At 34.2% G+C, this 72,089-nt stretch overlaps 2 protein-coding genes across 2 annotated transcripts; one reads left to right on the forward strand and one right to left on the reverse strand.

The window, feature by feature from the left end:
* Positions 1-41,128: 41,128 nt before the first annotated feature.
* Positions 41,129-44,633, reverse strand: LOC149233269 (putative anthocyanidin reductase). Its single transcript, XM_089379714.1, has 5 exons — positions 44,304-44,633; positions 43,723-43,892; positions 43,439-43,639; positions 41,966-42,339; positions 41,129-41,594 (listed from the first exon to the last, which is right to left on the reverse strand). Exons 1-5 carry the CDS (start codon positions 44,443-44,445, stop codon positions 41,453-41,455), a joined length of 1,029 nt encoding a protein of 342 aa, XP_089235840.1. The 5' UTR covers positions 44,446-44,633; the 3' UTR covers positions 41,129-41,452.
* Positions 44,634-66,045: 21,412 nt separating this feature from the next.
* On the forward strand, positions 66,046-67,148 carry LOC149233270 (monooxygenase 2-like). Its single transcript, XM_089382141.1, has 4 exons — positions 66,046-66,149; positions 66,261-66,398; positions 66,737-66,867; positions 67,093-67,148. The coding sequence occupies exons 1-4, from the start codon at positions 66,046-66,048 to the stop codon at positions 67,146-67,148; spliced, it is 429 nt and encodes a 142-aa protein (XP_089238267.1).
* The last annotated feature ends 4,941 nt before the right edge of the window (positions 67,149-72,089 follow it).

Below are 72,089 nucleotides of genomic sequence, written 5' to 3' on the forward strand. Positions count from 1 at the left end.
CTATCCATCTTATCTCTTTCCTGCAAGGCATACTATGTCAGCTAAACCAAATCACCATAAATCGATGTACCTTAACATAACTCGGGGAGGATGCCTTGTCTACAAGATCATCAAATTAGGGTGATGCATGTACAACATAACCATAATAAAATATAGACATATATCAATAAGTGCATTAATGCATAATCATCTTCCTAACTAGGGTCCAATCATCAATACAAGGCCATATCAACAATGCATGCTATGACCTCATGCATGACAACAACCATTACTCCAGTATACACATTGCCTCATGCAACTATCCACCTGCATAAGAAATGCCTAATCAACTACACATACACATAATTGCATGTAGTCAAGCATAAATGATCAATTCTTGTAATCAACCTACAAGATTGATGCATGCAATCAAATAACCAAGAATGCAACCCAACATACAAGGATGTAATCAAGTTTCATATAATTGTATAACCAATCATATACTCATGACGATGCGTTCCATAAAAACAACATCAAGTTCCTCATGATAGCCTTACTACTACCATGATCAATATGATGCAATAAAATAAGCACATGGAATGGAAGTGTAAGAGCCACACATGCAACTGACATCCATGCATGACCAACCCACTCACCCATATCTGTAGCACTAGATATGACACAAGGATAGCACAACCATGCTCTGATACCAATATATAACACCCCCTCCCAGGTCTACCCAAAGTAACCATGTCAACTAGGGTAAATGTGAGGAGAGATGCTACTATAATCAGATTCGACCTCCTATGTCATGTTAAGGAAGTGGAATCGATGGAACATCACATACAGTCATCCAACATCATCAACAAAACCTTTAAGAGACAAGTTAGCCACTCACATAGCCTACTCCTGGGTCCCACTCTTATTATGCAGCTCTTAGGCCATAGTTGTTATCATGCTATGGGCAAGGGAGCAATGAGCAACCTAAACTCACTCTCACAGGCCTGCCTACCAACGATTGTGGACCAAAAGCGTTAGTTCTGTGCCAGCGACCTCAGGATTTAAGCCACTTTTCTAGCCCATAGTCCTATCCTCTGCCCAAACTTGTTGTAACTCCAGAATTTATTAAAAACATCATAAAAATGTTATTCAATCAAAAAGCACCCTCAGGACTAAGCTTGAGCATCCCCAACTGGGACTGACATTCTGTCAAACACTTGGCATCAATGCAACCTACAGGTCTAGGATAAAATACTAAGCATAAACGACTGGAACAACTTATGAAACATAACCAAAAGGATCACCTCCTTCTCCATTGAACTACCACTTCGTCAATTAGGTCTTGCATCCATCCATTTAACAGTTACAAGTAAATACTTGAAATAACCATGACATGAACCAATCATTCAACCATGCTTATAACCAGCATAACACCATATAAATATCAAAGATATGATAGCCATTAAATCCACATATAAATCAGTGCATAAGTAAGAGAACTTAACTTTTATTAATCATAAGAAAATCTGACCAGGTTTAGGACTTCCACATAGTACCACCCAACCATAAACATGGTTGAACCAAATCCCTCTTTCAGTCAGTCACCCCCGTGCCATATTCCAAGCATGAATGTGGTATCTCATAGAACAACCAATCCAAGAACAACCAAGAGAATCCAAAGGTTAAACCACCTCTACCCTCATCAAACCGTTATCACACCAAAACCGGTGCTTCGATCACAATCAAACAGAACTTGGAATGCCATCCCGAATCCATTACTATCCTTGAGGAATTTTTTGTCTCCTTTTCTCTCAAGCTTTACCACAATCCAAACTCGGACCACTGGGCCCTAAACTGAGATTTATCCCTCAGGTTTTACTATGTATCCCGCCAAAACTGATCAAGGGATTCCTAGGCCTTTGGGAATGAACCTTGAGACCACCTCTACCGCAGATTCTAAAATCCATCTAGTAATTCCGAAGTTATAAAAATGAAATAAACATCCCAACATACCATGGCATCTGGAAAAAGACTAGGCTAGGCTAAAATCCATTGTCATAACTCGAAAAAACCATGCACCGACAACAAGAGAACCATACACCAACATGCAAATCCATGCATGTCCAAACCAGCTAGGAAATCACACATGAAAAAGGTTACCTGCAGTATTCCTTTTGAAGTTTCTTTATCTTGCCTTCCTTTCCTTGTTCCTTGCTTCCCTTCCTTTTCTTTGTTTGTTTTTCGTTTCCTTTCTCCAAACTAGAGTGTTCCAAGAAAACTCTAAGTGACCAAGAGAGAGAGAGAGAGAGAGAATAATGAGAGAGATCTAAACTTGAACTAAAAAAAGCCATGAATTGATCCTCATAAGCTTTTTTATGCATGAGGTCTCTAATTTATTCATTTTCCATTAGTTTCCTTCAATTTCCTCCTCACGTGCAACTTGTGACCTTTCACCTTACTTTTGTCCTAATTTCCTTTATTTTCGTAAGTAAATGTGCCAAAATGCCTTTTTTCCTTTTAATGTGTTTGCCTTTGCCTTTTCCACTTTTCTTAGCCAAAACACACATCCAGTGATGCCCACTAGGATATATTTGCCCAACATTCAGCATGGAATACGTGTCCCTTACCCATGGTCTTATTTTGCCTTTATTAACTTTTATTACATGAACTTTTCGCCAGGGTTGTTCCACCTCTAGTTTCCAACTTCCCTTTATCCAAGGGACTATTGACATGATTGCTAGGATCCTTAGGAAGCAAATGGTGGTTTCCACCTTTAGACCATAGGATCCTTATGAAGCAAATGGTGGTTTCCACCTTTAGACCATTGAAAACCATCCGTGGCTCTTTAAGATCCCTTAAAAACCTTGTGGATCCCAAAAACATGAATGGTGTTTATTTGATTCCATGTTCTTTTGTAACCCCCTACATTGGAGAGATTGATCATTCCATATATCAAATAATTCCAAAGCACACAACGGACCTTAGACATTGTAGGATTCACTCATTTACTTTATCAGAACGTGTTGATTTGACAAAACACCATATATGTTTAGAGGATTCTAAGGTCCCCGCTATGGTTGATCATTTCCATCACCATAAATTAAGAGAAGCCTTCTAAATTGATAATAAATTTAATACTCTTAATAGGGACGATGGATGGAATATCAGCAGTTCATGGGTCCCTTCACTTTATTCCTAAGCCCTCATTTGTTTTTCTCCCCTCCTTGGTTTCCTCGTACTATCTTGGTTTTGTTAATTTATTTTTCTGTGTTCTCCTTATTTTTATATGTTTGTTTTGTTTTGAATTGATTTTAGTTTATTTTTATTTTTTATTTTTATTAATTTTTCTAATTTTATTATTGATATTATTATTATTTATTTTAATAAATATAGATATATATTTGAATGATTATAGTTGAATGTTATGTTATATTAAAAGTTATGAATAAGTATTAATATTTGTCAAAGTCATATATGAATATTAGAGAGTCCAGGCCCGGATGGCTAGACCATTGAATTCTATCTTGCTTTCTATGAGATCTTGGGTCTCGACTTGTTTAAAGTTGTGGAAGAGAGTAGAATTGCATGATCTATATACAATGCCATCAACTTGACTTTCATTGCCCTCATTCCTAAGTCTGATTCTCCATCCTCTTTCGATGATTATAGGCCTATATCTTTATGTAACTGCTTATATAAGATTATATCTAAGATCATTGCCAACAGACTCAGGCCTATTCTCTCCCGGCATATTGCACCTCAGCAATTTGCCTTCCTTGAACACAGATAGATTCATGAAGCCATTGGATTGGCTCAGGAAGCCATCCATTCTATCTGGACCAAACACCAAAAGGGCATCATTCTCAAGATCAACCTGTCAAAAGCTTTTGATCGGGTCAGCTGGCTTTACATTAAGATGCTTCTCACCCATTTGGGATTTCCTCATAATTTCATCACTTGGATTATGGCCTGCATTACTACCCCCACTTTCAGTGTCCTCATAAATGGCTCGGCTTCTCATTTCTTCCATTCTGAAAGGGGCTTAAGACAAGGCTGCCCACTATCTCCTCTCCTCTTCCTGATTGTCATGGAGGGACTCAGTCATTTAATTGCAACGGCTAAGAGGGATGGAGACCTCTGTGGCCTCAATATTTCTGATGATTTCTTTCTTACTCATCTCCTTTTTGTGGATGACGTTCTTATCTTGCTGGATGGTAGCATTCGGGATTCCTATACTTTCTCCAAAATTCTCCTCCTCTTCTCGCCTGCCACCAGGATGTTAGCTAATCAATCAAAATCTACCATCACATTTTCTCGAACCTCCATTCATGAATCCCATTTTGCACATTAACTTTTTCCTTACTATATCCACCCTTTGGATAGGGGTCTCAAATATTTGGGATTTTGGTTAAAACGTACCTGTCAGAAGATAGTAGATTGGGTCTGGCTTGTTACAGAACTGGAGAAAACACTGTCCATCTGGAGTCATAGATATTTATCTAGGGTTGGCAGGCTCGTCCTTATAAAATCTGTCCTGGAGGCCACCCCGGTTTTCTGGATGGCACTTTCTTGGATTCCCAGGAATATCCTAACTCGTTTGCAGCAACTGTGCAATCGATATCTTTGGAACGGGAATCAAGACAAAAGAATTTTTGCATGGATTAGCTGGAAAAAGATTGCACTGCCAAAGAAATGGGGCAGATGGGGATTAAAAGATCTCCCTCTTTTCGCGCAAGCCCTTGCTGCAAAAATGGGCTGGACTCTGCTGACTGGTCAGAATCTATGGACCTCTATCTCATATCACAAGTATATCTAGCCGCATAACATTACGGATTGGGTTCGACTGCCTAGTTGGCCGACCACAGGCATCTCATCAGTGTGGAAGGCACTGCTACATTCCCTTCCTCATATCAGGGACAATCTGGTTTGGAGAATTAATGATGGTTCCCTGGCTCGTATAGGTCTGGATCCTTGGACTGGAGGAGGAGGAAGACATCTGCTATCTAGAGATCTCATACAGTATCTTCACTCCCATGAGATCAGGGTAATTTCAAATATAGCAGATCAACAAAACACAGGTATATTTTCCCAAGCATGGAAATCTGCTCGTCAACTTGATCTACCCCCATGTTGGCATCAGGAATGGCAGGATTACATATCTGCCCTATCTGAATCACACATCAGGATAAAAGAGGGCCCTGATGAACTAGTATGGTGTCATGCGGAGAATGGTATCTACTCTCCAAAGTCAGGATATATATCCTTGATTCACCACAAAAGACCGAAACAGATTCCATGTTGGTGGAGAAATATTTGGAAACTCACAGCACTGCCTCGAACTAGATTATTCTTCTGGTGTATACTTAGAGATAAAGTGCCCGACCCTCTTCCACCTAGAGAGCGCAGACCACATGCACCTCCTATCATTGACAAAAGCACACCTTGGGCATTCTTTGATGGCGCTACCAATCAACGAGACTGTGGTGGTGGTTTCATTCTTTATATCAGTGATCAACATTTCTACAAAGTAAAGATTGGTTTAGGAGTTGGAAACAATAATTTTGTTGAACTCATTACCCTCCACCATCTACTGCATTTCTCCTTGGGACACCATTGCATCAATTTAAATATATTTGGGGACTCAAAGATCATCATAAACTGGTTCAATGATATTACTGCATGTCACATACACACACTCAGTAATATATTGAATGAAGTTAATATTTTCAAGGCACAATTTAACAACATCTCTTGCAATCATATCTACAGGGAGCATAACAACAGTGCTGACCAACTATCCAAGGAGGCCACGACATTACCTATAGGAGAGTGGATGATCCAGGAGTAGCGGGGGTCAAATGAATTCCGCTATTTCCATCATCCATATATAGACCAGCACTACCAAAGGGTCATAAGCCCTTGATCACTAGCTATTATTTTTGTTTTACTACTGAAAACATGAAAATTTTTGTAAATGTACATAGACATATATAATAGTTTTCTATTTTGAAGTGCCCTGTGTGGCTTATGTACAGGCTTATAACAGACTTCTACAACTGATATTATGGCAGATCACCCTGCGTGGTGTATCTGGCCAGTATATAGTTTTTGTGTCATTTTTGAATCATTCCGTGGTGACTCAGGATATAGCATATGCAACAACATCTACAATATGTAATTTTTCTACGATTAATGAAAAATTATGGATTTTTCCAATGGAAAATATGAATATTAGATAAATAAAAATTATAAACAAATAATTATCTAATTAATAAAGTGTCTATTTTAATTATTTATTTGGATCATATATTAATTAAGTGCTTAATTTAATTATATATTTGGATCCTATAATGTACCATTTTATTTATATTGATATTGCTCTCCAACTTTGTCTTGATGATGAGCCTCGATAGAGGTACGAAAGGCATCGGCCCTAAGATGTCTATGTAATTTCTCCAGAAGATCTTTCCTTAAATTACTAATATTATTATTATTAAGTGAATATGTTTACTATTATTATTATAATTAATTAAGTGCTTATTTTAATTATATATTTGGATCCTATAACATACCATTTTATTTATATTGATATTGCTCTCCAACTTTCTCTTGATGATGAACCTCGATAGAGGTACGAAAGCATCGGCCCTAAGATGTTTATGTAATTTCTCCAGAAAGTCTTTCCTTAAATTACTAATATTGTTATTATTAAGTGAATATGTTTACTATTATTATTAAGCGAATATGTCTTAAGATTCGTGCCACACCTTAAACTTATGAGAACTCAAATCTATATAAAAAGATGGAGTTAAATTTTCCCAAATCACTAGAAAAATAATTAAATTAAATTATTTTTTAATTAAATGTTTAAAAATATAATTTAAAAAAATTAAAATTAATCATTTTACCAATTAAATTTAATAATAGCAATAATAATTGCGTTGAGAGATGCTCTACAACCCAGTGTAGAGATATGTAGATGTAATGTACGAAAGTAAACATTTTTAAATATCATTCAATTTATAATATGTAAAGATTTGTAAAAATTTATATGTAGGCTTAATTAAATAATAATAAAAAGCTAAAAGTAATATAGAGCGCAATTTGAAGAGATGTTGTAGTGTGTGCAAAAAGTTAAAAGTAATATACTATTAAAGATCAATTTCTTTTAAGTTAAGATCGATGTTATAAATTAAAATAATGATTTTGTAGGCATATTTAAATTTACTTAATAAGCAAGTAAAAGCTTTAATACTTACAATAAGCTTACAATATAATATTATTTTTAACTATGAATATTCACACCCACTTTATATTATTAACTTGTAAATGGGCTTCATTACAATACCATGGCTCACCAATACAACATGCATTGAAGTTTATGGTTGCAGAAAAGTGGCAGTGAACCTGAAGAATCCAATAAGGAATTGGATAAAGAGGACAACTGAAGTGTTCTCAGGAGAGAGAAGGAGATTGCAGAAGCCTAGAGGGAGCAAAGGTGTTGCTCAGAAGAAGGTTCCAAGACAAAGAACCGTGCTTACCAAAAGACTAAGTAAGGAGAGCTTAGTGAGGTAAGATTGCAGCTAAGAGGACTCGCTGTTGCGGAGGCTTGTTGCAAAGAAGATTCAACAGAGGTTGAATAAAGTTGCAGATGAGAGAAGCTTACAGGAGCAGTAGAGGATGCTCGAAAGGTTCCAGCAGAGGACCAATGATTACCAAAAGACCAGATCCGGAGGGAAGGATTGGTGAGGTAAGTGGCAGCAAGAGAGCTTGCTGTGGTAGAAGCTTCATGCAACTCATAGGTGAGGAACTTATGGCGAAGGAGATGACTACTGAAGGTCATAAAGGAGAGAGCAGAGTTTCAGAAAGAGGCCACAGAAACAAAGAGAAGAAATATGCCAAGGCGAATGGCATAAGACAACAGTTGACTCAAGAAGAGTATGAGAAAGAGAAAGTTGAGATAGCAGTGCAGCTTGAGCTATTGATGGAGTTGTTACGGGAAAATGTGAAAGACCAGAGACATGGATTCTTGAAGGGAAAGAGAGTGATTTGGCGACAGTTGCAGAGGAGGTTGAAGCAAATTGTGATTGCCTTGTTGAAAAAGGGACTTAGAGTTCTTGCGCCAGAGTTGGAGTTTGAAATTCCCGCATGCAGATATATTAAGAGGAAAATGTTGAAGGAAGCAGTCAAGACTGAAAAGTCTTGTGGTTTTAAAACTAATGAATTGTGTATGTTTGCAGGTACAGAACAGGAAGATAAACAAGCTTTAGAGTTTGTGCAAGAAGAGTTGAACCTGAAGGTTGTTCAGATCGATAATGAGTTAGAAAAATCTCAGAAGCAAAGGGAGAAGAAGGAGGATATGCAACCTTGTAAAACTGTTACAAAACAAGAGGAAGTTCGTATGAATGCAAGTGATGTTGAGATGCTTCAGCAATGCTACAGAGAAATTGCATTGTTGGAATATTGGTTGGAGAATCCAAATTATTACAAGGAGATTGTAGCAAATGAAAGAGTTTGGTACAGTGAACGAGAGCAGAAAGACATCCTGGAGATAGATGATAAGAAAGCAAGAGAAGATGACGGTCTCATGGTGAATGTGAATCAACATACTGATGTGCTGACAGAGAAGCTGGGAAGAAACTTAGAGCAGCATACTGAAGTGTTGCCAGAGAAAGCTGAGGGAAAAGTTGCAGATGAAATTGCAGATGAACTTGCAGGTGACAAGCAACCGAATGTTGCAGAGGGACAGGGAGTTTGGGAGGTAGCAACATTCATAGAAGCAGCTAGAGCAACATATGGAGCGACACTTATGATGGCAGTTGAGACAACGCTAGCAGCAGAAGAGGCACTGATGCCTGATATTTTTTATCCTAACAATTGTTTTGTGAGTACAGGTCTTACTGAAGAAGCTGGAGAAAATCTGCTAGACAAAGAGATTGAAATGATGAGGCGGATGATGATCAAGGAATTCTGGAAGAGACCAGCAGCAGTGAAACAAAAGAGAAGCAGTAAGAGGAAGACAGCAGAAGACTGCAAGAGTACAGCTAGTGGAGCAAAGCAGCATAAAGTGTGGAGACCTGGAGAAGAACAACAGACAGAAGCAGCGGCAAGTGCAAAGTTACAGTACAAGATATGGGATCCAGGCAAACATAAAGCTAAACACATGATCAGGAGATCATGAAATTTTTCTACCTTGGGAGTATGATGCGGGAGCATCCAGCCAAAAAGGAAATTATTGTAAATAATAGACATAGGGGTCATTAGTTTCCTAAATTCCAAGTTAATTGGATATTCTCAAATAAAAATAGGAGAGCTTTTAGGCATAAAAGTGATGGATGTGGATCAGTAAAGGATAAGGATAGCTTTTCTATTTTAGAATATGAAAAAGACAGAATAAAGCCAAAAAGATGCTTTTACCATATGTATGCATTGCATGAGCTTTAGTTAGGATTTTAGAGCATGCTAAGTTAATAAATTAAGAAGCCTCCAAGGCATTGGGCAGAGAGGTGTGAGGCGTGAGTGTGAGAAGGAAGGAAAGGTTCTCCTTAAGAACCTTTTGCGATATGTAAAAGGGCCATAGATTGTATATCTGGCCATGAGTAGCAAATTCTGTATAAACGTTTGTTTCCATGTGAATATAATTGTGTTGAATTGAGTCCTGTATGAGCATATCGACGTTTAATCAAATATTGAGATATGGTTTGCGCATAGTTGCCGAAATGGTTGAAGTTGTTTTTTTTTCCATGCGCTATTACTGTGAGAAGTTGATGTTTTATAATTTGTATGAAGTGATAATGGTCCTTGCATCAGTATCAATTAAAAAGATGATAAAGTCTGTGGGAAATTTGCTGTAGAACGATTGGTATATTAGTTATTGACTATCGTTTGTCCATGCGCTGTTGCTGCGTGTTCTAATTATTGAATGGTCTTTCGTATGGTAAATGCACAATTGCTGTGAGAACTTAATTGTTAAAGGATGATACGAATATCTGTGGAGCTGCGCCATATCTATGTAATCACGAAGATTGATAACCCGCATATATATTTGATGGCGAGTTCTTAAGGAGCGATTAATATAAACCTGTGTGTGTATCGCCAGAACCGATTGCAGCTCCGAATGGTCTCCGTATGGTAATAGCCTGGATTGGCGTTTTTCCAGCGTGCTATCGTGTCAAGGTTGAGGCTTAACTATTCCCATATCGTCCGTTGGTACTGGGCGATTGCGGATTATATATATATGCTGACGAATTTGTATGCAGGCTTGTTCGATATATATCCATTGAAGATTCAATTCAACCTCCAGTGGTCCGTTTATGCTTGGCTATGGTAATTATGAATGCGCATTTGCTGTGACAAGTTCTAGAGAATTGATACCGATTTGGTTAACACATATGGGTCGCTGGAGGTGGAGCCATGGCTAATTAAATCAATCGCCGAATAGTGAAACATTATACCAGTGCGTATGCGAGTATTGGTTAAGTCAAGATTAGAGCATCGGCTTGTACCGGGACTGTTGGATTAATTGCTCTTATATATATCCGTCGACCGAACACTGATATATAGCAATTGTATATATCGGACGAATCCCGCGTGGTGAGTAGAGGCACAAATCTAGCATCGCCCATAGCATATGAATCGCTACCATGGCAAAGCCCAACTTATAACTTCACCAATATATTGCTGTTAACGTGGATAGAAATCGCTGTTAAGACTTCACCGAATAGTGGAACCATAGCAATATTAACCAGCAGCGATATTAGAATGGAGGAAAGAACATACGGTGGATGGCAGTCATAAGAATAAAGGCCGGTCTATCACCAGTGCCAGTACCAAGAAGTGCTGCGGATGTGGGTAAGTGAATCTATATAGATATACGGTATGCGCAAAGACCTGTTCCTTTTAAGAGTTCTTAAAGAGTACCGAGATGTTAAAAGGTATGGATTTCATAGTGTGTTAATACCAAGCTCAGGTTTTTGTTTAATCATGAGATTACAAGCCATGCATCAAGCTTTATATGCATGAAAGGAGAAAGATCCTGGTAGTAGTGGCCTGGGAGTGGCCTGGGCTGCATCAGGTGGTATCAGAGCTAGAATGCTCAGCTGAAGATATTTGTTTCTTTTTTAGAATTGAATGTGTGATGAATGGTTTTTAAATTTGATATGCAAACTCCACGAGTGAACAGGATTGCAGAAGAAGAAGGAGGACAAGATCATGCAAAATCTTGAGAGGTAAAATTATTTTTTTGATTTGAAATTTATGAATTGAAGTTTATGGTTGCAGAAAAGTGGCAGTGAACCTGAAGAATCCAATAAGGAATTGGATAAAGAGGACAACTGAAGTGTTCTCAACAGAGAGAAGGAGATTGCAGAAGCCTAGAGGGAGCAAAGGTGTTGCTCAAAAGAAGGCTCCAAGACAAAGAACTGTGCTTACCAAAAGACTAAGTAAGGAGAGCTTAGTGAGGTAAGATTGCAGCTAAGAGGACTAGCTGTTGCAGAGGCTTGTTGCAAAGAAGATTCAACAGAGGTTGAATAAAGTTGCAGATGAGAGAAGCTTACAGGAGCAGTAGAGGATGCTCGAAAGGTTCCAGCAGAGGACCAATGATTACCAAAAGACCAGATCCGGAGGGAAGGATTGGTGAGGTAAGTGGCAGCAAGAGAGCTTGTTGTGGTAGAAGCTTCATGCAACTCATAGGTGAGGAACTTATGGCGAAGGAGATGACTACTGAAGGTCATAAAGGAGAGAGCAGAGGTTCAGAAAGAGGCCACAGAAACAAAGAGAAGAAATATGCCAAGGCGAATGGCATAAGACAACAGTTGACTCAAGAAGAGTATGAGAAAGAGAAAGTTGAGATAGCAGTGCAGCTTGAGCTATTGATGGAGTTGTTACGGGAAAATGTGAAAGACCAGAGACATGGATTCTTGAAGGGAAAGAGAGTGATTTGGCGACAGTTGCAGAGGAGGTTGAAGCAAATTGTGATTGCCTTGTTGAAAAAGGGACTTAGAGTTCTTGCGCCAGAGTTGGAGTTTGAAATTCCCGCATGTAGATATAATAAGAGGAAAATGTTGAAGGAAGAAGTCAAGACTGAAAAGTCTTGTGGTTTTAAAACTAATGAATTGTGTATGTTTGCAGGTACAGAACAGGAAGATAACCAAGCTTTAGAGTTTGTGCAAGAAGAGTTGAACCTAAAGGCTGTTCAGATCGCTAATAAGTTAGCAAAATCTCATAAGCAGATGGAGAAGAAGGAGGATGTGCAACCTTGTACAACTGTTACAAAACAAGTGGAAGTTCGTATGAATGCAAGTGATGTTGAGATGCTTCAGCAATGCTACAGAGAAATTGCATTGTTGGAATATTGGTTGGAGAATCCAAATTATGACAAGGAGATTGCAGCAGATGAAAGAGTTCAGTACAGTGAATGAGAGCAGAAAGACATCCTGGAGATAGATGATAAGAAAGCGAGAGTAGCTGACGGTCTCATGGTGAATGCGAATCAGCATACTGATGTGCTGACAGAGAAGCTAGGAAGAAACGCAGAGCAGCATACTGAAGTGTTGCCAGAGAAAGCTGAGGGAAAAGTTGCAGATGAACTTGTAGGTGACAAGCAACCGAATGTTGCAGAGGGACAGGAAGTTTGGGAGGCAGCAACATTCATAGAAGCAGCTAGAGCAACATATGGAGCGACACTTATGATGGCAGTTGAGACAACGCTAGCAGCAGAAGAGGCACTGATTCCTGATATTTTTTATCCTAACAATTGTTTTGTGAGTACAGGTCTTACTGAAGAAGCTGGAGAAAATCTGCTAGACAAAGAGATTGAAATGATGAGGTGGATGATGATCAAGGAATTCCGGAAGAGACCAGCAGCAGTGAAACAAAAGAGAAGCAGTAAGAGGAAGACAGCAGAAGACTGCAAGAGTACAGCTAGTGGAGCAAAGCAGCATAAAGTGTGGAGACCTGGAGAAGAACAACAGACAGAAGCAGCGGTAAGTTCAAAGTTACAGTACAAGATATGGGATCCAGGCAAACATAAAGCTAAACACATGATCAGGAGATCATGAAATTTTTATACCTTAGGAGTATGATGCGGGAGCATCCAGCCAAAAAGGAAATTATTGTAAATAATAGACATAGGGATCATTATTTTCCTAAATTCCAAGTTAATTGGATATTCTCAAATAAACATAGGAGAGCTTTTAGGCATAAAAGTGATGGATGTGGATCAGTAAAAGATAAGGATAGCTTTTCTATTTTAGAATATGAAAAAGACAGAATAAAGCCAAAAAGATGCTTTTACCATATGTATGCATTGCATGAGCTTTAGTTAGGATTTTAGAGCATGCTAAGTTAATAAATTAAGAAGCCTCCAAGGCATTGGGCAGAGAGGTGTGAGGTGTGAGTGTGAGAAGGAAGGAAAGGTTCTCCTTAAGAACCTTTGGCGATATGTAAAAGGGCCATAGATTGTATATCTGGCCATGAGTAGCAAATTCTGTATAAACGTTTGTTTCCATGTGAATATAATTGTGTTGAATTGAGTCCTGTATGAGCATATCGACGTTTAATCAAATATTGAGATATGGTTTGCGCATAGTTGCCGAAATGGTTGAAGTTGTTTTTTTTCCATGCGCTATTACTGTGAGAAGTTGATGTTTTATAATTTGTATGAAGTGATAATGGACCTTGCATCAGTATCAATTAAAAAGATGATAAAGTCTGTGGGAAATTTTCTGTAGAACGATTGGTATATTAGTTATTGACTATCGTTTGTCCATGCGCTGTTGCTGCGTGTTCTAATTATTGAATGGTCTTTCGTATGGTAAATGCTCAATTGCTGTGAAAACTTAATTTTTAAAGGATGATACGAATATCTGTGGAGCTGCACCATATCTATGTAATCACGAAGATTGATAACCCGCATATATATTTAATGGCGAGTTCTTAAGGAGCGATTAATATAAACCTGTGTGTGTATCGCCAGAACCGATTGCAGCGCCGAATGGTATCCGTATGGTAATAGCCTGGATTGGCGTTTTTACAGCGTGCTATCGTGTCGAGGTTGAGGCTTGACTATTCCCATATCGTCCGTTGGTACTGGGCGATTGCGGATTATATATATATATGCTGACGAATTTGTATGCAGGCCTATTCAATATATATCCATTGAACATTCAATTCAACCTCCGGTGGTCCATTTATGCTTGGCTATGGTAATTATGAATGCGCATTTGCTGTGACAAGTTCTAGAGAATTGATACCGATTTGATTTAACACATATGGGTCGCTGGAGGTGGAGCATGGCTAATTAAATCAATCGCGAACAGTGAAACATTATACCAGTGCGTATGCGAGTATTTGTTAAGTCAAGATTAGAGCATCAGCCTGTACCGGGACTGTTGGATTAATTTCTCTTATATATATCCATCGACCGAACACTGATATATAGCAATTGTATATATCGGTCCGAATCTCGCGTGGTGAGTAGACGCACAAATCTAGCATCGCCCATAGCATATGAATCGCTACCATGGCAAATCCTAGCTTATAACTTCACCAATATATTGTTGTTAACGTGGATATAAATCGTTGGTAAGACTTCACCGAATAGTGGAACCATAGCAATATTAACCAGCAGCGATATTAGAATGGAGGAAAGAACATACGGTGGATGGCAGTCAGAAGAATAAAGGCCGATCTATCACCAGTGCCAGTACCAAGAAGTGTTGCGTATGTGGGTAAGTGAATCTATATAGATATACGGTATGCGCAAAGACCTGTTCCTTTTAAGAGTTTCTTAAAGAGTACCGAGATGTTAAAAGGTATGGATTTCATAGTGTGTTAATACCAAGTTCAGGTTTTGGGTTAATCATGAGATTACAAGCCATGCATCAAGCTTTATATGCATGATGGGAGGAAGATCCTGGTAGGAGTGGCCTGGGAGTGGCCTGGGCTACATCAAGCGTGATAATTATAATTTAGAATTCTCTTTCAACATATATGGTATTGATGTAATAGATAAAATGGAATTTTCTATTTTTAATAGGAATTGTCTATCAATGTCATAAATTTGTCTAGAAAGTTATTTATCTGACTATAAGAGTGTTTGAATTGTTTTTTTATGGTGAACATGAATTCAGCATGTCACAAATTTGTCTAGAAAGTTATTTATCTTACTATAAGAGTGTTTGAATTGTTTTTTTTATGGTCGACATGGATTCAACACAATTGATAATACCCAAAATCTTGAAGCTTGACACCTATAACCCACAATTCGCTCTAAACACACATGGTATTGATGTAATGGATGAACACACATGGTATTGATGTAATAGATAAAACAAAATTTCTTATTTTTAATGGGAGTTGTCTATCAATGTCACAAATTTGTCTAGAAAGGTACTTGTCTAACCATAAGTGTGTTTGAATTGTTTGTTTGTTTGTTTGTTTGTTTGTTTGTTTGTTTTTTATGGTGGAAATAGATTCAGCACTATTAATAACACCCAAAATCCTAAAGCTTAACAGCTATAATTCAACATTCTTAAAATTTCTACAAAATTTTAGCAAAAATCATACCAAAATTTCCATTATTTTCTTTATAAAATTGTAACTTCCTTAAAATAATCTTTTAAATAAATGAGTATTACAAGGTAGAGAAAAAGAAATTTAGAATTTAATGCATAGAGCGTAATTGTGCCTTTTTCTTAAAAGTTGATTGAAACGTTTGGTTTTAAATATAATTTTAAATGTTAATGCAAATATATAATTATTTGATTTTTTTTAAATTAATTTAAAAGAGGGTTAAAATTACATTACTCGAATACGCTGAAATTAAATTTTTAAAAATTTAAAAATTTAAATTTATTTTTAATTTTTTGGTAACGAAAATTTAAAGAATTAATTATTTTTTAGATGGAAAAAAGTACAAATCGTAAAATGTTTATATTTCTACAATTTTGAATAATAATGATTATTTTCCTACTGCAACACTATAATTTTGCAATAAAATATATAATTTGTTTGGATAAACCTTACTAGGTTTGCTATCTCAAAAGGGTAAAGGAAGTGATAAAAATTAACCAAATACTTAAAAGTACTTACTAGTTAGGGAGGACAACAAATATCATAAAGTGTAAAAAAAATAAAATTTCCCATTGTAAATCAACGTCAATAAGTTAGAGATGTGAATTGTGAAGACATTGTAAGCCAATTAGCAAGATTAATTGCAAATGAGTTGATGATTGTAAAATTTGAAAATGAAACAAAGAAATTGAGTAAGCTAATGGAAATTATGTCATGTCTTTTTTTTAAGGTTTATGTATTTCATTTCACTAATACCATAATAAATTTTGATATCCATAGTTACTTTATTTCTTTCACAATGTTATGTGTTTGTTTATTAAAATTCATGATAAGGTTAGCTTTGATATCTAATATTATTTATTTTAATATATTGGTGTGTCTCTTAACCAATTGTATGTAATTTATGGCATCGCCACTAATCTAATAGTTAATGAGATTTCCGAATAAAACAAAACTAAGAATTGAATGTAAATCTATCAATAATCCCTCAAACATGTTTATAAGGGCCTCATTTGGGGAGCAATACCATATCATGTGCATTTATACAGGGGGATATATATTGAGGGAAAAATGACATAATATATTAAACATATAATAGGGGGTAAACGGTTTTATATTGGCAAGTATAAAAAAAGGAGCTAAAATTTAACGAAAAAATATAAAGGGATATAACAAATGTTAATGAAAAAATGGATATCTACAATATCTAGTGAAAGTAGGGGGTTTTAAAATTGGGAAGGTGTATTGAGTTCATATGTGTAGGGGGTAAATAATGTGGTTTTTCTAGGTATTTTCCAATATGTAGTCTAATTAAGGGTATTGTGTAGTATGCCACGAACGCACAAAATATGTTGGAGGTTCATTAAGTGAAGCCCCCATGAACATGTGCAACTTTGGTCAACCTAATCATAAAGAAAATGCATAGCTTTTCTTGGTTTAACACAAGTAATTTAATTATGTTTGATATTAAAAACCCTATTAAGTTAATGCTTATATATAGCATTAAAAACCCTATTAAGTGAATGATTATGTTTGGGATTAAAAACTCTATCAAAAGCTAATGATTATGTTTGAAATTAAAAACTCTATCAAGCTTGGTGAAAATTTCAAATGAAATTGCATAAAATAAACTTTTTCAATATCACAAAACCTAAAATTAGGATTATAACAATGAAATTGCTTATTATCTTTATTCAATTGATAACATTCTTACTCTTTTATTATTCAAAATTGTCATTTTCTTTTCCTAATTCCATGCATCTTTATTTATTAATTATTTCGTTTTTTTCTTCATATTTCTAGCAACATTAATATCTATGTGGCCAAACTTTACAAATACTTTGAGAATTCCCAATATCTCTCTTTATGCTATCGCATTCCAAGCTCAAGGTCAAAGAGATGTACCCATTGTAGAATTAATTCTTAGAACAACATTTTTTAAATTAGGTGGGATAGTTAAAAAAATATAGGGAGAAGGTGACATAATTTTTATTATCATCGAACTTACTCATTAGGGATTATGCTTTAACATCTCACTCTTTTATGTATTTTTGCATGGTTTGAGAGATAAAGTGGGCAATCAATATTATAAATTCGTTTAATTTTTTGTTGTTGTGTTCTTACACGAGGTTTTAGAGGAATTGACAACTTGGCCCAGCTTGTACTTATATGACATGGGGTTGATTCCAACTCTACACGCTAGGATGGAAACACAAGCTTGATAATGAGGGGAATTGAACATGGGATTTTCATCTTTCACATAACTTTACATATCACAGCTTGCCAAGTGAGCAACCCCCATAAGTTTTTTGTTTACTATTTTATGTGAGTCCTGAGATGGTTGGCACGACTAACTTGTGGCTTGAGTAGCCACAACCCAAGGGCATATGAGCTGTCAAAATCACTTAGGGATCACACCTAGCCTGGGTCACACCAGCGCTTAACATGACTAGATTTTTGCCCATGGAGTTTCAAACCGGTGATCTTTATGCCATGGAGTGCCTTATGAAAACACCATGTTATCTTTTGTTCTACACCCATCGGCTACTAACTCCCATAAGTTATGATCAAAATATGAATATAAAATTCATTACTCATTTATATATGAATACATAGATTACATTTTTTTTATATAGGCATTTATAAAAATAAATGATTTTGTGATTATATTTTAAGAAAGTTATTTTATAGTTTTCAGATTTATGTGGTTGGTAATGTTGGTACATGGAGGAAGCTTCACATTTTAGGAATTTTAGTCAACGTTTCAGAACCTCCAGTCAATCTATCTCTTCAAGACATGAGTGAAATTGAAAGTAAGTCAATAAATAGTGACGTTTCAGAACCTCAAGTTAGATCTATCTTCAAGACATGAGTGAAATTGAAGATAGGTCGTGCGAATAAAAAGTATTTAAAAAACCAACAAACTAATTAAATGAATAATAAGTTAATAATTTAATATAAAAAAAATCAAACCTAAAATGTTATAAAAATAGAGTATAAATTATACCAAAATATTGTTAAAATTAATTATTTAAATGTTCTCTAAAAATACATATATTTGTAAAAAGTTATTTTGTAATTTTTAACACTAACTTTGAAATTCCAAAAATAAAAATCAATAATTATGATTAAATTATTAATGTATATATAATTTATCCAAACATCATATTTAAAATCCCACAATATTGTTATTATTATTTTTATTAAAATTTTAATTTATGTATTTGATTATTGGTCCAATTTTATCATGTTAAATCATTGCAAAAACAATATTTTACTTAAAATATATTTAGTTTAGCTATCTACTTAAAAAAATAAAAATAAAAAAATTGAACTTTTAATTGTGAAAGGAACTTGAAATTAAAAATGGAATCTCAAATTTGGTGAGAGGCCAAAGGACCTTGAAGACATATATAGCACTAAATGATGGTTATAAAGAAATGCGGTTAAACATATTGTAATAATTACATTGAAGCTGTTCTCTCTATGGAATTGGATGGGCAAGCATTGTTCACCCCAACCAATGAGAGCCCTTCCTTTTCATCATATTTCATCCAAAATGATTTTGAACAAGTGGTGGTGGCAGTGGCATGGGTGTCGTTCTAATGAATTTTATCGCACTATTTTCATTAGTGGCCACCGCTCGCCGACCAGGACAAGACTTTTGCATATGTCGGTGAGGCCAAAGCAGGCACGGTAAAAACGGTAGAGGAAAATGAAACTGGTGAAAATGTCAAATCCGAAGTAGTAGAGGAAGTGGAGGCTAATGGAAGTGGTGTTGCAAAGAGCAATCCTACAATAGAGCCAGGGTTGACTTCATTTAAGGAGGAGATAAACTTCATCTTTGATTTGAAGGAATAAAATAGGAAAGCATTGTCGTAGTTGAAATGCTGGATTGATGAAGAAATCTTAAAAAATGAATTCAACGAGCATGAAAACGAGATATCCGATGGTAAGGATGGTGAAGGTAAAGAAACAAAAGTAGAAAATCCTGCAGAGTATAAAGAACTGAACGTTATAGAGCCTGTAACAGATTTTGGCATTAAAGTTGGAGATGCAAAGATGAAAATTGAAGAAGCAGAGGTAATTGTGACAGAAAAGTTTTCTAATAAGAAAGTTGTTGAAGAACACGGGCTTAAAGTCAAAGAAACTGTTGTTGTAGAAATTGTTACAATCACTGGCGAGAATATGAAAGTATCGATTCTGGTACTGAGAATGCTTCTTGGAATTTTCATGAGAGACATCAATTGAAAGAGGACACCATTGAAAGCAAAAGCAGGGGAGGATACAACCTTAAGAAGGAAACATCTTATGAAAATTTAAAAAATGATAGAGCCAACTTTTGAAAATAGGTCGTGGTGAAATATTGTCTGAGACATAAAGTCATCATAAGGCCTACATTTTTTTTAGAACACGTATTAGGAGGGCAAGTATCAACGTGTGAATGGAGATATGGAAGCCTTTAGGATTCTTTTGATTTTGGTTGTGATTAGGTTTCATAGGAGTTTATCACAAGTGGATGGTCACAGGATGTTTAGATCATGCAAACCTGGTGCTTTCTTCAGATCCCTTTCCAAATTCATTATGGAGAATTCAGATTCTCGGGTTGTTAATGTTCCAATGAATTTTAATTAGGCTGAAGCAGAGAGAGGTTCGTCTGTTAACTGGGAGCAACCCTCATTGCTAGCTACAACGCCCAAGACTGAAAACAGAAAATTAATTAATGGAGATAACATGTTTTTTTTGCAATTTGAGTGACAAGAAGAGTTTTTCTGGAGTGTTTTGTTTTTTGGTGGTGTATAGGTCTCGTCAAATGGCTTCTTATTCTATGTTACAAACCGTGGTGTCGGTCCCACCAAAATCACAGACAGCACTAAGGCCCTCTTGGCTACGATCAACAAGGCCTTTAATGCAGCCACGAGAGAGAAAAAACTTTTTGGTGTATGCGACCTTGTAGGCATTGAGATTTATTTGGAAGGAGGAAATCACCTCATCACTGAACCTCTGCAGCTGCCTGTAAGCAGAGTAGGAAATTTTTTGGTAATCAAATTAAATTAATCCCCTATGTTACTATTGAGTAAACTGCATGTATCATGACACGAATTACTAATTAATTCCATGTGTACAGATTAATCGAGGAATATTTCAAACTTCTAAAGATTTCCCAACTAATAGTTACTTGATCAAGCTATTAGCATTCCGTAATTTCAAGGTTGAAGAAAAAACCACGGAGGAAACATCAAAACCACTTTTGAGTTTAGGATCTAGCCCACCTAAACTCAGAGAGGGATCTCTATCTGAGATTTAGTTTTGTTTACTTCGAATTTCAGGCTCCCTATGCGGACAGAGGCAACCCCTCTAGCCCTAGAGTGGGTCTAGTCACCGCAAAGACAATACCAAAGTAAATTTCCTTAGAAAGTTGGTGTTATGAAGGCCTACCTTCAAATTGACATTCGATGAAGTCCTTGTTGTGTCACTCCAACTCTTGTTCTTCTAATTGCTTGTACCTGAAAACAACATGTAGAGAAACAGCACAATTTCCATAGAAAATGACCAAACAGTATACTTGAAGAGTCAAGGAACCTCAAGCTATCGACATACAATTCAACATATGATATAGGAAACAAGCTATTGATTTGTATTAATATAAATCAAAGTAAAACTTTCAACTGAGCCTTGACATCGTAAGTCTCCTCGAAGGGTCCCATCGGCATGTCTCCGTAAGCATTTACTTGTGAACCATCTCCCAAGGGAACAAATTACTCTCTCTTTCATCAAAAATATTGATGCTAGAAAGTTCTCAAACCAACTCTACTCAAACATCTCTCAAGACAAAATACATGTGAGACTACTTCCACACTCCAATAACACTCTCTACCTCTACTCCTTTCTTAGAAACCTGAAGCTATCAAATTACATCTAGCTATCATCAAGTTACATCCAAGCTAGTTGATCTCATTCATCGAGGAGACATTTATATGATGGAGAGGTTCCATAAGAGATGGGAGAAAGAGGTTATCTTCTTAGGGAGGTTGCACAAAAGGTGGAACAACCATCCCAAAGGAGAGAAGTGAGCTCATCTGACCCAACAACTAGCCCTAGGACTGCCCATGAAGCAGTTTCATCTCAAAGCTTCTACGAGTTGTTAAAAAACTTTCCAAAAGTATATCTTCGCGGGTGAAACATAGGGACAGAGCAACAACTTCTCTAGGGCTAGTGCAAACTTGACCATCTTCGTGGGTAGGACAACTGATGACCCGCGACGACCTAGAAACTTAAGTAAAAAGGGGTCTGCTTCAAGGATAATGAATTGAAACATTCTTCCTAAGATTACAAGGAAGGTCTTGACACATAATTGGCAACATGACACATAATAAATGTCAGTAATATGGACCGGCAGTATCTGGGATCAGGGAATGTGAGGTCAGTGACAAATTATTGTGTAAAAGATGCTACCTAAAGCATGAAGGCCGAGAGAGTGGGAGGGGTGAAATTCTTTACGAATCCATAATCGAAACATAACGTCCTTGCGGAGAACCTGAAAATGCAAGTACAACTGATATCTTTGATACATGAGTACATAGTGAAAGGAAATACATGTTTATAAGGCATGGGTGCAGCCATCTAGAAGATCAAAATAAATGGTATGTGGTATGGACGCAACCATCCAATCAGAAAGACCACAAAAAGAATCAGGTATGGTCGCATCCATCCAATCAAAAGAGTCATGTATGAATCAATCCACACAACCTGGACTTGTGTAATCTAAGCCCAGGGTATTGAACCCCAACCTGACCATGGTACAAATTCTAACATGCGAATAAATGTGTTGAAGTTGAGCATACTAGAAAATCACTTGATTAAACCGTTAACAAGCACGAGAGAGACCACCAGTAATGTCAATGGTTCTCAAGGTAAACCGTTAACAAGCACGAGAGAGACCACCAGTAATGTCAATGGTTCTCAAGGTACTGCTAGTACAATCCACAAATTGTGAAGAATGATCTAAAGTTGAACACTTGTGAAATCACTCAATCAAAGACTAATGATGCAAGCCTATCATCGAATGCAAAGAACTTTCCATTGAGGCATGCAAGCTCCAAGGTACCAGAAAGGAGTCTCTAGGTCAACTTCCTGGATAATGAGCTGAAGTTGACAGGAATCAACTAGTCGAAGGAGGGTCATAATATTTCCCACATCATCGATGTGAGACAAAGGAATAAGATGAGGTGGATGATACAACGAATCAAAGGAAGCTGTGTAAGGATACAAACTACAGAAGGATTAAACTCTTGTACATATTAACGACACGAATCTGGAACTTGGCAGCATTTTGGTACCAATGGATCAAAGGTCATGATGATGGAGCAAGGATGAAGTAATGAGGCAAAATGAATAACCCAAAACCTGGGAGGCCAACGATAGAATGAGGATATCCCAACCCAACACGAAGTAGAAAGAGTGTCGATGTCAAAGAGCGACAAGTTGTCGTAATAACTAACACAACCAATAGAATGTTTCCAAATTTTCCCTCACCATTTCTGGCGAGTGCCCCAATTATACAAGCTTGAAGGGGATAGCATATGCTTGCAATGTAAGTTCATTTACTCACTGAAGATGTGCGTCGGAGCACAACGATGGATTGTATCACCTCAAGGTAGACCCAACACTCTTTCCTATGGATCGTGGTCCTTGTTGCCTTGACCCATCAATAGTTGACAATCACCATTACTCCTAAGACCAACTCCTCTATTCCCACATTCAATCTTGTAGCTACCAACCCATACACATTTAACTCTTTGTACCATGCTTATCGTAGAAATTCCATATTTTTCATAGTGGTGTAGTATTCTAATCTTCCAATTGTCAGCCTCTGATATGACAAGCTCCTTTTGCTTAATCCTTGCTACATTTCTCACCATATTACTGAAGGTTGTGACCTACCACTTAGCCTTGAGTTTCTAGAGAATTGTTCCTACCGGGGAATATTTTTCCTTCGTTAAGTGCTCAACGGCCTTGGTTCTTTGAGTCTTTGAGACCATGGTGCCAGCCCAATATCAGAGCCCCCGCAAAACACAAAAACTCCTTGCCATTTTTCCTTCCATACCGCCACGTCATACTGATGTCAGATGCCACTATATCTTATTGGGACCAATCATATGTGACCACATGTCCTGCTAGAGGAAAGAGAAAAGGGTCCGCCCACCTTTGGTTTTGCGATGAAATCCTTTGTTAATCCTTTGTCGACGTTCCCGGTGGCTTTTAACACTATTGAAACATTATGCATATCACAAATTTCTAAAGGTTTTCACCTTAAGAAGTTATGATTCTCCAATTTGCCGACCTTCTGATGTGCCGATGCTCTGATATATAGGACATTTGATATGTGATGCGTTGATATGCCTGATGCTTTGATGTTGTGATCACTGATATGCATGATGCTCTGATGTTGTGATCGTTGATATGGATGATGCTCTGATGTTGTGATTTTTGATATCGTTATACCTCCAATATGTGATCTCTGATATATCGGACCTTCGATATTCCTTCCTAAGGCTTCAATCCTTGAACTTCAACAGACCATATCTTTTGAACGAGGAGTCCATTTTTTGGAATTCCACATATCATTGGAAATCTTGTTCATAGCACTTTCCAATGGAGAGGCTCCAATTTAGGCTTTGAGTCCTTCTACTACTTGGAAAATGACTGAAAACTTCTCTTCTCATTTACTCTTTGGATAGTTGGAAACACATTTTGCAGTAAGTGACAACATTGACTCCAAGTAGGGATAGTGCCTTGCTAGAAAGGTGCTGAGAAATTGCAGACTAGTAGCTTTCACCATTGGGCATGGAGTAAAAAATATATCGAACCTATAAAACCATAAAATCTCCATGGAACTTTATTTTCTAGTATTTGTTTCCTCATAAAACTGAAATGCAAAACTAGAAGCTCAAACTGGAAATTAAACACTCACATAGTGAGATTGTTTATATACAACTCTTGCTTAGGAATATGACTCAATTCACCCAAGTGAGTTCAACCTTCCAATGATACCAGCCCAGCATCTGAGTACTAGACCTTATGTCATTGTTCTCTTGGAAGTCAACAACTAAAACATGCATGCACCACTGCCCCCAAACTGATATTTGATGCTCAACTCTTTTAATCTCCTCCATGAACCTTCTAGTTGGGCTTGGAATTGATATATATTGTTGTGGGCCAAAGAAAGATGTTTACAATAAGATTCAAATAGTGGAGTCACCAAGGTGAGAGATCTTCAACCCACACTTCTCTTTCTCATGGAATGTAAAAATTGTCATACCCAGGGAAAATTATTCTGATTCGTTCCTCGACAATGGCGCCATAAATATGTTGTATATTTTTCTATCTCTTGTCACACAATTTATTTCATAAGATATAGAAGCCTCTTAGAGACATCATCTAGGTTGATAGGATACCAGTGCCTAGGGCATCCAAGAGGAGTGCTTTTTAAGATTATCTAAACTCTTTCTATTGCACTCCATATGTCACGTAATTGGTTCAATAGCGCTTCACCAAGGCAAACTCAAGAAAACATATAGATAAAAATAAAAACTATTAGATATGGCTAATCTCAAAGAGAAATGCATTGGTTCTAGTGGCTGACACACAACAATACACATTTTAAGATTGTTATTGTAGTATATATGAACAGGAGGAAGGAAAGGAGGGAAATCAATGCAAAGGGTTGGACATAACACAAAATCCTAAGCAACAACCTCCAATAGAAATATGGAAGAGTGAGGAGGTGAAAATGAAAAAAACATGGAGCATGAATTAAGGTCTCAAGCTCTATGCCTCATGAATACATTTTTCACCAATTAGCATAAGTAAATATGTGCTTACATACAAGTACTATAGGCTGTCAAATAACACAAGTAAATTCGTGATTACATGGGTACTACAGGCTATCAAATAACATAAGTAAATATGTGTTTACACAGGTACTTCTCACTACTTAGAAACATACATACAACCATGAGAGAGTGAAACCGACAACTTCATAACAAAATTTTAGAAGAGGAAAGACATACATGAAATGATATACAAAGGGGAAAACATATTGTGCATTGCTCCAATTGGAATCAACCAAACTACTTCATTAATCTTTGAAGATGGAGTCTAACTAACCAGTCCATTACATTTAACAATTCTATATGCCTGGCACCTTATGAAAAAGAAAATGAAACCAAATTGGAACAACTCTCTCTGCAAACAGAGGTCATAACTTGAAAAAGTAGAATTGAAGCCTCTAGAATGCAGAAATTGGGAACTACGTTTAATTGTTTCTTCCCTCTATTTATAAGGAGAAGGGGAGCTTTGAACAATAGTTACAAAATATCTAAGCCGAGCTCCAATTGTCTAATCGACTAGATTTCTCGGTGTGTGAAGGTTCTACTACCCAAAATGATTACAATCAGATTTGATTATGTTCTTGAAAATGCAAAGATTACTAAATAATAGACATAAAGAAAACTGAATGATGGTTGAGGAAAATATCTCCCTTCCATTCCTATGATGACCTCGGATCAGGCCATGTCTTTTCCATCATGTTCCTCTTTAGGTGTTCGGTCATTTCACCTATTTCTTTCACCTAAACTGCTTCAGTTTCCCACTCTCTGGAGATAGGAGCGATCAACTCTCGGTTGCTTGCCATAGTGTAGAAACAGAGATTGACCTGGCAGTCTTTCATTGCCTAACTAAGTGGAGCTCCATCTTGAGAAATTAATTCTCAGGTGACCTGCACACTACTTCTTGAGTCCCATACCTCCATTTACTCACTAAAGACGTGCATTGGAGCACAGAGATGGCTTGTATTGCCTCAAATTATATCGAACACTCTTTCTTGTAGATGGTGGTCCTTGCTGCCTTGACCCAACGATCTTTGAAAGTCGCTATTACTCCTGAGATCAACTCCTCTATTCCCGCATTCAATCTTGCATCTTCCAACCCATACGCCTTTAACTCTCTGTATCGTGCTTATTGGAGAAATTCCATGTCACAATTTTCATAGTGGTGCAATATTCTAATCTTCTAATTGTCGACCTCTCATATGACAAGATCCTGCCACTTAGCCCTTCCCACATTTCTCACCATAGGACCGGGGGTCATTACCTTCTGCTTAGCCTTGTGTTGCTAGAGCAGTTTTGTTCCTATAGACGGCTATTTTTCCTTCATTAAGTTCTCAATGCCCTTGGTTCTTTGAGTCTTTACGACCGTGGTGCTAGCCCAATATCGAAGGCCCCTCAAAATGTCAAAATTCCCTACCATATGTCCTTCTATACCTCCATGTCATACTGACGTAAGATGCCACTATAGCTTATCGGGACCAATGATATGCCACCATGTGTCGTGCTAGAGGAGAGAGAAAAGGGTACGCCCACCTTTAGTTTTGAGATGAAATCCTTTGTTAATCCTTTGTCGTCATTCCTGGTAGTTTTCAACATTATCAGCACACTATGCATGTCACAATTTCTTAAAGGTTGTCACCTTAAGAAGTTCTGATTTGTCAACCTTTCGATGTGTTAATGCTTCGATATTCATGACCTCCAATATGCAATGTGCCGATATGCCCGACCTCCGATATGAGATCGCCCATATGCCTGATGCTCTTATGTTGCGATCACCGATATACCTGATGCTCTTATGTTGCGATTGTTGATTTGGATGATGCTTTGATGTTGCGATTTCCGATACCTCTAGACCTCCGATATGCGATCTTCAATATATCAAACCTCCGATATTCCTTCCTAAGGCTTCAATCCTTGAACTTCAGCAGACCATATCTTTTGATCCAGGAGTCCATTTTTGGACTTCCACATATCATTGGAAAGATTGTTCAAAGAAATTTCCAATGGAAAGGGTCTGATTTAGGCTTTGAGTCCTTTTTCTACTTGGAAAATGACTGCAAACATCTCTGCTCATTTACTCTTTGGACAGCTGGAAACACATTTTGCAGTAAGTGACAACACATACAATGCACAGGAAGCACAAAGAGTTGGGGATGTTCAACAGAGCATTCCTCGGATCCATGCAACTTTGGATAACAAGTAGGTAGATAACCAGGCATCTATTATCGAGATGGACAGTAAGCTTTGTGATCAATTTGTTTCTATTTTGATTGACCCTCGATCTAATTATAGTTATGTTAACCATTACCTGGTGGGAAAGTATGGTCTGTATAAAGAAGTACATGCATAGTTTTGGTAAGTTCATTTGGCTACAGGTACTAAGAACAGAGTTCATCATTGGGTAAGAGTTTGTGTATTTTATTTTAATGGTATGCCTACATCATCGCACTTGAATGTGCTTCCATTGGGATCATACAATATGTTGTTGGGTATGGACTGGTTGTATCTCCACAAGACCAAATTAGATTGTTATGACTAGGTATTGAGTGCTTGGATGAAAATGGAGAACAGAGGATCTTGTAGGGTAAGAAGAAGGCAACATTAGTTAGAATGGTGATAGTTATGCAAGCAAAGCACAACCACAGAAAGGTTGTGTGTTATGTGTAGTGTATATTTCTAGTGATAAAGATAAGGATTTTGATGATGCGGAGGTATTGAAGAGGTACTCGATCTTATAGTAGTTCCAGGATGTGTTCCCAATAAAGATTTTAGAGTTTCCACCTCACGGAGAAGTGGAAATTTCTATTGAGTTGGTACCAGGGGAAACACCAACATCAAAGACACCGTACATGATGAGCACACCAGAGTTAGTGGAATTGAAATTGTGGTTGAAAGAAATGCTTGACAAAGGTTACTTTAGGCCAAGTGTATCATCATGGGGTGCACTAGTGTTGTTTGTGAAGAGGAAGGATGGTACTCTTAGGTTTTTCATTGATTACAGGTAGTTGAAGAAGGTAACCATCAAGAATAGGTATCCGTTGTTGAGGATTGATGACTTTTTTTACTATTTGAAGAGAGTGGTGGTGTTCTCTAAGATTTATCTGAGATCATGATACCCATCAAGTACGCAATAAAAAAGAGGACATATACAAGACTAGTTTCTGGACCAGGTATGGGGATTATGAGTTTGTTGTAGTTGCATTTGGTTTGACTAGTGCTTTAGCTACATTTATGTGCTCAATTAACAGTGTGTTGCATCCTTATCTGGACAAGTTTTTTATTGTGTTCATTGATTATATATTAATATTTTCTAAGAATGAGGAAGATCATATTGAACACTTAGCAACATTGTTGAGATTTAAGTTGTATGCCAAACTTAGAAAATGAAATTTCTTTCAGACAAAGGTGCATTACTTGGGACATGTTTCCAAGAAAGGCATAGTAGTGGATCCAGAAATGATAAAATCTCTCATGGAAAGGGTAGCTCCTAGGAATGTGGATGAGGTCAAATCATTTATGGGGTTAGCAAGTTACTTCAAGAGGTTCATCAAGAACTTCTCATGAATTTCCTATCTTATCACATCATTGTAACAAAAAAGGAAGAAATTTGAATGGACAGAGGAATGTGCAACAAGCTTTGAGAAGTTGAAACAATGGTTGTCAAATGGTCTAGTTCTAAATATTCTAGAACTGGATAAAGAGTTTGCGGTGTGTACATATGCTTGCAAGAGAGGACTTGACGGATTTCTGATGCAAGAGGGAAAGGTGGTGTGTTATGAATCAAGTAAATTGAATGAGAATGATCAAAATTAAGTGACACATGATCTTGAGTTGGCAGCAATCATCCATGCATTGAAGACGTGGAGACATTATCTTCTTGGTAGGATATTTGTGCTGATGAGTGATCACAGTGGATTGAGAAACTTATTTGACCAACTGAATCTAAATGTCAGGCAAGATAGATGGTTGGTGATGATCAGTGAGTTTGATTTCGAGATGAAGTACATTAAGGGAAAGTAGAACAGGTTTATAGATTCTCTTAGTAGGCAAATACACGTAAATCACATTGCAACAATGAGTTCTTATGGGACAGATTTACAGGACCATATCTTACATGCATGACAGTAGGATGACATGCATAGAGAGCTTAGGAACAAATTACAACATGGTATAGGTGATCAAGATGTGGATTATCATCTCACAGTGGATGGTTTGGTCAAATTTAGGGACAAGATCTATGTGTCAGACAACAGTGAGCTCAAGAATCTTATCTTGAGAGAATTTCATGCTAAGTCGTATTCAGGTCATCTGGGATACTAGAAAACATTGAAAACGTTGAATAAGTTCTACTATTGGTCGAAACTGAAGAAGGAAATGGCAGATTTTTTGGCTAGATTTTTGGATTGTCAATAGGTAAAAGCAGAGTGTAAGAGTCTAAGTGGTCTACTAAAGCCGATTCTGATTCCAGAGTGGAAATGGGAGGTCATTTCCATGGATTTTACTACAGTTTTACCGATGACATCTAAACAACACGATTCTATTATGGTTATGGTTAACAGATTGACAAAGGTATCACACCTCAATCTGATGAATTTTACGTATTCAAATAGCGATGTAGAATGGGTATTCATCAGGGAGATAGTGAGATTGCATGGCATTTCAAAAAAGATTGTGTCAGACAAGGATGCTAAGTTCACTTCCAAGTTTTGGGAGTTATTTGCAGGAGTTGGCCTTTGGCACAACATATCACCTATAAACAGATGGGCATATAGAGAGGGTCAATAGGATTTTGGAGGACATGTTGAGAATGTATGCTATGCACCAGCAGCGAAAGTAGGAAGAGTATCTTCCACTGGTCGAGTTTTCTTACAACAATGGGTATTAGGAGTCACCGAGGATTAGTCCGTTTGAGGCACTTTATGGGCGGAGTTGTAATACTTCCATCACTTGGAGTGATCCAGTAAATAGGGTGTTGATAGCACCATACATGTTGGAAAACATGGAACGGGAAATGCAGGTTATCAAGAATAATCTAAAGGTAGAATGGGACAAACATTAAAAATTATGGAGATCAGCACATGGCATTTAAGGAGTTTCAGGTTGGGGAACATTTGTACTTGCGCATCAATCCCAAGAAGATATCCTTGAGGATAGGGTCATGTGAGAAGCTAACACCTCAATATTGTGAGCCTTTGAATATCCTTGAGAGGATTCGACAAGTGACCTTCAGACTTGCACTGCCACCGAAAATGAAAGTCCATTATGTTTTCCATGTTTCATTTCTTAAAATATATGTAAAGGATGTTGATCATGTTATTGATTAGTCTATATTGTAGGTGGAGCTAGAAGGAGAATTCCAACCGAAAACTCAATGTAGTTTGTAGAGAAATATGTTCATGCTCTAGAATCGAGCAATCGAGCAGGTTAAAGTGAAGTGGTAGTTCTTTGGGCCTAATGAAGCTACATGGGAGATGGGTGATTAGATGCAAGCTATGTATTCTTCCTTGTTTGTCGGTTGAGGACATTTTTTTTTTGGTATATGTATATATGTATATGGATGTAAATACCGCAATGAGCTATGTTCTAAAGCTCCAATAAGAGGTATGAGTATCGTGTTGTTATGTTTTTCATGTTGGTTTTATTTTCAACAGGTTTTTCATTATAAATACTACAACGAGCTAAGTTATAAAGCTCCATGGGAAGTAAGTTTTCTTTTCAGTGGTGTTTCTAGTTGTAGGTGTCACTAAACACCGAGGATGGTGTTCCCCTAAGGGAGAGGGGTATGTAACAACCCTGGGTTAAAATTCACATAATAAAAGTTAATAAATGGAAAATAATACTAAGGTCATGGGACACTTATTCAAAGTTGAATGTTGGGAAAAACATCTTAGTGGGTGTTCATTTGGTTTATTATGGCTAAGGGGAAATTGACAAAGGCAATGAAAAAGGCTTTGGAAAGGCAAGAGGTATTAATTGGCATTTTATTTATGAAAATAAAGGAAATTAGGAGAAAATGAAGGTGAAAGGTCACAGGTTTCATGTGAGGAGGACACTGAAGAGAAATAATGGAAATTGATGAAAATAGAGACCTCATTAATAAAAAAAGTCTTTTGAGGATCAATTCACAAACTTTTTTGAGTTCGGTTTTGGAGCTCTCTCTATGCTCTCTACTCTCGTACACATAGAGCATTCTTGGAGAATTTTAGCACTGGAAAAAGGAAGGAAAACGAAGGAAAAGGAAGAAGATGGAAGCAAAGATCAAGCAAGGAAGAGTTGGATCAAGTGGCTATAGTGGGATTACTTGTATATATCAAGTTGCATGTATGATTTACTTGATAGTTTTGGCATGCATGGTACATGCATGTGTGTATTTGGTTCTCTTTCTATCATTGGCATGGGTTTTTCTAGGTGTCACAGTGGTTTCATCCTTTCCTTTCCATTTCCGGATAGCCATGGTGTGATGGGGTTCTTTTGCTTGGTTGAGTTGGATTTACAATCGTTTTGAAACTGAGTGAGGTGGTCTCAGGAAAATTCCCAAAATCCTAGGAATCCCTTTACCGATAATGACTAAATACATGGTAAAGCCTTAGGGTGGAGATGGTAAAATTCCTCACGGTTTAGATGGAGAGATCCAAAGGCATCCAAGCTTGTTTAGGGCCTAGTGATCCCTTGATCGGAATATGGTGAGATTGCGGTAAATCCCGTAGTGTATGTTTCTTTGTTTGGGCCTAGGAATCCCTTGACCGGTAATGGCGAGATATACGGTAAAGCATGATAAGCCCTAGCTGGTTTCATTGTGAGTCCCACATTCATGCTTGGAATATGGCATGAGGGTGATTGGTTGAAAGAAAGATTTGGTTCAACCCAATCTGTGGTCGGGTGGTACATGGAAGTCCTTGAATTGGTTGGATTTTGCATATGTTAATAAGAGATATTTTTTGTCTTGTATTTCATGAGTAAATTTACTTGCTATTATGTGGCTTTGATGGTTGTTTTATCAATGTTATTCGGTTGGTTATATGTTGGCTATAAGCATGGTTTTATGACAGAGTTTGGTTATGGTTCTCATCATGTTTTGGTTAGTAGATGAAATGTTAATGCATGTATGACCTAATAGATGATAATGAAGTTATTGTGAGAGGGCATCAAACCTTCTTGATGAATCTCAGATAAGTATGAGGCCCTTATGCTTAGATGTGTATTTATGACCTGTACATTACATGTTCTTGATGTGTTTGAGAAAATGCATGTCATTGCTAGGATGGGTCAAGTTAAGTCCTTGTTCAATTTTTGCATTAGAGCAATGTATTCTTGTTATTTATCACTTCTTAGTGTTTCATGAAGTTTTGGGCAGAGACCTGGATCCTAGCCCTGAAAATGTGGCTCAGATTTCAGGGTCTTTGGCACAAAACTTCCTGAGAAAAATTGCAATCGCATGTAAGCCTTGTTGTGGGAGAGACTAGAGGGTTTCAGTCTCATGGAGGGGTTGTCATGGGAGCGACTAAGGGTCTAGTTTAGTTAAAAAGCAAGTTAACTCAAGGGTTGGGAACCTGGAGTGGTTGGTTAGCCCTTCGGGGTTTTGTAGCTCCTGAGGAAGGTTAGTTTGGTTTTTGGTGTGTAAATTTCACTTCTTTAACTGTACATGGAGAGTTGAATCATATCATAGTAACTCTTTGTCACATGTTTACCCCAGTGGACTGGTTAACTTGGGTGAATGTGGGAGGAGGGCATTACATGCACCATAGTTAGTGTCTGTCACTACAAGTTCTCACATATTTGCAAACATTTTCGTCTTGACATAGTTTTCCCATATATGGTTTCCCTGCACACTTGTCCTTTCTCGCATGTTCTGATACTAAGTGCTTTCAATAGTTTGCATGTCACATGTTGTCATTACAAAGATTTCGTGATATAATATGTTATAAAAAATATTGTTACTGATAATACTTGATTCTATTGCTATGGTTTGACGTGTCTAAATGATATGGATAATATGCTTGTGTTGCCCATGTAACAGTGACATGTGTTAATTAGCTAAACACCTGCACTAATTCTTCGGTTAATTGAAATTTCATCATCTTACAAATTATTTTTGGTGTTTCTTTGGGCGATATGTCATTGCGTAGAGTGTGGAAGTGCAAAGGAAGCTTTGACTACGCTTCTTCTACACTCTGCACAACCTTAGTCAATTAGCAGTAGAAGCAGGGACTATGTCGCGTTACATCTATTAATCTAGTTAGTTTTGTGCCTAGAGGTGCTCTCCAACCCAATATGGTAGAGATGTTGTAATGTAATGTTTAACATTTGGACTAAGCCAAATTAAAAAAAATTAAAAATAAAAATTAATTAATTAATTTTTAAAAGTAAAATTAAATAGAAATATTAATATAATGTAAACATTTTAACTTAGTCAAAATAAAAATAAAAATAACCCTATAAAAATAAAATGATAATAAAAATAAAAATAAAAATAAAAATGATCCTTGGTATTGAGCCATGTCATTCATGTGGAATGTGGCCTATTTAAAGGGGGAAATTAAAATCCATCTTAACTTTGGATCTACCAAGCGACAATAGGGATCAAATCTCTTGATATGCAAACCTCTTTTAGAGTGAAAAGAGATTTGATCCCTCTAGACACATGGATCTAAATTGATAGTTAATATGTCTAAAGATTAATCTCACACCTTAAACTTGTGAGAACTCAAATCTATATTAAAAAATGAAATTAAAATTTCCCAAATCAATAAAAAAATAATTAAATTAAAATATTTTATAATTATATAATAAAAATAAAAAATATTAAAATTCAATCAATTTACAAATTAAATATAATAATAATAATAATTTAAACATATTAACTATTTAAAATAATAACTATTTAAAATAATAACAATGATGATAATAATAAGAAATTTACTAGATATTTCTTATTTTATCATTAAATTAAATTAATGCAATTTAATTAATAAATATTTAGTTTTTTAAGAAATTTGAAAATCCAATTATGAACAGATTGTGATTTTTTATCATTTCAATTTTTTTTGGAATATATAAATAAATTCGGTACTTTAATTTTATAATACTAAATTTCTACATATTACATAACTGAAACTTATAATTCTAAAAAAATTATCAAATTTGAAACATTATAAACAACCACATAAAAAACAAAAAACAAAATATTACTAATAGATATTTTAGTTTTTTTTAAGAATCTGATAATACAATTTTGAAAAAATCATAAATTCTTATTATTTAAAATATTTATTTAAATACACAAATAAATTCAATACTTAACAAAAATATTGAAAAACTAAAATTCTACCAATTATATAACTAAAATCTACCATTCTTAGAAAAATCTATATCAAATAAATTGGAAAAAAAAACAGCCAACAAAACGTCATCACCCATCAAATCCAACCTTTCTTTTCGTGGGCTCGTCGTTTCAACCAAGCGGACCTCCGCCCTCTCAACCCACATGGTATTGATGTTAACGGGTAAATCGGAATTTCATATTTTTAACGCGTGCAGGTTGTAAGGTAAAATAGAACTTTAGAATTTAATCCAGTCGCCTTAACCGGGCCTTTTTTTTAAAGTTAAGTTGATTGAAACATTTGAAGTGGGCTTATGATTGAAATTTTGGTTTGAAATATGATTTTATAACTTTAACTGTTAGTGTAAATATGTAATGATTTGAATGGTTTTTTCTAATACATTTAAATGGTTGGTTATAATTTTATTTTTAATGGATAAATTACATTAAAGGCGTTCAATTTCATTTTACATTTTAAAAAAATTTCGATAACAAAATTATGTAATTTCAATAATTTTTTTATAATTAAATCTGAACAAAATTTTGTAATTTCAATAATTTTTTTAATTAAATTTAAATTTAGAAAAAATGTAAATCACAAAAATATTTATAATTCTACACATTTAAATAAGAATAATAAACTTTTTTATTTTATTTTAACTTTATAATTTCTTTACAAAATATATAATTTGTTTTGGATAATCTTACTAGGTCTGTCATCCAAAAAGGTAAAGGGAGTGCTCAAAATTGAACCTTCCTAAGGGGTTTGAGCTTATGGCAGAAAGCATATTTTGAAAAATGCTTTAAAAAAAAATACATTATTTGAAATCACTTACTATGAAGGAAAATAAATGTCATAAAGTGTTAAAAGAAAGGTAAAATTTTCAATAATATATCAATTTTAATAGGTTATGGATGTAAATTGAAATGACATTAGAAGTCAATTAATAAGATTAACTGGAAATGAGTTTATAAATCTAAAATTTGAAGAGCAAACAATAGAAATTGAGTAAGATTAGGTAAATCATGTCAAATCTTTTGTTTTCATGTTTATATATTCCATCTCACTAATAGTATCAAACATTTTTATCTTCAAAGTTATTTTATTGCATTCACAATTCTATGTGTTTACCTATTAAAATTGATGACATGGTTATAGCTTTGGTATCCAATATGATTATTATTTTAACATATTGGTGGACCTCATAACAACTTGTATATAATTCATGAAATCCCAACTAATATAATAGTTAATAGCAAAAAACAAAACAACTAAGAATTGAATGTAAATCTCTGAACAATCCACCAACATGTACAACTTTGGTCAAATTCATCATAAAGAAAATGTGTAGTTTTTTTAGTTTCACATAAAACAACTTAATGCTTATATATAGGATGAAAATCTTTATTTAACTAATGATTGTGTTTGGGATTAAAACCTCTATTCAGTTTTGGAAAATTTTCTAATAAACTTGTATAAAATAAGCCTTTTCAATATCGCAAAACGTAAATATGGGATTATAACAATGATATTTGTGATCATGTTTATTCAATTTATAACATCCTCACTTATTTGTTCTCCAAATGGTGATTCCCTTTTCCTAACTCCATGTATATTTATTTGTCACATACTTTGCAAATACTTTGAGATTGCCTCATAACTGTGTTTCCCCTACCTCATTCCAAGCTCAAGGTCAAAGAGACGTACACATTGTAAAATTAATTCTTCAAACAAAATTTTTGAAACTATGTGGGCATTCAAGAAGCCGCGACTTTTGCTACTGCTGCGGCTTCTGCTCCTGCTGTGAATTCTGCTCCTGCTGTGGCTTCTGTTCCTGATTATTTCCGAGAGGGACATCCTTCTGCTCCTGCTACGGCTTCTGCTCCTGCTGCTCCTGCTACGGCTGCGGTATCTACTGTTTGGACTTCTGCCCCTGCTGGGGCTTAAGCTCCTGCCTCGATTTTGGCTCCTGCTGCGGCCTCTACTTCGGTTTGGGTACCTGGTGTAAGAATCAGGAGATGAAAATCCGCCTCGATCACTACGTGCACGCTCAACTCGCAATGGTCTGCCATCATATATATAGCCATCACAGTAACGAATAGCGTCCTCTGCATCACGAGCATCCTCAAATGTAACAAAGCAAAAGCTCGGTGGGCTCCTAGGAATTTTAATATCAATATCGACAATATGTCCGTACCTATCAAATAGGGTTTCAACTTCATTTTTCCTAACACCATCAGATCCGCGGCATTCTTCTGTAATCCGGCGTTCTTCAGATCCGCGGCATTCTTCTGTAATCCGACGCTGTGTGGACCCCCGCTTCAGATCCGCGACATTCTTCTGTAATCCGATGCTATGTGGACCCCCGCTTCAAAGGAACTGCACCGATCATGATTTAGAGAAGCACAAAAATTAAGTTTGTTTGCACATTTTGGATTCTAGATCTAATCTTCTGTGGCTAGATCTAGATCTAGGCGGCTAGGTTCTAGATCTAATCTTATTCTACAACGAGATCTAAATCTAATCTTATCTTCTACTTTATTTCTTTGCGGCTGGGTTCTACGGGCAAGTAAAATATGGCTCCCAGCTTCGCGAAAATAGCCACTAGATCATCCGCTTCTGGAGGGCAAGCTCCTGCCCATATCGTGAGTGAAGCCCCAGCTCACACTATCCAGGTGGTCCAGGCCTCACTCGATGAGGCTTTGAAGTTTTCTGAAAGTGCCCTAATTTGCCGGTTCAATGGTTTTTGGCCGCGACTTACAACTCTCCACAATTGGATCTCGGAGGTATGGAAGCCTGTCATTTCTGATGAAATTAATATCTACCCCTGTGCTAGGGGTTTCTTTATAGTAGATTTTGAAAATCCTGAAAGCAAACAATGTATTCTAGATTCCAGCCCTTGGTTTTGGGAAAAATCAGGCCTATTCATGAAGCCATGGAACCCATCATTCGATCCCTCTACAACAGTCATAACTTCAGCACCAGTTTGGGTGAGATTGCCAAGCCTACCTTTGCATCTTTGGAATCTCTCGTCGCTAAAAGCCATTGGAGATGCAATTGGGAAATTTTACTGCAGGTGCCCAGAAACAGAGGAATATGCAAGAACCACCTATGCACGCATCTATGTGGAAATGGATTTCAGCGCCGGATTCCCAGCTGAAATAAACCTAACAAGTAAAGACTATGTATGGAACCAAAAACTCGATTACGAAAGTGTCCTCTTCAGATGTCGATCCTGCTTTGAGACAGGGCATCTAATCAAAAATTGCCCAAAAGCCTCCCAGAAAAATTCTACTAGAAACAATCACCACAGATCTACATGGTGGGAAGGAGCACAAAAAGAACACTACACTGTCATCAAAGAAGAATACTCTGGAGAAAACTCTGAATCACAAGAAATCGGGCAGGAAAGAAACAACTCTCAAGACAGGCAGGGAGAAAGCCCCGCCCAACAAATCAACAATTATGAGGATTCGACCGCACAAAATAAGTCTTCATTTAACAACAAAGCAGATCTCCTAGACCAAACTTCTTCTCCGACTATCTTCAAAAGGACGAACACAATAGATCGCGAAGCTAAAACACCAATGTCCCAAGAACCAGAAGAGATGAAGGGGATGCAAGATAAAGGAAGTTGGAAGACCGTAGAGAAAAAAAATAAAGCTACAGCACCAATCTCGCCAAGAAAGACGAGGAGCCAGATAATTAAAAACTAATAAAGTTATAGGTCTGATAGACCAATTTGGTCTCAGTGGACGTTAACCACCATCATCATCATCATCAAGAAAGTTAGGGAGAATGTGACATAAATTTATTATCATTAAACTTAATCATTAGGGATTATGCTTTATTACCAATCTCTTTTATGCATTTTTGCATGGTTTGAGAGATAAAGTGAACAATCAATATTATCAATTCCTTTAATTTTGTGTTTCTATTTTGTCATTTTCCTTAAAGACTATAACACAGGTAGGTCCCTTCATTGCTTTTGTGGTATTTTGATAAAATATCACTCTTGAATAAAGGCCACAAAATCTATTATAATTTATTCTTTTCTAACTAGATTTAGAATGCATATATATTCAAAATATGAATATAAAATTCAACAATCATATATTATATGAATATATAGATTACATTCCTCCTCTTTTATATTAGTGTAGGAAAAAAAATATTTTATTATTATTAATGTTTATATAACTTATTAAAATGTTGAGCGATTGTTGATATTAAAGAATAAGTCCGAATGACACGATGATCAACAAGTAGGCCGGAAACCAGAGATTGGATTTTGCTTATTCGTAACTCTACTAGAGCAAAGGCTTATACATACATGCAAACCATGATTTATATCAAAATTCTCATGGACCATATGGTATTTAGTGATGGAACAGATGAGTAGACACTGGTGTTTTAAAAATCGACCGGTCTGAACCGGTAACGAGTCAAACGGTCGGTTTTGTCCTAAACTGGCCGCTTTATTGCCACGACAATTATAACCCCGACATAATTCATTTTTGTGAGTTTGAAGCTGTTTTGAGGGAAATTTGGGGTTGTTTTCCTCCAAAAATAGTCCCTCCAAGAAAAACATGCCTACCCTCTCATTTTCCTGACACATCTCAACCCACAATGTTGGCAATTAATGGTAATGTTAAATTCTTAAAGTAAAAGTGACATTTCCTTTAATTTTCATTTTCATCCTTTTACTTAAATTTCTAACATTACCATGAAATGACTCAGGATGCTTGAGAGTGGCTTCGACCTCATTAGATTTCATATGGAGAAACTAGAATTTTAGATTTCACTCAAAATTCAACAAACTTAATGGTTTTCAGGATTTCATGGTTTGGGGGTTTGCAATGTTTCCATTTCATTCTATCATACATGAGGGTGTGAGATTGGCATTTGATCAAGAGCACGAACCCCTTTAAGAACCTTGATTGTGGTGGCATTGATTGTTGAACTTTGTCGATGTTGGTGGTACTGATTGTTGAACTCCTCTACCATGGCCTTAACAAGAATGCACCCTTCACTCAAAGCAAAACAATTGGTTAGGAATGCTGATCTTTTCCTACGACATTATAAGGTTGAGGAGATGAACCCTTCACTCAAACCAAAATCATTGGTTAGGCATGTTAAACCTTTTTAATTTCTATCATGTTATAAGGTTGAGCAATCCAGGTCTGAAGACTTTGAGCTAGATGATGTTCATGTATCTCTTGTTGATGATGTTTATGTATTTCTAGTAGCAATGAATCAATGCTGAGTTTTATGAGTGAGCATGTTGATCAATGATTTGTGGTTTTGATGTCTATTTTTGCTACTACTACTAAAGTTGTAGAGGAGTTTTAGGAGTCCTCAAACTTGGAGGCATATTATTTATGTAGCTCATGTTGATGATCTCTTGTCTAGTAGTGGTGATGAGTTTGATCATGATGAGGAGTCATCATGTTGTTAATCAATGATATGTAGACTTGTAGTAGTTCAGTGACCCCATAGCTTAGAGCATTGTTTTTAGACTCTAGAGGCCATTTAAAGCCTCGTTGATTATGTATTGCACTCGATGCCATTTTGATATATTCACCTTTACATGGTATATAGATGAGAAAACCTTGCATATTTTGTTTCTATGTGCTTGCGTCCATGGTTTTAAATCTTAAAAATAGTTTTTTTTCATTAAAAATTAATTATTTAATGTATTTTTTTAAACAGGTTTGTTTAGACTTGACCAGTCCCGGTTCGACTGGTTCAAGTTCGAAACCCAATTCATTAGGTGAACCGATCCGATCACCGATTCCGGTTTTTAAAACATTGGCAGACACCCAACACGAATTGCTCATATAAAAATTGATGTCAAACAACAAACTCAACCAATTGTTACACTAGTGAGAATATTTAGCTTTTCATTTTGGCTTATTATATAATTTGGTTTATCAGCTCCTTAACTCTATCCATATAAATATTTTAACATAACTATAATTTAATTTTTTTTATTAGCAAAGCAAGAATAGAAAATTTAAAAACTTTATATCTATGCTATTGGCCTAGCTTCCTAAGGACAAACCCGTATCTTTTCAGACTGATATAATCCTTCTTATTAAAAAAAAAAAATACTAAAAGTCATATTTGAAATTACACAACATTATTTTTATTATTGAAATTTCAATTTATTTATTTAAGTATTAATTAAATTTTAAAATAATAAAATGATTAAAAAACAATGCTTTCTTTAAAATTTAGTTTTAAATATATATTTAATTTAAGGTTATAAAAACACTACTTTTTTAAACTTTTCATTGTGAAAAGAAGTCGAAAAGTAAGAAGGGCCCTCAAAAGGACCTTGAAGACATACACGGCACCGGATGATAGATATAAAGAAAAACGCTAAACATATCGTAACAATTACATATATTATCCTGTTAGGTTAAATGCATATTCGTAATTTTGCAGCCTAGAATCTGATTGCCTTCATGGACATGGCAGAAACGTAGGGTTTGCAATTGCGACGTCACATTGAAGGAATAAAAGAAAAATAAAAATAAAAAGGCGATGGGAAACATGTCGTCATCTCATCCGGGGGAGCAACGTCATAGCTTGAAGTAAAGGTTTGTGCTGCAAATACCGCCAAACACAGAAGGTGGTATTAATCCCACCAGTCAAACCAACACGTCTGTTTCGTTTGGCGGCCAGCTAGTTAAGCAAGCCCTTGGTCTTGAAGTATTCTACGGCGTCATCGTAGATTTCGTCCATGCCAAATTTAAAGCGGAAACCGCTTTCCACCAATTTCTTTGACGAAATGTTCACTTTAGGGTTTGGTGGCACATCCTCAAACCTGCACGTACACATAATCAATTTATTATTCAATATACGAAAAAAATTAATAAAAAAAAAAGGTTAAAACTGTAAAAAAAAAGTAGGTTATTTTATTAAAAAAAAACTAAATAGCTAAATATATATGGTTAAACAAATTAGCTTATTACAACAACAAATATATTTAAATATTTTAGAATTTTTTCAATATACTAATTTATATATACAATTAAAAAGATTTTCAATATATAAAATTTATATATAATAAAAAATTAATTTAAATAACACAAATTAAAATTTCACTTCAAATTTTTCTGTTAAATTCTAACACCAAAAAAATAAAAAATTCACACTAGAATCAACTCCAAATACTATACGAATATTGATACTCACTGGGTTGGGACATTGTACTGCGGATAGCGTTTGGATAAGTATTCGGCCAGTTGCGGGACCGAGGTGTTGATGCGGCAGCAGATGTGGCGGCCCTCAGCAGAGGTGTTCTCCATTAAAAAAATTTGGGCACGGCATACATCGTCCACGTGTACCAATGAGACGGAACCGGACACCAATTGCATGCCCTTGATAGCCTGCAAGGTGTGGGGGTTGCCCGTGAGGAAGGACAGCGCCAGCTGGACGCTGGATGGCACGCTGGGTGTTATGGAAGGCCCCACCACCAGAACTGGGATAATAGTCGCCACATCCAGACCCTGCTCTTTTCCGTATTTCAGCGCGGCTTGCTCTGCAAGAGTCTTGGAAACTGGATATGGCTGCACCATTTCAACATTAACAATTATCAGGCGAAAATTAAATTTAGAACGATACGCCGTTTATCATGTTACTTTCGGAAATTAAATTTAGATGGATATTTGCGGAAATTAAATTTAAATAGAAAACATTTCCATCATCCAACATAAATATAATACATATATAGCAATCACAATAATTTTGTAAAAATCTAATTTTTTAAGATAAAATAAAATTTAAAGAAATATTTTTTTAATTTTTAATTACATAGAGTCTAGTTTTTTTAATAAAATTGATGACTCAATTTATATTTGTAGATAGTAACCAGTGATCAGTGTTTTTATCATTAGTTTGATCGCTGAGTTGTGATAAGTTTTCTCATTATTTAGTATTTTATTCACTATTAGTTTGACAACCGAGTTGTGATAGGTTTTCTGACTATTTAGTATTCTATTTTTAACCGGAAAACAATAGAAGCAAATTTTCAAAAAATCTGACAGAAATTTTTGGATTAAAGCTATTAAGCTTCAGGATTTTGGTTATTCCAAAAGGTTTTTTGATAAGGCTGAATCCATTTCCACTGTTAAAAAAACCATTTAGACAATTGAAAAGAAATTCACCAGATTCACGTGAGAATTTCACTGTACAGAGAAAATTGTGGCTTGGTAGACAAAGTCTTTCTTATACACCACTATGTACATTTATCAGCTTTTAGTGAGACTTTTGGAAGCTTTTCAGGTGGGGTTTTCCCGTCGAATTTCTCTAAAATCAGACAGGAATTTACTGAAATCACAAGTTTGATGAGTAACTCCTGCACAATCAAAGTGCTTTAAGGGTTTTTCAAAGTATTGAATCCATATATTTTAAATAACATAAATCAGATTTCATCTCAAATTTTTCAAATAAATTTCAGCACGAAAAAAAAAAAAAAGGAAGATGATGTTAAAAACAACTCCCTAAGTTATTTTAGCACGAAAAAAAAAAAAGGAAGATGATGTTAAAAACAACTCCCTAAGTTATTTTAGCTGTGCTAGCTAGTTAAGTAAAAAGGAGATAAAATAGGGTAGCTCTGCTAGCTAGTTAAGTAAAAAGGAGATGAAACAGGGTACGGTAGATAACTACCCAAGTAGGGGGCTTCTTAGTCTGGAGGAAATCCACGTCAGTCCAGCAGGATTCGTCGATGTACTGATTCTCCTCAGCCGACTCGTTGACGGAAACCGTGGCCGCCGACGATGTGACAACCACGCGCTTCACGGTTGTGGCCTTCGTGCAGGACTTGAGAACATTCAGGGTTCCGTTGATGGCCGGCTTGATCACATCATTCTGCGCAGCAGCAATTTCAGTATGTCAAATACTAACCTCAGACGAAGAGAAAATAGAAAACGCTACTTAATCTGGCTAGTTACCTCGGGATCTTTGGGTGCGAAATCGATCGGAGTGGCGAGATGAAAAACACCGCGGCAGCCGGCGACAGCGGCGTCGAAACTGCCGTCTTCCGACAGCTCCGCTCTGAAGAGCTTGAGCCTCTCCGCGGCTCCAGGAATGTCCAGGAGATGGCGCACCTTTGCTTCATTGTCTGTGTCCATCCGAGGGTTTTGATTAATTAGTGAATTTCGTTTAAAGGCCTTGAATTATTTTAAGCCTACGAAGATCGCTGTAATTTGGGAATGAAGCTTCTTGAATAAGAGGAAATCAAGCTGAAGAATAATAGAAAAGCTTTGGAATTTTGAAAGTCTTCTGATTGCAAAGCAAATTTTTCTCACGTTTCAAAGTTCCTAAAAAGATAGGAACAGGAGAGCAAAAGAGTCAAATAATATTTTTCCCCAAATTTGATGAGACAAACGATACAGATTCTAAAATGATTCAATTTAGGAAAAATCTTTAAACAACATTATTCACTCCAAAATGTAATGCATGGAATTTGTAGCATATTTGTATCCAATCTGTGGTTAAATATTTTTTTTATTGATTACCAGATTCAATTTACCTGGATCGCGCACTGTAGCGTGGACAGTGTAGCCCTTGTCGATTAACAGCTTTACGAGCCAGGAGGCCACGAAACCTGCAGCTCCCGTCACACAGACAGTGGTTCCCTTGCAGTCCTGACCATTTACAATCGTTGCAGCCATTTTCAGAAGGAATGGAAGGCTTCAGAGACGACGGATGGGAAATAACTGGACGCTCTGTGAATTTATAGAAGAGAAACCTGAATGCCCGGAGGAAGGTGAGAGCGTGATCTGAGAAAGGTAGATGGCAATCAATATGGGAAGTAGGATAGGGCTTGCTTTGATCTGGTACTCCAGTGATGAACATGGTACACCATTAAAGAACTTTCATTTTCACGGTGAATTGGACTTTAACGGGGATTCAAGAAAATTGTGGTTGACAGTGAACCTTAACATCCATTTCAAATTAAATTTGATATTATAATAATATTTTAAAATTGTGGTCCACCTGCCTAAACCGGTTTCTGCAGTTTGTGACAGGGTATCCTGTCAAGTCATGTCATGTCAGGCTGAAAAAATCATAAGTGATCAGTCAAGTTTTCAAGTTATTTAGTTATGGTAATTTTTAATATAATAATATTTTTAATATTATCAATATTATGTGATGTTAGCACAACCACATTTACAATGCAGTTGATATATTCGGATAGATTTATATCAATGATATGTATTTTTTTAAACACTAATTATTTATGATTATTAATAATTATATAAATAATAACAATCATATTTTTAGATATTTATATATATTATTATAGTAATATTATAATAATAATATTAACTCAGAATAACAACTATGATCCAATAATAATTACAATTGTGATAAGGAAATTGTTAATTGTTATATGTATTTTTTAATGACCAACCATTTATGATTATTAATAACTATATAAATAATAACAACCATATTCTTATATATTTATGATTATTATATTAATATTATAATAATAGTGTAGATATAAGTTTTTCGGCTAATCACAACGTTAGGATTTGGTCTACGTTTCAAACCAACTAATGTGGTTCATCTAAGTACAAGGTGAGAAAACAATCGATCTGAAGGAATAAATAGCATGGATGCATCATTGCCCACAGTTAGCCGTTGAAAATTAGTCGTTGGTAAATTCGTTAGTGAGGAAAGTAAAATATTATTTAAGAATAAGTGATAAGGAGGTGTCTTTTAAATTATTCAATATTTAGTTAGAAACTAGTTGTTATGTAATAATTAAGTATTTTATTTCGATATTATAAATTAATTATTTATTGATATCAATTTATATAATAATATTATCTAAAAATAATTAATTTATATAATATTATTTGATAGGGTTGACTTATTCATATTAAATAAATTATATTTAGTTGAAAACTAGCTATTAAGAATAATTCGAATTGAAATATTTTATTTCATCATATTTTAATAATAATTTATTAATATTATTGTTATAATAATAATAATATTAACTCATAATAATAATAGTAATATTAATTAATAATAATAATGATAATAATAATAATAATAATAATAATGGATAATAATATTATAATAATAATATTGATTCTTTGGGTTTGTTGATGAACTCACAGGAATAATAAACCGAAGGGCTTATTAATATTATAAACTCAAGGAACTAATAAACCCAATAGCTTAATATTATAAACCCAAGGAATTAGTGAACCCAAGGGATAAATATTAAAAACCTAAGGGATCAAGAAGTGCAAGGGATCGATATTACAAACACAAGAGATTAATAAAGCTAACCATGATTGATATTATAAACCCAAGTTAATAATAAACCCAAGGGATTAATACTAAAACCCTAAGGGATTATGAACCCAAGGCAATAATATTAAACCCAAGAGACTAATATTATAAACCCAACATTGGTAAACCCTAATATAAATATTAGAAACACTAAAATAAACATGGTTTATTGTCATGGTGAGACAATCCTTGTCACAATGCGGCATTCAACCATCGCTAACCATGGTTGGCTATGATTGACAATCGCTGACCACGATTGATATTATAAACCTAAGGGAATAATAAACCCAATGAATTGATATTATAAGCCCAAAGGAATAATAAACCCAAGGGATTAATACTAAAACCCCAAGGGATTGTGAACCCAAGGGATTAATACTAAAACCCCAAGGGATTGTGAACCCAAGGGAATAATATTAAACCCAAGGGACTAATATTATAAACCCAACGCATATAAACCCTACAATAAATATTATAAACACTAAAATAAACATGATTGATGGTCATTGATTTTCATATAGAGACAATCCTTATCACAATTCCGTGTTGGACTTTGTTGACCATAAACCCAAGGGACTAATATTATAAACCCAAGGTATATAAACCCTAAGTGGAGACAATTTGTTTCGTAATGTGAGATTGGACAATGATTGACCACAATTGACCATGGTTGGTTATGGTTGACCATGATTGATATTATGAACCCAAATTAATAATAAACCCAAGGGATTGATATTATGAACCCAAGGGAAACATAAACCCAAGGGATTAATACTAAAACCCAAGGAATTATGAACCAAAGGGAAAGACATTAGACCCAAGGGACTAATATTAAAAACCCAACATTGGTAAACCCAAATACAAATATTACAAACACTAAAATAAACATGGTATATTTTCATGGTGAGACAATCATTGTCACGATGCAACATTCAACCATGGTTGACCATGGTTGGATATGATTGACAATGGTTGATCATCATTAATATTATAAACCTAAGGGAATAATAAACCCAAGGGATTGATATTATAAATCCAAAAGAATAATAAAACCAATGGATTAATACTAAAAACCCAAGGGATTATGAACCTAAGGGAATAATATTAAACCCAAGGGACTAATATTATAAACCCAACATTGGTAAACTCAAATATAAATAATATAAACACTAAAATAAACATGGTTTATTGTCATGGTGAGACAATCCTTGTCACAATGCGACATTCAAACATGGTTTACCATGGTTGGCTATGATTGACCATGATTGATATTATAAACCTAAGGGAATAATAAACCCAAGGGATTGATATTATAAACCCAAGGGAATAATAAACCCAAGGGATTAATATTAAAACCCCAAGGGATTATGAACCCAAGGGTATATTATTAAACCCAATGGACTAATATTATAAATCTAACATTGGTAAACCCAAATATAAATATTACAAACACTAAAATAAACATGGTTTATTTTCATGGTGAGAGAATCCTTGTCACAATGCGACATTCAAACATGGTTGACCATGGTTGGCTATGATTGACAATGGTCGATCATGATTGATATTATAAACCTAAGGAATAATAAACCCAAGGGATTCATATCATAAAGCCAAAGGAATAATAAACCCAACTGATTAATACTAAAACCCCAAGGGATTATGAACCCAAGGGAATAATATTAAACCCAATGGACTAATATTATAAATCCAACGTATATAAACCCTAAGACAAATATTATAAACACTAAAATAATTATAAACATTAAAATAAACATGATTGAATTAATATTTTAAACTCAAGAGATTAATAAGGCAAAGGGATTATGAATATTATAAACCCAAGGTATATAAACCCTAAATGGAGACAATTTTTTTCATAATGCGAGATCAGACCATGATTGACGACAGTTGACCATGGTTGGTTATGGTTTACCATGATTGATATTGTAAACCCAAGTTAATAAAACCCAAGGGATTGATATTATGAACCCAAGGGAAACATAAACCCAAGGGATTAATACTAAAACCCAAGGGAATAATATTAAACCCAAGGGACTAATATTAAAACCCAACATTGGTAAACCCAAATATAAATATTACGAACACTAAAATAAACATGGTTTATTTTCATGGTGAGACAATCCTTGTCACAATGGGACATTCAACCATGGTTGCCTATGATTGACAAGGGTTGACCATCATTGATATTATAAACTTAACAGAATAATAAACCTAAGGGATTGATAATATAAACAGAAAGGAATAATAAACCCAAGGGATTAATACTAAAACCCCAAGGGATTATGAATCCAAGGGAATACTATTAAACCCAAGGGCCTAATATTATAAACCCAATGTTGGTAAACCCAAATATAAATACTACAAACACTAAAATAAACATGGCTTATTTTCATGGTGAGACAATCATTGTGACACTGCGACATTCAACCATGGTTGACCATGGTTGGCTATGATTGACCATGATTGAACATGATTGATATTATAAACCTAAGGGCATAATAAACCCAGGGGATCAATATTAAAAATGTGAGGGACTAATAAATCCTAGGAATCAAAATTTAAAACGCCAAGGTATATAAACCGAAGGGAATAATGTTAAACTGAAGGGATTAATATTATAAACCCATCATATATAAACACTAAGATAAATATTACAAACCCTAAAATAAATATGTTGGACGATGATCTATTTTCATATTGAGACAACTTTTGTCACAATGTGATGTTCCACCATGGTTTTTTTAATATTGACAAATCTTTGTCACAATGTGATTAAATTATGAACCCAAGAAATTATTAATCTTATAAACTCAAGTGACTAATAAACCCAAGCGAGTAATAAACCCAAGCGTTTAATATTATAAACCCAAGGATTTAGTAAACCCAAGGGATAAATATTATAAACCTAAGCAATCAACAAACCCAATGACTCAATATTAAAATCCCAAGAGATTAATAAACCCTAGGAATTAATATTTTTGACTCAAGGGATTATTAATATTGTAAGCCCAAGGGATTAAATTATAAACCCAATGGTTTACTAGTATAAACCCTAGGAATTAGTATACCCAAGGGATAAATATTATAAACCTAAGGGATAAATAATATAAAACTAAAAGATAAATATACATAAGGGATACATATTTTAAACCTATGGATCCAAAAACCCAAGGGATGAATATTAAAAACTCAAGGGATTAATAAACCCAAGGGATTAAATTATAAACACAAGGAATTATTAATATTATAAACCCAAGGGACTACTAAACCCAAGGGTTTAATATTATAAACCCTAGGAATTAGTAAACCCAAGGGATAAATATGATAAACCCGAGCGATAAATATTTTAAGGGATAAATATACATAAAGGATAAATATTTTAAACCTAAGAGATTGATAAACCCAAGGGATCAATATTAAAAACTCAAAGGATTAATAAACCCTATCAATTAATATTTTTAACTCAAGGGATTAATAAAACCAAGAGATTAAATTATAAACCCAAGGAATTATTAATATTATAACCTCAAGGGCTTAATATTATAAACCCTAGGAATTAGTAAACTGAAGGGATACATATTATAAACCTAAGGGATAAATAATATAAACTTAATGGATAAATATACATAAGGCATAAATATTTTAATTCTAAGGGATCAACAAACCCAAGCGACCAATATTAAGAACACAAGGGACTAATAAACCCAATGGATTGTCAATATTATAAACCCAAGGGATTAAATTATAAACCGAAGAAATTATTAATATTATAAACTGAGGGGACTAATAAACCCAAGGTTTAATACTATAAATCATAGGAATTAGTAAACCCAAGGGATAAATATTTTTAACCTAAGGTATCAACAAACCCAAAGAATCAATATTAAAAACTCAAGGGTTAATAAAACCTAGGAATTAATATTTTAAACCCAAAGGATTGATAAACGCACATGATTATTAATATTATAAACCCAAGGGATTAATATTATCAACCAAAAGAATTAGAAAACAAGGTATTAATGTTATAAACCCCAAGGTATATAAACCCAAGGGAATAATATAAACCCAAGGGATTAATATTATAAACCCAACATATATAAATTCTAAGATAAATATTATAAACCTTAAAATAAACATGGTTGATGATGGTCCATTTTCAAATTGAGACAACTTTTGTCACAATGCGACGTTCTACCATGGTTAATTTTCATATTGACAAATCTTTGTCACAATGTGATTAAATTATAATTCAAAGAAATTATTAATATTATAAACCCAAGGGACTAATAAACCCAAGGGTTTAATATTATAAACCCTAGGAAATAGTGAACCCAAGGGATAAATATCATAAACCTAAGAGATAAATATACATAAGAGATACATATTTTAAACCTAAGGGATCAACAAACCCAAGAGATCAATATTAAAAAACTGAAGGGATTAATAAACCCAAGTGATTATTAATATTATAAACACAAGGGATTAAATTATAAACCCAAGAAATTATTAATATTATAAACTCAAGGGACTAATAAACCCAATGGTCTAATATTATAAACCCATGGATTTAGTAAACACAAGGGCTAATATTATAAACCTAAGGGATAAATATTATAAATCCAAGGGATAAATATTATAAGCCTAAGGGAGAAACAAATCGAGGGGATCAATATTAAAAATGTAAGGGACTAATAAATCCTAGGAGTCAATATTTTAAACCCCAAGGTAGGTTGACCCAAGGGAATAACATTAAACCGATGGGATTAATATTATAAACCCAACATATATAAACTCTAAGATAAATATTACAAACCCTAAAATAAACATGGTTGACCATGGTCCATTTTCATATTGAGACAACCTTTGTGACAATGTGTCATTCCACTATGGTTGATTTTCATATTGACAAATCTTTGTTACAATGTGATTAAATTATAAACCTCGAAAATTATTAATATTATAAACCCAAGTGACTAATAAACCCAAACGTTTAATATTATAAACCCGAGGATTTAGTAAAATGAACGGATAAATATTATAAACCTAACGGATAAACAAACCCAAGGTATGAATATTAAAAACCCAAGGGATTAATAAACCCTAGGAATTAATATGTTTAACTCAAGGGATTATTAATATTATAAGCCAAAGGGATTAAATTATAAACCCAAGGAATTATTAATATTATAAAACCAATAGACTAATAAACCCAAAGGTTTAATATTATAAACCCTATATATTATTATAACGGAGGGATAAGTATTATAAACCTAACGGATAAATAATATAAAACTAAGGGGATGAATACACATAAGGGATACATATTTTAAACCTAAGGGATCAACAAGCCCAAGGGATCAATATTAAGAACTCAAGGGATTAGTAAACCCAAGGGATTATTAATATTATAAACCCAAGGGATTATATTATAAACCTAAGGAATTATTAATATTATTAACTCAAGGGACTACTAAACCCAAGGGTTTAATATTATAAACCCTAGGAATTAGTAAACCCAAGGGATAAATATGATAAACCTAAGGGATAAATATACATAAAGGGTAAATATTTTAAACCCAATGGATCAACAAACCCAAGGGATCAATATTAAAAACTCGAAGGATTAATAAACCCTATCAATTAATAATTTTAACTCAAAGGATTAATAAACCCGAGAGATTAAATTATAAACCCAAGGGATTAAATTATAAGCCCAAGGAATTATTAATATTATAAAACCAAAGGTTTAATATTATAAACCCTAGGAATTAGTAAATCGAAGGGATAAATAATATAAACCTAAGGGTTAAATATACATAAGCGATAAATATTTAAAACCTAAGGGATCAATAGAACAAAGTGATAAATATTAAAAACATAAGAGATTAATAAACCCAAGGGATTGTTAATATTATAAACCAAAGGGATTAAATTATAAACCCAAGAAATTATTAATATTATAAACCTAGGGGACTAATAAACCCAGGGGTTTAATATTATAAACCCTAGGAATTAGTAAACCCAAGGGATAAATATCATAACCTTAATGGATTAATATTATAAACCCAAAGGATAAATATTTTAAACCTAAGGGATCAACAAACCCAAGGGATCAATATTAAAAACTCAACGGATTAATAAAGCCTAGGAATTAATATTTTAAACCCAAAGGATTGATAAACGCACATGATTATTAAAATTATAAACCCAAGGGATTAATATTACCAACCAAAAGAATTAGAAAACTCAAGGGATTAATGTTATAAACCCCAAGGTATATAAACCCAAGGGAATAATATTAAACCCAAGGGATTACTATTATAAACCCAACATATATAAATGCTAAGATAAATATTATAAACCTTAAAATAAACATGGTTGACCATGGTTGATTTTCATATTGAGACAACCTTTGTCACAATGTAATGTTCGAGAATGGTTGATTTTCATATTGACAAAATCTTTGTCACAATGTGACATTGGACCATGGTTGACCATGTTGAAGATGATTATAAACACAAGGGATTATTATTAAACACAAGGATTAATATTATAAACCCTATGAATAATTTTATACCCTAAGAATATGAACCTTTAGAATAATAAAGCCAACATGTATATATTATAAACCTAAAAGAAATAAAAACCCAACAGAGAAATACTAGAAAAAAGGCTTAGAAACCCAAGGGAATAATATTAAACCCAAGGGATTAATATTATAAACCCTAGGTATATAAACCTTTAGATAAATACTATAAACCCCAAAACAAACATGGTTGACCGTGGTTTACCATGGTTTATTTTAACATTCAAACAATCTTTGTTAGAATACGACGTTGGACCATAGGTGTCCATGGTTGACCATGGTTTATTTTTATATTGAGATAATATTTGTTACAATGTGACATTGGACCATGGTTAACGGTGATCAACCATGGTTGACAATGCTTGACCATGATTTATTTTCATATTGAGACAATATTTGTCATAATGTGACATTGGACCATGTTTAACCATGATTCACAATGGTTGATGTTCATACTGAGACAATCCTTGTTAAAATGTTAGATTAGACCATCGTTGACCAAGATTAGAAATACATGGAATTTGAAATAAACCATATAAGAATAAAAAACAATATTATAAATCCAATATTGCAAACCTTGATAGTAACCACAATATTATAAACTCAATATTAAACTTAATCTAAGGTATAGATATTATATATCCAAGAAATGAGTGACAAAGTGTTAGCAATGCTTAACCATATTTAATTAAAATGATTAAAATGTAAATATTATAATATCATTAATATTTTTAATCATATTGTTATTCACGTTTTAAATTTTATTTTTATTAATAATTATATTATTAATTATTAAAAGAAAATATTTTTATTTATCAATATTAATTTTAATAAAAAAAATTAACATTTTTAATATGATTAATAGTATTAATATTATAATGTAAATGTTATTATCTTAATAATATTAAATATTAAAAATTTTATTAAGATGGTTAATTTTAATAACATTATTTTTTAAACATTATTGATATTATATTTAATAATATTATTAGTAATATGGTTTTTAATATTAATTTCAATTCTTATGTTCATTATTTATTAGTAGTAATATTAATTAATATTGTTGTTATTAATAATATATAATATTATTATTATTTTATTAGATTTAATATATATTTTAATATTGTTTTTAAATCTAACATAAACTTTACTATAGACCGAATATATAAACCCATTATTATAACAATATAAACATTAAACTTAATTTAAATTTTAATGTTAGGTCCATAACTTCTTGTTTTGAATAGATTAGATAATGATATTAATTAGAGTTTAATGTTATAAAGTAAAAAGCAATAATGTTATTAATTATTAATATTAATTTGAATAGCCTTTATATTAACTATATTATGATAACATTATTAATATTTTTAATCAACACTTTAATTATATTATTAGAGTGAATAAAAGTTTTAAATTTTAAATTTTATTAGTATTTGTATTATTAATTATTAGAAAGTAAATATTATTATTTTTATTATCAATATTAATACTAATGTTAATATTAAAATTTTAACAATTTTAATATGATTAATAATATTAATATTATAATGTAAATGTTATTATCTTAATAATATTAAATATTACATATTTTAAAACTTAATTAAAATTGTTAATATTGATGATGATGATGGTGGTGGTGGTGGTTAACATCCACTGAGACCAAATATTGGTCTATCAGACCTAAAGAAACAAATTATTTATTTTGATTTAAGATTTTATTCCTATGCTCAAAAAGCTTGGAGAGAAGCCTCCCGAGCTTACTATAATTTTGACATTGTAAAAGGCTAGGAAGGTCAATATTGTAACAAAGATTGTGAAACTGAGATCTAATGTGGTTGTACGTGGGGCACTCTAAGAGGAAGTGGTTTTCATCCACGATGTTCCTATTCTCACATATATGGCAGATCCTTTCCATCCATGGCATTTTAGGAACTGCCCAACGACCTGTTTCACTATGGAGCTCATGAGAATTCATTCTAATCTTTGCTATATTGATTTTCTTCTTTGAGCTAGTTAAAATAGAGAGATACTTTTGATCTTCTAGGGTGAGGTTGATGACCTTCTTATAATAACTTAATTTTCTTTTAGCCGCTAAATCTTTCTCACACCACATTTTTCTTTGAACTTAGAAGTAACAATATCTTTAATGTTATTTATGTTTTGCAATGCATCATTCTCGTTGATCTCCCAATAGTTTAACCAGGCCCTTGTGCCTTTATGCCACTCTCGATTGAGCCTTAGGTGGTTTTGGATGGAATTTAAAGCTAGCTTAGGAAGTCTATGATCGTCTATGTTATTGAGTTTGTGCTTGTATAGCATAAACCTAATCATAGCTAGGTTCTCAATAGGGGAAAGACCTACTTCTATAAGGAGAATAGGATAGGGTGTATTACTTTTAATTTTCAGGTTATAAGTTATAAAACGCTTCTGGATTTTCTCAATCTTTCTCCATGATTTTCTGGAGATACTGCATCCCCAAACCTCACATCCATATAAGATAACAGGAGTGACTAAAGTTTCAAAGAGGAACTTCTTTTTATCCCACATTACGAGGTTTGCTATTTTACAATTATTTTCAAGACGAAAATAATATTTCCACCCCCCATTAATCCTTTTCTCAATGCTATGGTTCCAGTTGAGCTTGTGATGAATATCAATTCCTGGCTACTTGTAAGAATAAACTTCCTCCAAGTTATTATTGTCATACATAAAATTAGCGTAAGTGTCCTTCTTGGATTTGATAATCATAAGTTTTGTTTTGTCAGTGTTAACAGTCATACCCATGGTAGAGCAGAAATCCTTAAGAAGCCTGAGTTGCTTATCAAGATCAAATGGGCACCTTGCTAAAAGAACAATATCGTCAGCATAAAGAAGAAGGATGACGACTATCCTAGCCAAGATCGTGCCATCACATCTTGCTTCCTCTAAATGGCCTTCGAGCTTATCGATGTAAATGCCAAATAGGGTAGGGGAGAGGGGACAACCTTGTTTAACTCCGATGTTACACTTAATATCTTTCGACCACCCCTCATTTCTCTTTAGCTTGGCAATTACATTCTCGTATAACCTTATAGCAGCAACTCTCAACTCGAGAGGGACCTTTAGCTCTTCTAATCTATTCCAAAGGTTGTATCTAGGAACCATATCGAAAACCTTTCTAAAGTCCACAAAGCAACAAAATAATTGGATTTATCATTACGACATTCCTCGGCAATGATCCTAAGCATAATGAGGTGGTCTGTTGTTGAGTGATGCCTTCTGAAACCTGCTTGGCCTTTAGTCCGCTTACCTTCAATTTCAAGCCATATGCTTAACTTCTTTTCCAAAATACTACCATATAACTTGGCTAAGAGAGGGCTCATCGTAATTGTCCGATAATTAGAGGGGTTATTTGTATCACCACTTTTAAAAATAGGGATAATGAGGCTCTCAGTCCAAGGTTTAGGGAACTCTTGCTTGACTGCTTGATTGAAAAGCTTGTGGATGTGGGGGATGAGGACAGGACCTCCAATTTTTAAGATTTCCGCCTGGTAACCTTCATTGTCCTTAGCTTTCCCATTATTGAGGCGATTAAGCCCAAACTTAATATCTTCTAAAGAGAAAACTTCTTTCGTTGTGATCAGGGTTTCCAAATTATCCATGACATTTGGAGATTCATAAAGCTTTTTAAGATAGGAATTCCAATCGTGAAGAGCAATTTTATTATTATCTTTAGTCTTCCTAGTCAGAATCTGCCTCCAAAATTTCTTAGGCGCTACCTTAGAGAGGTGTAAGAGATTCTCCAGCCTTTGACGAATGTATTGCCTCTTTTTCTTAGTTAGGGCTTTGTATATTTTTATCTTGTCCATTTTAAGAGATTCATCAACAGCTTTCTTAATTGATCTCCTTGCACTTTTACAATCTTTGTCATACCATGGATTGGTTTTGCTATTTCTTTTATTATTTGAATCTTTAATTGAGAACTTGTTAACAGAATATGAGAGGGTTGTAGTAAAATTATGATAGAGGTCTTCTATGTTGTCTATACTAGATAAGGGAAGCAAATTAGTTTTTAATTCATTTAGAAAAAGATCATTTTTATTTCTATCAAATATTAAGTTCTTTTGGCTTTAAGTATTATTTTCTGTGGGAACTCTATGCATGACAAAATTGAGAGTTATAAGTAAAGGCCTATGATCCGAGTCAGGTTCGTGGTCGTTTAAGATGTCAAAATTTATTATTTCGTTGCATAATGGGAGATTGGAAATAACGTAGTCTACCACACTGCTACCAAGTCCATGGATGCAGGTCATCTTGCTGGAATTGGGCCACTTCTTTAGACCGTTGAAAATTATGAGATCCTGAGCACTACAAAGCTTGACTAGCTCCGACCCAAACAAATTTTCCTCGAGGTCTTCAGAGCTCCTTTTCTACCTACTAGCTAGAGTAGGGTCTTCGTCTAACCAAAGAGGATTAGGGTCGGAATGATTGCTTAGAATAATAGCTTGGTTGTTTGAAGTTCAAGCATTAAATTCACCTATTAAAAGGATATTACCGTCATTCCTTAGGCTAGAAATATCATTCTCTAAACCATTGTAGGGGTTAGTTTTATCTAGATTCTTCTTCTTATAGAAGTTAGAATTGATGGGGGGGAAATAACATATTTCTATGTAGGACCTTTTATTATTAATGTCTCTGATATCTATATAACTGTATTGGTTGTGAGGGTCATTTTTATAAATCCTAGCATGGGGGGGGGATGTTATTCTTAATGTAACAAGCTATTCCCCAATGCCTCTACGGGAGGATCGCTTGTTCTAGGTAGGCCATAGCATAAAACCTTCTATGTTAGGGACCTTAGATTCTTCGTGCTCCCAAGTTCAACAAACAAGATCAAAATCAACATCATTTGAAATCCAACTTAGCTTAGGGCCTTTGTTCCATGGGAAGCCCCGACAGTTCCAAGAAAGGATTCGAAGCATGTTTAATTGCTAGTGATTACTATCCTTTTGGTTTCTATCTCGAATAAAGGCTTTTCTATTTCTGATTATTGGCCATTTTCCTTCCTTTCTAGCTTCTTTTACCTTTTGAACCTCCTTTCTTAATTCTGCTTGATCTTCTGGAATGAGATCTTCATTTATGAATATTCCCGTTCCTTTTAGACTTGAGATTTTACTAAGTATGTCGTACTTATGATAAATGGAGCTCACCTTTATGTATATTAATCTTCCTTTATTCTCGATTAATTTCCCCAACCTTATTGCTTCTGTGAGACACATTATTAATATTGTATTTAATAATATTAATAGTATTATTCTTTTTAATATTAATATCAGTTCTTATTTTATTATTTATTAATATTAATATTATACACTAATTAATATTTTTTAATAATAATAATAAAAAATAAAATTTAATATTATTTTTAAATCTAACATAAATTTTAATATAAACCTAATATTACAACAATACAAATATTAAGTTATTGTAATAATATAAACATTAAACTTAATTTGAATTTTAATATAAGCTCCATGACTTCTTGTTTTCAATATATTAAATTATTATATTAATTAGAGTTTAAAGGTAGCCATGTCTCGTACCCTCAATTATAATACATCATAAAATTCACAAAATCTTTCATTTTTCATTCGAGGAAGAGATGGGAACTAAAATTCGAGGCTATTTAACACAAATTTTTAAAGGACACTCTCGCTAAGGTTTTCTTAGTTTGTTCAGAATTTTTTATTATTTAATTACTTCACTCTTAAGTCTTATGTAGTCGTAGTCTTTTATTTAAGCAATTTGATGTTTACTTTTAAACTTGACATTATTGTAGGTTAACCTCTCATGATGTTGCCATGTTATTGAAAGTATTTATGTAGTTTTGAAATTCTGGGTCTTCAAATCCAATCAAGAGTACATATTTAGTTCATGTCTTATTGGGGATCATTTATGTAGTTTTGAAGTCTTGGGTCTTCAAATCCAATCAAGAGTAAATATTTAATTCATGTTTTATTGGGATCTTAGATGTTAGCTCCATAACTTTAGCTCCATGACTTTAGAGTTTAAAGCTAGCCACTTTTAGTATCTTCAATTATAATATATCATAAAATTTACAAAATTTTTCATTTTCGATTCAAGGAAGAGATAGGAAAACTTTAAAATATTCTTAGTAGTATACGTAAAATCAAAGATTTAAATTTACTTCCAAATTAGTTATGCATTTTGCACTTTTATTTAAATTCATTAATTAAAAAAAATGGCATATCAACAAGTGTCAAATGAAATGAGTTATAATTTTTTGGTTTGTGATATTGACAAGCAATGGTATTTGCCCATGGTATTATAACAAAACATATTAATTAAGAATCTCCATAATAATGTGGAGGTGCATCTCTATGGTTAAAATATATATATATATATATATATTTTCTTATGAATAATAATAATTATTTTAAACAAAATTATAATTTAATTAATTTTTATGATTTTTTAATTTTAATATTTTGATATACTATAAAATTTTATAATTTTAATAATTAATATTGATATGAAATGATCATGAGTTAAAACTGATGATCATCAAAACATAAGAAAGATGCATAACAGAAGTGAAAACAGTAAAAACAAAGTGATACTAGACAACAAAATTGATTACGGAGTTTGTCCCTGATGAACTACATCTCTTGGTCCACTTTCAAGATGGGTGACCACTTTATTAGGATTGAAACCAAGGAGTTCAATTACACAGAGAATAGACCAGACTGAATGTGCACACATGCACTTCTGATCATTGTTAAAAGGAAGCTCTCTGAACCAGCTTTCCAATTCCTGTCACGGTTCCCAATTCCGACTCCAGATGCTCTTGTTACACTGAAAACAAAATTGCCTATGACCTCCAGAATCAGCAAACAAAATCAAAACCACTCTCCTTCTAATCAATGAAGAAAAGCTGCCTCTTATAGGCCTGTAGGTACATCAAAACCTCTTTTGGCTAAGTGTGAGGTGAATTGGTTTCCTTCTGGATAGGTTTTGAGCTCGGTCTAGTTTTTTAATGCCACATAGAATAGGTTGGCATGGTGGAGGAATTAATTTCGAACAAATAAAACCATACAAAACCCAAAATAACATTGGATAAGTCCGAAACCGCTGGTGGTCAGGTTAACCGGGCGGAGGTGCGAAACCGTTTCATGTGACTGGCCATAACCTGCGGTTTGGGCTCCGGCAATTCCGTTGATTGTTCACCGTGACGATTGGCGGTGGTGGTTATCGTGGCGCTCACATAGTGCTCCCACCCTCCTAATCGTAACTCTCCGCCAAAACCTGTGGTGTTTACCCTAACGGCTTACCTATAGGTGTTCACATGTTGACGGTTGGTGCTGGCTGTTCCTGCTGTGTTCAAGGTTGTGGTTACTCCAACCCTGATAGATACAGCTCCAACGGTGTCTAATCACATGTGACTGTTGCAGTTAGGACCTTCGACGCGGTCAAACTAGCGATTTGGACAGTTTATGTAATGTTTTATATTGTTTTGCAATGTTTAAAACAAGGCCAAGAGTTTGTTGAGGCTAGGGTTAGGACTTTTAAACATAGATTACAATGTGATAGTTAGAACATAGGTTTAGGTCTAGGTATTAGGTTTATGTATAGTTTTTTTGATACATATTTCAATGCATTAAGTTATGTTTTAGACTTAGGATTAGGGTAGGCTTAATGTATTTTTAATACATTTTTGAAATGTTGCATTTAATTCTAGGTTTAGGGTTTACAATATAGTGTGTATGTTTTTATAACACATTTGTCACATGTGACATAAAAACCAAATGCACATCATCGACACAAGTGACATTTGTGACGACAATATCAAACCCCTATAACAACACAACCCAAATCCTGAGAAGCGAGCGACAAACACATGTCGTTGACCAAATCCTGGTGGAACTGACAATAAACTCATGTTGACAACTAGGTGCTAAACCATCTCAAGTGAACACCATGAAAAACCATGAACATCACCTAGATAACCTGAACCATAATCAACATTGTCAAAACTATCAAAACTAAACTGAATTGACGACGACACAGAACACTGACGACAACACTGAACACTGACGATGACCTGTGCAACTGATCTGACGATATCCTCCTAGATCAATCATCTCCACTTGAAAGCTTTTGGACCACAAAAGTTTGAATAAACAAATAGTCGATGAGGGTAGAGCTCCCTCACTTTCCACCTTGACCTGATGATGTACCAATACATTTGATCAACCACCTGCAAGTGATGACCATGATAATGCTGACCATGGCACCTTTTGAGTCGGTGACCTGTTTCATCCATCTGCAGTATGAAAAACTTGCGACGATGGGCAAACAACCTGTTATGAACATGGTAATTGGTTTCCTTCTATGAAGAACCATAAGTTGGTGATTCATAATCATCTTTGAAAACAACCTTTACTGCATATTGTTCAATACCATCAAAATGTATTAACAATCTATTTTGTGGAATAACAGAGACAATCAAAGATGTTTTTGACATCAAATCAACTACTTGATTTAACATACTTCCCTCCTTCCTGATTACTAAGTGAACTTGGTGCCATAAATCCATCAAACTGTAAGGTGAAAATTGTTGCAACTTAGTCTGTCTTCGAAAGTATTGACTCAGTTGTTGATTTGTTTGAATCAATTTTTCTTCATTTATTAACTGATGTTTCCATTGATTAGCACTTTCTCCTGATGCATAAGTTTCCCTTACATACTTTGACACTGCTTTAGAAAAGGCTTTGATATGAAAACAAATAGGTTTCCTCTCCACTTGAAAAGAGGTTTCCAAACTGTTTGAAAAATAAAATGGTGATACAATATAAGAGAAATTGAACACTGAATTTCCCCAATACTGACCTGTATCCCTGTAACTGTTAATTCCAAACTTGCACTGAATTGATTCATTCTAACACTAGGAAGAGGAGCTTTAGGCACAAACTGTAATTCATGTTGTATTCCTTGCTTATGAGTAAGATGTTTGGTTTTACATAGAACTGGAATATTTTCTATCTCTTTGCTCAAACTATCTTTAAGCTGAGACTGATAACCTGAACAAGCATCATGTTGATTGTTATGTTATTCCTTTACACACATGATTACAAATCTTTTATTTGAACTTATTAATCGCTTCATCAGATTAGCATTAACTAAATTCACGTGATTTTTACTTTGATGTGCCCTAACAATAAATTCAACCCCATCTTTCTTAAGGTGATATTTATGTTCTCTCTTGTAAAATACTGCATCACTATCATAAAGATAAGGACTTCCTAAGAAAACTCCACATATGTCTACTGGAAACACATCCAATTCCACTTCATCAATGTAATTATCTGTAATGGAAAATCTTAATCGACACTATTTGGTGACTTTTACCTCAGTTGATTTATTTATCCATCCTAATGGGTAAGGTCTTGGATGATTCCGTGTTTCCAAACCCAAACTTTTTACTAATTATTCAGAGATTAAATTCGCCTATGATCCACTATCAAACATGGTATCTATCTTTGTATGCTTAGAAGTTATCCTTATATTAAACAATTCAACTCTTTTATCCTCATTTGAAGGATTTATGTTTGATGAAGATGCAATAGTTTTCGAACTTGAACTAGTGTCAGAAGTTTTACCTATTGTAACCATGGCGGTTATCCTCCTTTCATCGCCTAAATTTGAACCTAGATCCTGCTAGACTGCTGCAATGGCCTTATTTTCATCCTTCTCCTTAAGGAAATTTTTGGGCTTAAGTTCTGGATGAAGTTTCCAACACTTAGATTCATCATGACTGATTCTCTGGCAATGAGAACAAGTAGGTCTTTCCTTTTGAGCTATCGTTGATTTCTTTCTCTTTGAATTGTTTTTCCCCTTACTCTCATTGGAATCTTTGATTTCCAAATCTTTGGATGATTGTGATGAAAACTTGAATGGTCTGCCACCTGATTCAATATGTATGGCCTAAACACGCTCTTCATCAAAATCATCAGGATTAAACATCAATAATGTATGCTGCAAATATGAATGTAAACTACCGATGTATTTTAACAAAGTTTCACATGTATCCAATGAAATACCAAGCACCAATGCTTTCTTTCTGAACTCCTAAGTAAACTCCTAAACACTCTGCCCTTTATCTTGCCTCAGATGTTGCCAATTAATAACAACTTGTTGCATGTATCCTAAAGGATAGAATTGTTTCTTAAGAGCTTTAAAAAACTTAGACCATGAAGAGATGACTTTTCCTTTACGCTTTACATCTATATGATTTTTACTTTCCCACCAGATTAAATTTGTTCCCCCATTCTAAATGTGGCTAACGGAATTTCAGTTTTATCGCTAGAAATGTTCTCAATGCGACAATACACTTCTAACTGCTTAATCCAATTGTCTAGCTTTTCAGGATTTATTTCACCATCATAAATAGGTAAATCAAATTTCACATCAAGTTTCAACAGAGATGTTTTCTTATATTTCTTTTCTGTTTCAGATTTTGTACTGGAAGAAGAAGAACAAGAAGAAGATGATGATGGAGATGATGGAGGTGAAGGTCGTTTATCAGTCCTCCCTTTACCTTTGTCCTTCTTCGATGTCTTTAAAGAAGAAGCTACATCTCTTGCCTTCTTGTCTTCGTAAAGTTCTCCCAACATCTACTGCATCGTTAAGAATGCTTGCTGAAACTTTTCATCACTCATCTTAGTTTCATTGTTTTGACCTGCATCAGATCTTGTTATGGTCGACTTATGAACGACTCATCGCTTTCCAACATCTGGATCAATCTGCTCAAGGATTCCTTCTCCTCGTTGTGACTTTGACCTGGTTAACATTCAATGCAAAATTCTATAAACGCAACCTGTTCTGATACCAAATTATATGATCTAAAATGATCACTTATTTAAACTGATGTAGAATTGATTAGCCATTAATGAATTGAATGTTAGTTGAAAGTGCGGAAAATGAGGAAAACTGCTTGAGAAGAAGACTTTACGACAGCTGATTAAACATAATAAAGATGCATAACAGAAGTGAAAATAGTAAAAACATAACGATACCAAACAACAAAGTTGATTACAGAGTTCGTCCCTGATGGACTACGTCTTCGGGTCCGCTTTCAAGATGGGCGACCACTTTATTAGGATTGAAACCAAGGAGTTTGATTACACAGAGAATAGACCAGAATGAATGTGCACGCAGACACTTCTTATCACTATCAAAAAGAAGCTCTCTGAACCATTTTTCCAACACCTATCACGGTTCCCAATTTCGACTCTGGATGCTAGTATTACACTGAAAACAAAATTGCTTATGACCTCCAGAATCTACAAACAAAATCAAAACCACTCTCCTTCTGATCAATGAAGAAAAACCACCTCTTATAGGCTTTTAGGTACATCAAAACCTCTTTTGGCTAAGTTCGAGGTGAATTGGTTTCCTTCTGGATAGGTTTTGAGCTCGGTCTAGTTGTTTAATGCCACATAGAATAGGTTGGCATGGCGGAGGAATTACTTTCAAACAAATAAAACCATACAAAACCCAAAATAACATTAGATAAGCCTGAAACTATTGGCAGTTAGGGTAACCGGGCGGAGGTGCGGAATTGTTTTATGTGACTGGCCATAACCTGCGGTTTGGGCTCTGGCAGTTCCACTGACCGTTCACTGTGACGGTTGGCGGTGGCGGTTAACCCGATGCTCACATAGCACTGCCACCTGCCTAACAGTAACTGTCCACCAAAATCCACAGAGTTTACCCTGACGGCTTACCTGCATGTGTTCACATGCTGACGGTTGGTTCTGGTTGCTCCCGCTGTGGTCAAGGCTGCGGTTACTCCAACTCCGATAGATACAACTCCGATGGTGTTCGATCACATGTGACTGTTGCGGTTAGGACCTCCAACGCGGTCAAAATGGTGGTTTGGATAGTTTATGTAATGTTTTATATTGTTTTTCAATGTTTAAAACAACGCTCAAAGTTTGTTTAGGCTAGGGTTAGGATTTTTAAACATAAATTACAAATGCGATAGTTAGAACATAGGTTTAGGTCTAGGTCTTAGGTTTATGTATAGTTTTTTTGATACATATTTCAATGCATTAAGTTATGTTTTAGACTTAGGAATAGGTTAGGGTTAATGTATTTTTAATACATTTTTGAAATGTTGCATTTAATTCTAGGTTTAGGGTTTACAATACATTATGTACGTTTTTATAACACATTTGTCACAATGTGACATAAAACCAAATGCACATCATCGACACAAGTGACATTTGCGATGACAACCCTAACGAAAAACCATATCGAACCCCCGTAATGACACAACACAAATCCTGAGAAGCAAGTGACAAACACATGTCATTGACGAAATCTTGGCGAAACTGACGACAAAATCATGTCGACAACTAGGTGCTAAACCATCTCAACTGAACGCCATGAAAAACCATGAACATCACCTGGATAACTTGAAACATAATCAACACTGTCGAAATTGTCGAAACTGAACTGAATTGAAGACGACATGGAACACTGACGACGACACTGAACATTGACGATGACCTGTGTAACTGATTTGACAAGATCCTCTTGGATCAAATATACTATAAAGTAAATATTTATAGATGCTTGATACTTATGACTAATAATATTTATATTCACAAATCTACACAGTACTCTTTGATAGAGTGAGATACTCTACGAACGAGAAAACAATTATTTTTTACTTTAATGTGGGCCTCCTTTCTGTCTCCTTTTGGTTGTCCTATTCTTTAATAGAGTGGAATATCTACGTGACATATACACAATACTCTTTGAAAGAGTGAGATACTCTAATGAGAAAAGAAAAATTATTTGTTACTTTAATGTGGACCTCCTTTTTTCCCCTTTTGGTTGTGCTATTCTTTAATAGAGTGGAATATATACGTGTCATGAAATTAGAATTGTATATGGTCTTCACCAACAAAATGGAGGTCTTGGCATTCGTTTCCTCTGTAGATCCTTATTTCTCTAATAAAGCAATGTTAGGTGTCATGTGCCACTGATGTAGTCTTTGTTTGGGATTATAAATATTTTAGAGATAGTGTCAAATCTGGAAGCTTAAAAAAATCCAAACAGTGAAATTTTTTGTGGTGTGTGATGCGCGCAGTGGAGGCATGACTCTGCTACACGCAATCATGTCCAAACATCAACCGAGTTTGTGCTCATGATTTAACTCCGGATATCCCTCTGAGAATTATCCCCTTAAATCTCCATATATTTCCCTTGGGGCCTCATTGTTTTGGATCACACGAATAAAATTTTTGTTGATCGGGTTTGGAGGGAGAAAGGTGGGAAGAAAATGGTCGTGCGAGGTTGTTGCTTCTTCTCTAGACATCAAGCAATTGATATTGTTATCGTAGGAGGCGGCATTGCAGAGCTGGCCATAGCCCTTGCCCTCCACAGGTTTGTTTGGTCTCATCTCATATTTTCAGCTTAATAGTGCAGTAATGATACTATGGTTGTGCATACAAAAGTTATGACCCAACATTTTATATGGGGATGGGATGCAAGCAGGATTGGCCTTAAGAGCCTAGTGTTGGAGTGCTTTGATTATCTTCGAGCTTCTGAGACGACCTTGATTCTATGGGCCAATGCCTGGAAAGCCCTTGGTGTAGAAGATACACTTAGTGCAAATTATTACTTTCTTGATGGGTAGGTTAATATTATTAGTTTAATTATAGATTTTGAGAATATTTCATAATCTAATAGATAAAAAACAAAATAAATTATTTAACCATTAATTTAATTTGGAAAATAAAGATAACAATTAATCACTAAACTTCACTTGGCTACTAATCATGCAAGATACAAGGTTTCTCAAATTTCTCTGGTGTCCAGAAAGATGTTGAACTCATAAAAAACCACACAGGGTAATTTATCTATCATTAGTATGTAAAATTATTTTCAATGCAAACCTGGGAAGGGAAGAAAACAAATTATACTCAGCATATTAGGTTAATTTTTAATTTTATTATAATGTTCAAGTTCAGGAGATCAAGTATGTATTTCCTGGAATCTCAGTGCGTAGAAAGAAGCGTGCTTCTGGAAACACTAGCCAAAGCGTTGCCTGATGGAAGTATTAGATTCAACTCTAAACTTGTTTCCATACATAAAAAAGCAGGTTCTCCTTTCACCACACTAGAGCTGGCAGACAAAACATTCATCACATCTAAGGTAGGGTTGTAGGTGCTGATGGTAAGGGTTGAATTTAATTTTGATTATAGTTTTAAAGAATATTTTGGAATTTGAAAGATTTTCAGGTTATTTTTCCTCAAATTTAACTTTTGTTTATCAAATTTTAAAATATTCTTAAAATATACAATTAACCTAATTTATTTTCTTTCAGATTATGCTGATCAGATGGTAATAGGTTGTGATGGCGTGAATTCAGTAGTTTCGTGATGGATTGGTTTAGAAGCAGCGAAGCCCTCTAGTTGTCCTGCCATTAGAGGGATGGTAACACTTCGTGAGGGCCATCAATATACAGTAGAGAAAAAAATGGTACAAGTAGTGGGTAAAGAAGTGAGCAAAAGATTCATTCCTTGCACGGACCAAAAAATCTATTGGTTTATAACTACTGTCTTGCAGACAGTCAAGGAAAACTATTACTTACAAGATTTTCAATGGTAATTCGGCCATTTATACTTCTACCCTGTGATAAATGGCTTCTTTGTAAATAAAACCATAGAATCTGTGGAAATATTCCATGAGAAGGGGATTTGTGTATACCATTGTTTCTATGTGATCAAATCACCATCACCATTATAATTTACTCATGGGCAATGAAAACTATAGAGTTTTGGGGATCCATAACAAGATAAATAAATTTGTAAGGAAATAAATTAAGTACTTGAATATTGAGTTGTTCAGACCAATTTTAGCTTCAATTTTTTTTACTTAACTTGCTTCAATGACTGAACATAGTTGATGATTTACTCCAGCATGAGTGCCTTGCCGCTAATGTGATAACTCTCACACGCCACAGAAATCTCTAACTTAATAGCCAGCTTTATGTATACCACAAAATCCACAAACGAAAGAACGAATTCAGTCAATAATTAATTTGAAGACCAAAATAATATCTAACTCAATCAATTATTGTTAGATAGTAGTGTGGTCTTGAAATTAATTATTTATTGGAAGAATAATGGTTTTAAACCATTAGTGCACGAATGAACAAACGAATTCAATCAATAATGAATTTTCAACTTCAAATTAAATTAAGCTAAGCAGTAGGACTTTATATACCTTGTCGCAATGTGGAATAAGGTCATGTAAAATTTTCATGCGCTTACTGATTTTCTCTCTTGGCTTGCATTTCATAGCGTGTTAGTGGGGACAATATATTACATTATGAATATTGAACTAAATAGTTTGTGGCAATGTATTTACCCTTTCAGCGAGGCTATGATTGTGAGTAGCCTAACCTCTTTTTGCTCTTATGAATGTAATATTTCTAAGACTCGACCTTAGGTTCCTCAACGAGAATATTGGGCACGAATTCTGTAGTGTTTCCCCTTGAAACATGCAATATAGGGTTTGAGTTATCCTTATGATCTTTGGAACCGTTTGCACATAACTAAGATATGTTGATGACCCTCCTAGATTTCTATAAAACCACATATCAAGTAACGCTAAAATTAAATCATAAAAAATTAATCAACGAGTGGGATTAGGTATAATAAATAGTATGTAGCTTGATTGAATAAAATGCTTCAACCATCATAAAATACATTAAGAAGTCTGAGTTACTGTTAATTCAAATCACCTTGAAATATCCCTTTTGAGTTGAATCTTGCACATATGTCTCGATGACACTCTTGCTGACATGTTGATCAATTTGTCTCCTTTTCATCTTGAGGAATTGAAACCGACTTCTGATTTGTTGAAAGAGACCATGCGACACAAAGAGAATATGAACAGGGGGGCCATTACACATAACCATGCCACATTTATGACAAATGGGCACAAGGAGAATATTAACATGTAGTCGCATAACTTGGTAACATTTATGAGAAAGATAGGGCACGGAAACGTGTCCTTATTCCTCCAACTTTCAACATTCATACGTTTCAAAATGCAAAGAGACATCAATTTCAAAGGCGTGTTTGGCACTAATTTTTTATTTGATTTTTTCTAATCCCACATACATGGAGATAAATAAGAGGCACAATAATTTTTTGGTCATCATTTGGTCAAAAATTAATTTAAGTAGGGTTTAAACACTTGATTTAGATATGCAAGGAGGTTATCACTTTCAATTTCAGTCATTGATGGAGTGGGTGCGACAAAAATATAATGGCATTTTTCAATTTACCCCATCAGATAAAAAATATTAATTAACAAAATGATTAAAGTGCCCAATTCCAATAGGAGGGATGCCTATCGGCATAATTGTGTAAAGGGTTATTTTTCTGGGTATTTCAACCATTATTATAAGAATCCAAAGGAAATAGAAGTGTTTTAACTCAAATTCTAAACCATTTTAACTAATAAATATATTATCTTATAGGTTATGAAGTTAATAGAGGTGCTTATTTTGAAAAAAGTTTCTTGAATTTTGTTTTAACTAATAAATCTATTGTCTTATAGGTTATTAAGTTAATAGGAGTGCTTATTTTGAAAAAAGTTTCTAGAATTTTAATTTCCTTATTATTAATTGAATGGTAGAGCTTTAATCTTTGTTTCATTATTATTAGTTGAATGGTAAGGTTTTAATTTTTAGTGAATATTCTAAAAAAAATGGTGATAATTACAAATCAAAAGGTGAAAAAGTAGTTATAATTTTTCTATTTTTAATTAAATTGATCAATTCAAAAAATATTATATAAATATAACTTATAGTTTTTTTTTTTTATCTTTAACATCTCTTGGTTCAAGAATCTAGATAATAAAATAAGAATCTAGATAACAAAATAAAAGTAAATCTATTTTTTAAAATATTTATATGTTTAACTTATAAATTTTTTTTAAATTAATAATAATAAAAAAATAATTTAAAATAAAATTATAATTTAGTTAATTTTTATAAAGATTATTTTTTAACCAATATAAATAATTACATAAATCTAAAGTGATTAATAAATATAATTAGATATCAAAAAGAAAATGAATAATTAATTAAGAATCAAAAGTGAAAATAAATATTGTTATTATTTACTATATTTATAATTGTTATTATTTATTATATTTAGTTAGCAATTTTTAACATAGATGAAGTTTAATTTTTAATATATATAATGCTTAAATTGATATTTAACAAGACTGTTTATATTCATTTTTTTAACTAAATTAAAATAATAATAAAATTTAAAATTTCAATATTATATCTTTTTAAATATATGATTTAAAAGAAAAACTAAATTATAATTATTATTTAACATCTTAAACCATTAAAATAATTTAAATGTAAGTGATTATTAACAATTTCACAAATATTAATTAAAATTCTCAAACTTTTTAAAATAAAATTAACTATACATGTCAAAATAAGTTCTTTGCCCATGTCTACAAGTAGGGTGACTAAAATAAACATTAGATTGTGTCATTTATTTAGAATTTGATAATACAAGTTTGTTTGTTTTTTATTTTTTTTAATAAAATAAATTTATAAAAATAGAATTGCATTAACCACATTAATTTTGTTAATCAATCATTTTCCTATCTTTACAAAGAAGTCAATTAATCTAACGAATATTAAATTATATAATTAATTTAAAATTCGACCATACATTATTTATTATTGAAATAAAGGTACAAAAGTAGGTGATATGAGGACAATTTTACTCGAGTGGGGGTGGGGAAGTCTAACCTCTTATAATTATTCAAATAAGTTATCTATTTACAATACAAAAAAATGTAAAATAAAATAAAAATAAAAAAATTGATTAAAAAATATTTATCATTAAAATTTATATTTGTGTTTTTTTTTCTAATTTGAAATATATGATAAACAAATAAGGTAAAGAAAATCAAATTTGTTTTCTTAATTAATAGATTATAAGTTATAGTATTCATGAATGCTTGAGATAGGGTTTATGGGTGAGCGCATGAAGCTAGGTTACACTTTTTGGCAAGAGAGCGCGAGTTTTGGGTAAAAAACAATTTGATCAAGTCATTTTAAGCATTCGATTGAGCAATGTTTGAGCCCTCGATCGAGATATTTGAGGGCTTAAATAATGTAACCCGAGGACATCTAGGAGCTCGATCGAGCCATGTCTTTGAAATTTTCCATCAATACAACCCAGGCATGGATTTAAACAAAGTGGCTCGATTGAGCCATAAAGCTAGATCTAGCTATATGGTAGATCTAAAGCTAGATCTAGCTATGAGGTAGATCTAGCCTTTAAGCTAGTTCGAGCCTTAAAGCTAGATCTAGCTATGAGGTAGATCTAGCATTTAAGCTAGTTTGAGCCTTAAAGCTAGATCGATCTTTAAAGCTAGATCGAGCCTTTACTTAACCACATTAAGTGTTCAATCGAGGGTTTCTTGTACCCTGGATCAAGCTATTTGAATTTCGAAATCAAGCACTTGATTGAGCATTTTAAGCGCTCAATCAAGCGTTTTAAGCGCTCGATCAAGCTTCTGAGGTCCTAAAAATCACAACTTTAGCACCCCTTCCGCAGATTTCTCTGTAACCCATTTTGTACCCTAGTAGATTTAAGGCAGAATTTTTCCTTAAGTGGTGGAGTTGATCATGTTGGATTTGTGAAAGAATCCTCTATCTAATGGCATATGAATTTGACACTTTTGAATTCATATGATATTTTTCATCTAATTTATTTTAAACATATTGCTTGAATTTTTTTTGCACAGTTTCAAATGGGTTGAATAAAAAGTCAATAACATAAAATATACACAATGAAAAAATTCAAAAAATTCCACTATATTTGTTTATGAGTCCTCTTCAAAAGGGTACTCTTGGTTTTTTAATTTATTTGAAGAGTTGAAAAAAATCTTACATGAACACGTGTCTCCAAAATGCAATTGAAATATTACTTCGCCAACTTCGAAAAATAATAAAAAAATATAATTTTGCATAAAAAATAATAATAATAATAAGATGAAAAGCTTAGTTCTCTCTGTGTAGATCATGCTCTTATATATATATATATATATATATATATATATATATATATATATATATATATATATATATATATATATATATATATATATATATTAGATATATTAGATATTTTAGACTAAATTATGCTACGTGAACACACACATACTTCTTAAGATGTTCAAAAAATTTACAAGGAGAAGTATTGCATTTAATGGAAAATTGAGAGATTATACGACACTACAAAATTTTGCAAAAAATTTCATTAGGACAACAAC

Source organism: Pinus tabuliformis, chromosome J (assembly GCF_031772625.1).
Source record: "Pinus tabuliformis cultivar Carrire ecotype Pingquan chromosome J, CPIR1, whole genome shotgun sequence".
NCBI lineage: Eukaryota > Viridiplantae > Streptophyta > Pinopsida > Pinales > Pinaceae > Pinus > Pinus tabuliformis.

What these genes read in the sequence shown, in the direction of transcription:
- LOC149233269 (XM_089379714.1), bottom strand. Translation starts at nt 44,445, where the DNA reads ATGGCTGCAACGATTGTAAATGGTCAGGACTGCAAGGGAACCACTGTC. An exon ending in CTAAGAAGCCCCCTACTTGG is followed by an intron (nt 42,340 to 43,438) that starts GTAGTTATCTAC and finishes GAAATGGTGCAG; the next exon opens with CCATATCCAGTTTCCAAGAC. An exon ending in CAGTACAATGTCCCAACCCA is followed by an intron (nt 41,595 to 41,965) that starts GTGAGTATCAAT and finishes GTGTACGTGCAG; the next exon opens with GTTTGAGGATGTGCCACCAA.
- LOC149233270 (XM_089382141.1), top strand. Translation starts at nt 66,046, where the DNA reads ATGGTCGTGCGAGGTTGTTGCTTCTTCTCTAGACATCAAGCAATTGAT. An exon ending in ATAGCCCTTGCCCTCCACAG is followed by an intron (nt 66,150 to 66,260) that starts GTTTGTTTGGTC and finishes GGATGCAAGCAG; the next exon opens with GATTGGCCTTAAGAGCCTAG. An exon ending in TTCCATACATAAAAAAGCAG is followed by an intron (nt 66,868 to 67,092) that starts GTTCTCCTTTCA and finishes ATTTTCTTTCAG; the next exon opens with ATTATGCTGATCAGATGGTA.